Raw genomic sequence first — 72,089 nt, forward strand, 5'->3', positions numbered from 1 at the left:
ACAAGTAACATGTGATGTGAAGGCATGGATAGCCATCTCCATCCCTGAGAAGAAATGTCACTTATTGTCCGATCTCACAAACTATTTTACATGTGGCCCCTAATCATGTGTCTCTAATCCTCTTTTAGCACTAATCCTCTAGATCCATAGATTAGGGCCACATGTTTAAAAAAAAAAGAAATTGAGATTTGACCAAAAGTGTATTTCTTAAAAGTCAAAATTCTGAGAAAATTCCTTTTAAAAATGTATTCTGACTAACAAAAAAATAAATAACTATTGGTCAGATCTCACTTTTTTTTTCCAGTTGTGGCACTAATCATCTTCTGTACAACTCCAAATATTATATATACTTTTGACTCGAAAACGATTATTTTGGCAGCTTCAGTTACTTAAAAAAATAAGGTCCACTGGCCGTAGGACCCAGAACTTCCCTCCTCTACCCAGAGATCTAACAGAAGAAAAAGCCCTATGGGAAAAATAAAGCCACGAGAAAACCTACACTAATGGGGTCCTCCAGAGTTCACACACATAGTAGCAACAAAAGACATCAACAGATCCAAACGGCATCAGAAGGTTTGTTCAGGGGAAAAGGCGGGGCTCTTCTCCTCCAGCTTCTCCTTTTAAATCCCCAGCTGAATGGCATTAGGACACCTGGGGGAGGCGGAGCCAGGGGCGGACCAGGTGTACCTGCGCAGCAGAGAGACAGAGAAAAACAACAACAAGAGCACGTAACAACCACTACATAAATCCAGAAAAACTGTCAGCAGCCTTTAAGAGAAATCTATTCTCCACATGTGTTTTAGGGAAACAGATGTTATAATCCTTAACGCAATCATCAATAATCAGTCTATAAATCTGGCTATTGATGATATATGAACAAACCACTCAGAGTACAGATGGGAGTGAAACTCATTTTGATAACATTTTTTAAAAAGGCCTTGTATTATGAATTTACATTTTGCAGTACACAGGTAATTAAGTTAAACAAAATAGTAACTAATTCATAAGACCACTTTTTGTATAAACCAAAACTGACATGGATAAGTATGGAGGCCGACAGGGGCCAACGCACTTATTATAAACACGCTGCAGTTTCAAAAACGATGCAAATATAAAAACACAAATGTGCCAAAACACATGCAAAGAAGAATCCTCTTTACCATCTTGACAACACATGCAACGTTTACTAAAAGTGCTGCATTAATGAAACGCTGCACAAAGCTCAACGAAGACCAGGGGACAATAAGAGTTAGTCTGTCTCAGAACTGCATCTTTCTGACGCTGCTTTTAATTGATATATTCAGATCTTAAACTGCACTGAAACTTTGATTCATGTAATTTTTCTTTTAATGTTTATTTTATTATCTTTGCTTTTTAATGACTGTTTTTAAATGCCATTTTCTTAATGTCTTTCATTTTTGTAAAGCACTTTGAATTGCCTTGTGTTGAAAGCTGCTATATAAATAAACTTGCCTTGCCTTGCCTTGCCTTGCCTTGCCTTGCCTTGCCTTGCCTTGCCTTGCCTTGCCTTGCCTTGCCTTGCCTTGCCTTGCCTTGCCTTGCCTTGCCTTGCCTTGCCTTGCCTTGCCTTGCCTTAAAAGATGGATAACTGGCTAGATGACACTGAGGATGATTGTGCGAGCTGTGTTTTAAATAGTATGTGACTCTAAATGTGTTATTTATTTATTCATTCACTTGTTTTTTATTGGCTTTTCTGGTTTCAGGTGTACATTAAAATGCTTGTGTGTCCTCCCTGCTGTATTGTCTTCCTTTAACCCTTATGTTGTGTTCGGGTCTCCCCTGACCCGTTTCAAGTTAAAATTATATAATAACTACGCTCTAGTTTGTTGTATCGGAACAAGGCTTCATGATATCCTCCACAACAGCTATATAAACACTACAAAACTGATTTTGACCATTTTTGCCAAGTCTAAAGGTCTCTACAAAAAAGTGTTTAATTTGGTGTTCTGGTTTGGGGAGACCCAGCAGAATTGTTGGGGGTCACTCGGGGTCAATTTGGCCCAATCAAGATTCATCTTTGACTTCAGACACCCCTCCCCCACCCCCTTCATCAACTGTAACAATAATCTTTCGCAACATGCACCTGGTCTCCCCTCCCTCTAGTTTATCAAGATCAATATCAACATTTAACATTCAAACACTGTGTTCGTTTCTTTGGATAATGCAGCCATATATCCACTAACAGTGTCAGCGAGAAAGATGTGGAAAATCATCTTCACATTATTGAGGTTTCAAGAAAATACCTTTTATTTCCTCGATTAGAGTTAATGTCCTCCTTGAGCTCCAGAGACAAGACTAAGAGATAAATGAAATGATGCTGAACCCACAAACACTCAGTATGAAGTCAGACGGTGTGTGTGTGTGTGTGTGTGTGTGTGTGTGTGTGTGTGTGTGTGTGTGTGTGTGTGTGTGTGTGTGTGTGTGTGTGTGTGTGTGTGTGTGTGTGTGTGTGTGTGTGCAGCTGTGAGTGGAGCGTGCCACAGGGGGAAATATACTCTTTTATAAATTCATTGATTTTATATTAAACAATATTTCTTAGCAAAGGAACTGTTAGCAAAGTGGAATATAAATGATATATTTTCCAATACAGATGTTCTGTGATATTGTTCTGTGTTCTTGCAACTCAGTGTTTCTATAGTTTAGTCATGATACTTTTACTTACATCAAATATATTTTGTGAAGTGGAAAAAGAGCAATCGGATCCCATTGAGTTTGTGTTTGTAAAAGTCAGAATCTCATAGTTAGAGAATTTCTATTTCAGCAATCTGGCTGCAGCATTTTGGACCTGTTGTAACCGGTTTATTGATGTTTTGTTGAGGCAGGATAAAAGAGCATTACAGTAATCAAGCCGGGATGAAATAAAGGAGGCGTGTGGCGCAGTGGATGGAGGCTTGGTATGGGGATCAGATGGTCACAGGTTCAAACCCCACTGCAGTCAGGCTGTCGTTGTGTCCCCGAGACACTTCACCCCAAATTGCTCCTGTGGGGATTGCCCACAGTATTGAGTATGTAAGTCACTTTGGATAAAAGCATCTAACAAGTGTCATGTAAGGTAAAGGCATGGATAGCCATCTCCATTTCTGCATTGGATAGAACCCCCCTGCGAAGAAATGTCACTTATCGTCAGATCTCACAAACTATTTTACATGTGGCCCCTAATCATGTGTCTCTAATCCTCTTTTAGCACTAATCCTCTAGATCCGTAGATTAGGGCCACATGTTTAAAAAAAAGAAAATTGAGATTTGACCAAAAGTGTATTTCTTAAAAGTCAGAATTCTAACTACAGTAACAAAAAAAGAAATCACTTTTGGTCAGATCTCACTTTTTCTTTTCAGTTGTGGCACTAATCATCTTCTGTACAACTCCAAATATTATATATACTTTTGACTCGAAAACGATTATTTTGGCAGCTTCAGTTACTTAAAAAAATACTTAAATACAAGATCAACAAATGATTGATGATGCTTTTCCAATTACATAATATATACCTTTACGCACCATTTTGTGCTTTTGGTAAGTTACGTTTGTTTTGATGCTGACATTTGAAACAGACACTAAAAGTAATACGAGTTTGAGTTTATACATTAGAGATTCTGCAGCTTTTACACATCGTTCACCTCTTCTTCACACCTTTCTTCAAACTGAGGTAGAAGAATAAAAAAATCAGGATCATTTTCTGAAGTACAAAAGTGTTAAGTGCACAAATTACAAAATACACTTCATCGAACATGAAGATTTATTATCAACACACTTTCTCAGACTGTGCTATAAAGAGCAGGTTTGATGTGTAAATTGGCCCCATGTCCTCAGGGTTTCTTCACCACCTGTTGGAACAGAAGAAACACGTTAAAGGCGACAAACACACTTTCCTTTGCCCTGAAAACAGATGAATGAAGGGAACCCAGCGTGTGTTTTCTTACCTTTCAACATTTGTACAGCGTGTTCAGTCTGCTGATGTCGTTCCTGCTCATCTGATTGGCCGTGCCGAACTCTACGTTGGCGTTGGGGATCGGCACCATGGTGGGCATATTGTTCCCGCTGAAGGCATACCTGGAAACATTAAGAGCACAGGGGCTTCAATATTATTAGCTTGTATATATATTAAACATTTAGAAACCATTGAGACTCAAATGCTCCTTAAAGAGTCACCAAAAAAAAAATCTAATCTATTTCAATATTATGACGACATTTTTATTGTGTAAATCAGAAAAAGTTTTAATCCTGGTTTCACTCTTATCAATGTTATGCATTTAAATATTATGTATCATTATTATTTGCCAATTTTGTATTCATTCTGTTGCTGTAATAACTTCATTTAGCTGCTTTATTTAAATAAAAAGAAGAGATGGGCTGGACTATTCAACATTTATTCCAGAATTAGTGTTTTTTTTTTCAGAATTAGAACAATTTCAAATGTTTCTGAGTTCTAACTTTTTCACAGAATTGGACTTTTTAAAGGGGACCTATCATGCAAAATGCACTTTTTGATGTCTTTTATATATAAATATGTGTCCCCGGTGTGTCGGGGAACTCACGCAGTGTCAGAAAATAAAACCCTCTCTCTTTTCCTCCGTACCCAAATCTCTAAAAACGGGGCTACAACGGAGCTGATCCAGATTTGCTGCCGATATGACGTAATATCGGCGGCGGACCCACGGCACTATCAGAAAGTTGCTATCAGAAACAATGCCCGACTGTTTTGGACGTAATATGGTCGTGTTTACATTAGCATCGCTAACACTCAGAGCTAACCTGTACTGGAGAGCATGTGTGTGAAGAAGCAGGAAATAAAAAGGAACTCACCTTGTGGTATAACAAGCAAGAGAGAAAGCCTTTGAGCTCCATACTGTTTCAGAGATAATCCTTGATAATCCTTGATATGGCGTTTCATCACGGCAGTATTTAGTTTAGACAGTAGCTGCCGGGTCCCGCATGAGCTCAGACCCCCCCTTTTTTCTTTTTTTATCAATTCTTATTTTTTTTAAAGCTTTATACCCAGAATCAGCCCTTTTGAAACAGGAAGTGAAATAGAGGGATATGAGGCATGGCTAGAATGGGTGATCTGTTTGGTATTTTGAGCAAAACACTTCATAGACATGTTTTTTATGTATTTTTATATATCTGAGACCTATGCCTAAAAATAGCATGATACTGTAGGTGACCTTTAAAATAATTTTCAATTTTCCTCCTAATTAAATTATTTTCTCATATTTTAACTTTTTTCTCAGAATTCAAACTTTTTAGCAGATTTTGACTTTCTTCACAAAATGTCCCTTTTTCTCAGAATTAGCCTTTTTTTCATGAATTGATTTTTCTAATATTTAAATTTTTTCTCAGAATTCAAATTTACCCAAAAATATATAAATTCTTAATGTTACTCACCTGTCCAGGCTACCTGTAGTCCAAAGGTTATTTTTTCAAATAAAAACAGACCTTTTTGAAACATATTTAGCTATTTTTGGGTCCGTAGAAATACATTTGCACTTTTATTTCTTGGGCTCTCGCAATTCAAGCCTCAGTTCTGTCTACAATTCATTGTTTTGGGTGAACTGTTCCTTTGACTTATATCCATTATGTTTATAAATGATGATGAATGCTTGGTAACCTGTGGTACTGCATGACGGAGTTGTAGTCGTATGGTGTGTTCAGAGGCCTGTACTACGAAGCCGTATTTTCACTTAGCGGGCTAACTTCAGGGAAAACTCGGGGTTTCCGGTCCTACGACGCTGGTTCTCTTTTTAGCGGGCTAGATCTCCATAGTAACTTATGCTGAGTGGCTAACCTGGGGGGTATACTACGAATCTAGTTCAACATATCCTGGATATGTTTTGAGTTATCCGGTTGACTAAATAAAAAAAAAAACCCGCTCTCGCTAAACGGTCCTACGACGCTGGCTATCAACTCGATCGCTCAAGCCAGCCGTGTCCTATCTAGTTAGGTGCGCGTTCACATAAAAGGGGTGGTATTTGGAGTGTTCGACCAATCACAAACATGGACAAGCGTACTGACAGCGCATCGCGTCATATATTTCCTGAATGAAAAGTCAACTAATATTAGACAAATATGAAGACGTTAAACTTTAAACATCCATGACTTAAACACTTTATCCAGGATAAAAGCCACATAGTTGCACCTGCAAGGTGAATACTGCTGGTAAAAGAAAAAGTGTGTGAATACGTTCATTAACAGTTTTATGATATCACTGCTGCCCCGTCTAAGACACGAGTGGATCTGACTTTAATTACATTTGACTCGAGTGTTTCGTCAACTTAATGTGTTGCTTAAAATAATACTTCTGCATACAGTATGTGACACTGTGAGTGTTGCACGGCCAGATACGGCTCAAGAAGCTGACTCAAATAAGGAGATATATGATACATTATGATGTGATATCATGTGATATGAATGATAATGGGACACATCGCCGTCTGCACTCACAGTGCCGCGGACTGTATGCTACATAATGTTACTTTGATCCGGTTACTTATGTTGTGGCAGATATTTAAGTAAGCTTTCTTAACACTAATGTTATAATAGTCAGATTGCTCTGAAGATGGGAGGGGATATTCTATGAATTTTCACGCTCACACAGTCGGTGATTTTGGCCGGCCGTCTTTCCTGCAACGGCAGTTTAAACTGTATTTCCTTTCTCCTCCTGTCATATGAATTGATCGCTTTAAACTCCGCACACTGAGCTCTGATTGGTCAGCAGGCAGTGCTTTTATCCTGGAACCTATCCTGCTCTGGAGGATAGCCGTTCAGAATAAGTTATCTAGCCCGCTAAAAAGTGAACCAGCTTCGTAGGACCGGAAACCCCTGAAGTTAGCTTGCTAAACGAAAATCTTGATTCGTAGTATACCCCCCTGGTCCAGAGCAGGTTAGGTTGCAGGCTAAGAGCTCAACTCAGTGAAAGCACTGCCTGCTGATCAATCAGAGCTCAGTGTGCGGAGTTTAACCTGTTAGACCCCAAGCCTGTTTTTCAGGTCTCAGGCTCGAAAAGGACATTTCCAGAACAAATGACCATAACTACACTTCTAAAAGGGGAAAATTAATAATCTTTTTTCTCAAAGTGTGAGAAAATATGATAAACCTGTGAGTTGGATGAAAAGTCAGAATCAACAGATGTTTTTTATTTTAAAGAAAATTCAGATTGAACATAGTAAAAAACTGTAAATGATAGTGTCCGTCCAAAAATTATTTTTACTTATAGTGAAAACTACCCTTGGATGATGGTAAGGTAGACTAAAAGCTTTAGGAATCCAAAGTACAACATATAATAAGTACCCTGTATCAAGATTGATGCAAAACAAGTGACATTTGACCTTTTTAGAGAGGTTTAGCAAAAAAAACTCCACCTCTGAGGTGATTTGGGTGGAAATGGGCGTTTTTACCGTTTCTCTGGAACCCATTGGTCGATTTTGGTGATTGACATCTCTTTCTAGAGCCAATAGAATCGAAGGGAAGTTTTCACATACACACCAACGTTACCAAAAAAAGGTGGGGGCTTTGCGCATGTAATTTTGCATGAGAGTGAAGCTATCTCTCGCTCTGACATCTGGAAACGGAAAAGCAGGGTTTATTACTTATGGATTATCAGAAATCATTTCAAAGGGACACAGACACATTGGATTAACCTATGGATTAATTTCAGCAGCGCTTTTATCGTTTTAACGCCATTGAAGACCACTTTTGACCAGACAACGACCAAGGTAGCCATGTTGCCGGTTTTAGCTACCTAGCGCCACATGTTTTGATGTCTGTTCTTGTTAATATCTCCGCGAGTTCTTATCATAGAGTGATAATGTATGTACCGATCGATTCTGTGTCTTCTCACGATGCAAATCGATTGGTTGGATGTGCAGACAAGATAAATAATAAGGGTTTTATGAGTGAGTTTCTGTGCAGTAATGCGTTAGCATTTTTTACTCGTTGCTAATTCAGAGGCTGAGCGTTAGCATTGTGCGTAAAAAAGATCAGTTAGCTGAGTTTCTTCCCGTTACATGGATATAAAACATTCATAGTTTATTAAATATTAAGATGCCCTCAGACACTGTTTCCTGCAGATGACGCGTTTTTCCCCCCGGTACGGGGGAAGGTGCTTAACAGGTTAAAGCGATCAAGTCATATTACAGGAGAAAGGAAATACAGAAAAACTGCCTGCAGGAAAGACGGCCGGCAAAAATCAACTGACTGTGTGAACGTGAACATTAATAGAATATCACCTCACATCTTCAGAGCAATCTGACTATTATAACATTAGCGTTAAGAAAGCTTACTTAAATATCTGCCACAACATGTAACCGGATCAGAGTAACATTAAGTACAGTCCGCGGCACTGTGAGTGCAGACGGCGATGTGTCCCATTATCATTCATATCACATGATATCACATCATAATGTATCATATATTTCCTTATCTGAGTCAGCTTCTTGAGCCGTATCTGGCCGTGCAACACTCACAGTGTCACATACTGTATGCAAAAGTATTATTTTAAGCAACACATTAAGTTGACGAAAAACACTGGAGTCAAATGTAATTAAAGTCAGATCCACTCGTGTCTTGGACGGGGCAGTGATTTCATAAACCTGTTAATGTACGCATTCAAACACTTTTTCTTTTACCAGCTGTATTCACCTTGCAGGTGCAGCTATGTGGCTTTTATCCTGGATAAAGTATTTAAGTCATGGATGTTTAAAGTTTAACTTCTTCATATTTGTCTAATATTATAGTTGACTTTTCATTCAGGAAGTATGACGCTGCGCTGTCAGTGCGCTTCTCCATGTTTGTGATTGGTCGAATGCTCCAAATACCACCCCTTTCATGTGAACGCGCTCCTAACTAGATAGGACACGGCTGGCTTGAGTGATCCACTTGATAACCCGCGCCGTAGGATCGCTTAGCGAGAGTGCGTATGTTTTGGATTAGGCCAACCGGCTAACTCAAACATATCCAGGTTATGTTGAACCGGCTTCGTAGTACAGGCCTCAGGTTAAGCATGCTTATCTTGTCGAAGGCATACGCCCAACCTGAGAGGACGAGAATCACAAGGAGGGTCAGAAAATACAGAAAATGAACTTCACACCATTCCTCAATTCATTGTGAAGTTAGTTGTGTATTAGATGAGGATAAAACATTAAAGGGTTGATCAATACAGGATTTCAGAGGTTGTTAATACTCGATAACAGACCATTGCTAAGCAAAATAATGAATGTTGCTAAGGAAAATCAAGGGGGAAAAGAAAATAGACTAAAAGACGGAGCATTGGACCGCAGAGAAATCACGAGAAGAAGACAGAATATTTTTTTGGAATCTATATTGTGTGCCTTGCTGCACGTTATCCCCCTTATTACTGAATGTTTAAAGCATGGATGTATAATAAGAACAGTTTAGAGGTGACAGACCGGACTGGATGTTCTCCCACAGGATCCGGATGTGCTGGTCTCTGTCGGAGCGGCACTGCTCGTGGTTGAACCCGAGCGCGTGCAGCAGCTCATGTTGAACCGTGCTGTGATACAGGCAGCCCTGCCGGTCCAGAGACACCGTCTGGGAGTAGCCCCGACTCCCCACGTACAAGTAACACCTGCAAAACACACATTTTAAAGGTCTCCTATCATGCAAAATCCACTTTTTCATGTCTTTTATACATAAAGATGTGTCCCCGGTGTGTCAGGGAACTCACAAAGTGTCAGAAAATAAAACCCTCTCTCTTTTCCTCCGTAGCCAAATCTCTAAAAACGGGGGAACAACGGAGCTGATCCAGATTTGCGTCCGATATGACGTAATATCGGAAATGTGGGCGGGCTTTACACCCACGACACTATCAGAAACGTTGCTATCAGAAACAATGTGTGACAATTTTGGACGTAATATGGTCTTTGTTTACATTAGCAAGCATCGCTAACACTCAGAGCTAAACTGTACTGGAGAGAGTATGTGTAAAAAAGCAGGACATTTAAAAAAAAAAGGATGCCTCATGTTAAGCATATTTGTATAAGAACAAAGTCATGTTTCAGTTCATGTGTATGACATCATCAGAATGTGCCTGAGTGAAAGAAACGTGGTCATGCTAATGAGCATGCGCAGATTCAATAAACGGCCCCGTACTCCAGGCCAAACTCTGAGCGATGTGGTCGTGTGTGTTTTCTGTCCATAGCATACTTACAAACTACTTTGGTTGACTGCAAACGTGGAGACTTCTGCTGAATATAATGTCTCACGCAACAGGTTATGGGCCCAGTCAAGGAGGCCAAAGGTGGTTTAAGTTGTTATTCGACGGTGACGAGAAAAACTTTGAGTTATGGGAGACGAGGTTTTTGGCGCACATGGAACTGCGCGGCCTCAGTGAAGTTATCCTAGAAGAGCCAGCGATAGACTACAACAACGAACAAGCACTTGAAGAAGACGCAACAAAGAATGCAGAAGCATATGCTGAATTAGTGCAGTGTCTAGATAATAAGAGTTTATCACTCATTATGAGAGACGCAAAACGAGATGGAAGAAAAGCGTTGGCAATACTCCGAGAGCACTACGCAGGAAAGGACAAACCACGAGTCGTGAGCCTGTACTGTGAACTCTCTTCTCTCCACGAAGCAAGCAACGAGACTGTTACTGATTATATTATTCGAGCGGAGACTATATTCACGTCTTTGAGAAGGGCCGAAGAAAATATCAGTGACGGGTTGCAGATTGCCATGGTAGTGAAGGGGTTACCGGACTCATTCAACCCGTTTGTCGTGCACGTCACTCAAACCAACGACCGTCTAACGTTCGGTGACTTCAAAGCTAAACTGCGGAGCTATGAGAGCACTGACAAATATAGGACGAGTGACATGAATGCGGATGAGGACGGCGTTATGAGGACTAGCGGGGCAAGGACACGAGGACGTGGAAGAGGGAAGAAGATGGACTTGGCCGACACTGAATGCTACACATGCGGAAAGATGGCCATATAGCTAGGACATGCCCTAACGAGATCCAAGCGAGGCGAGAGGAGCGACGGTGGGACACGCCACACCGAGGAAGGGGGCGAGGCAGAGGGCTGGGCCGTGATCAGGTGAAGAAGGCAGACGGAGACACGGAGGATGATACCGGTGCATCATTCTTTTTCAAAATAAGTGAAATCAAGTAGGAAATAAGAGAGGTATTATGGTCGACTGTGGTGCCACAACGCACATGATTAATGACCCGGCAAAGTTTAAGACAATCGATAAGAGCTTTAGACCCGAGGACCATGTGATAGAGCTGGCAGATGGAACGAAAACGACCGGGATGGCGAAGATGAGGGGAGAAGCCGAAGTTGTTCTGCTCGACAGCGAGGGACGGCAAGTGAAAACGAGGCTCAAACGAGCGCTTTACATCCCATCTTTTCCACAGGACATTTTCTCCGTGAAAGCAGCGACAGCCAGTGGAGCTGAGGTCTGCTTCAAGGACGGTGATGATTGGCTGATTCATCAAAATGGTACCAAGTTTAAAATGGATGTGTATGGTAGGCTATATTACCTTAGCACAGTAGAGGATGAAAATACTGATGATGTTTGTAATGGTTGTCATGACATCCAGACATGGCATAGAATACTTGGTCATTGTAATTTTGAGGATGTGTCTAAACTAGAGAAAGTGGTTAAAGGTATGTCGATCAAAGGGAAACATGACATGTCTAACCATAACTGTGAAATATGTACGCAGGGAAAATGTACTCAAAGCAGAAACAGGCAGGCAGATGTAAAAGCTAAGACAGTACTGGAGCTAGTACATACAGACCTATGCGGTCCAATAGAACCAGCAGATAAAGACGGGTACAGATATGCAATAGCATTTACTGATGATTATAGTGGGATGATTTTTCCCTACTTTATCAAAGCAAAGAGTGATACAGCAAAAGCTACTGAGAAATTCATAGCGGATACTGCTCCATATGGACACATTAAGTGCATAAGATCTGACAACGGTACTGAATTCACCGGGCATGAGTTTCAAACTTTACTTAGGACGAAAGGGATAAGGCACGAGACAAGTGCACCATTCTCACCTCACCAGAACGGTACTGCAGAGAGAGGTTGGAGGACCTTATTTGAGATGTCACGATGCATGCTATTAGAGAGTAACCTCCCAAAGCAGTTATGGACATATGCTGTACAAACAGCAGCACAGATACGTAACAGGTGTTACTGTAAGCGTCTAGAGCAGACACCATACCGTGTTTTTACTGGCAAAACACCCAACTTGTCCAACATGAAAATATTTGGCTCTGAATGCTACGGGTATAAGCAGGATAAGAAGAAGCTAGATTCTAGATGTGCAAAGGGTATTTTTGTAGGATACGACAAATATAGCCCAGCATTCCAAGTATTTTATCCTGAGACAGGGAAAGTCCTGAAACATAGGCTGGTAAAATGTATCACAAAGAGTAGCGCAGATAGTCAGACTCAGACAAATCGTAATATGGATGATGACACTTATGGAGAAATTATTCCCACAACACCAGCAGGGACAAAAATGGTCAACCAGAATCAGAGAGAGCCTAATGTGGGTGTACAGTCCGATAGTGAGGAGAATATTGAGGCTAGTCAGATCCAGACAGATAGTACTCAAAGAGAACAGGGAGAGAGTGCACGACGCTATCCCACTAGACAAAGAAACGCTCCAGAATATTTATTGGAGTATCAGTGTAAGGCTGATTGTAATGATGAAGGTGAAAATGTAGATTATTTCTACAGAGTTGCTTGTGACCCAAAACATACATGCAGGCTGTAGGCTCTAAGAAATCAAAAATGTGGGCTGATGCAATGAAAGAGGAGATTAACTCTTTAACAGAGAATGAGACCTTCAGTCTGACCACACTGCCAAAAGGCAAGCAAGCAGTGGGAGGTCGTTGGGTATATGCAGTAAAGGAAAGCCCAGATGGATCTGAGATTTTTAAAGCCAGATATGTAGCTAAAGGCTATAGTCAAGTAGAGGGAATTGATTACAAGGAAACTGTTTCACCGACAGCAAATATGACTTCTGTACGTACATTGATGCAGGTGATTCATTTCACACACAGCATGCACACACAATACTACCCATGTTCTTTAGCTTTAAGGTTATTTGTATAGTTACATTTGAATGTGTTGTAAATACTGTACATGTTTAATGCTAAATTGTTTCTTAAAAATATTTATTCTTTATTTTCCTTATATATATTGTCGTGGCTTCCTTCCTTATTTTTCTATCAAGCCACTAGACGCCTTAAACAGACATTTTTAACTCGTTTTCTTTCCTTTATCTTTGTGTTACTTACAGTTGAAGAGTTGCTTGGCCTCCGATGATTTTGATGATATGATGCGATGTGTTTGCTCAAAATAAAATAACTAACTTGTACACATGCAACAAAGAAAAGAGGCCTTTACAATAGTCAAAACAAATAGGCAAAACTCAAATAAAATAACAAACAACTTAGGTGTTCTTTCTTTCTTGAAATATAACTTAATAACTTAAAGGGTAATTGAACGGTTAAAAATTGTTCCTCGACGGCGTCTTTCTGACAGGTTGCTGCCCATCACTGTCACTTAAAGGAGGCGCCGTGGGAATTGTAGTCTTTCATAGTGTGTTGACTACAGACGTCACGATTAGGTGGCCTTTCTTATAAAAACAAAATACTGGCTCTAACATATATACTTTGCAACTTATTTCTTTAGATTGTTTATGTTCGCACCACCAGATACCAAAGCAGATTCCTTGTATGTTTAAACGTACCTGGCAATAAACTTGATTCTGATTCTGATGCATACTCTCTTATGCTTTGACCTCTTCTGTCTGGCCTTATATGAAGACAATTAAAGGACACGAACAACATGGCCTCTCTTCTGCCTGAAAGTAAAAGCAGTCTTCCTTCAAAATAGAAAATGTTCTTTTGTTTGTGCTTCAGTTGTGTTTATTTACACTGCATAACGATCTTTAAAGAAGGATCACTGTGTAGATGACACTGAGGATGATTGTGCAAGCTGTGTTTTAAATAGTATGTGAACATAATGTGTTATTTCACTTGTTTTTCAGTGGCATTTCTGGATTGAGGCGTACATTTGAAACTTCTCATTAAAGTAAATGCTGATTTTCCATTTCCATTCTGAGGAAAACACAATAGTTTTAGTGGTGATGCTTAAATACCTGTGTCATTAAAGCAGTTCTGTAAAGGTGTGTTAGCAGGTCTCTCCATGTGAACTGTGAGGATGTGTCGCCCCCTAGTGGACAAACATCTACACTACATGCAGTCAAGATTTTTACTGTAGTTACATTCTGAGGTACTTTATTTTGATCTTGAATATGTTTTTATATATTAATTTGTCATTCAAATAAAGTACACTGTGTTATTGCCCCTGACATTCATTCTATCAGAGTCCTTTCTGTACAAAGCCATCGTTGTTCATTCATTAAAAGCCGAGCAACGATCTGCAGAATGAAGCTGTTAATCAATATCAACATTAAACGTTCAAACACCTTCTTCTTTTTTTGGAGTATCGGAAGAAAGAAGTGGAAAATCATCTTCACATTATTGAGGTTTTAATAAAGAAAATACCTTTTATTTCCTCGATTAGAGCGGAAATGTCCTCCTTGAGTTCTAGTCAACAAGACTAAGAGATACATTCAATGATGCTAACGCCACAAACACTGTGTGTGTGTGTGTGTGTGTGTGTGTGTGTGTGTGTGTGTGTGTGTGTGTGTGAGTGTGTGTGTGTGTGTGTGAGACCTAGCATCACTATCCTTGTGGGGACCAAAAGTTGTTTACACAGTCACGTGTGGGGACTCGCCTCCTTTATGGAGGTCCCCATGAGGGGAATCATTAATGTTAGGGTGAAGACTTGGTTAGGGTTTTGGGGAACGAGCGGCGTGGTGCACGGGCTCTCGGGTCAATATCTTTTGTTTAAAAACCTGTTTAAAAACTCCTGTAGTAAAACCAATAAAAGTTTATAAAAGCCCTGTTTGGTCCGTGTTAAAAAATGTTTAAGAAAATGCAATAAAAGGGATAAAAGAGAGCAGCGGCTGAAGCACAGAGCGTATGCGGCGGTGTTAAAACTTGTACTCCTGCCCCCCCGAGGGGGTCTCCCCCGGTGGGGTGTCCGAGGCTGCGTACCACAACATCTGGTAAAAGACCTGGTAAGTGGGTTAAAAACATCTGGCTAAAAGAACCGAGGTTGACTTTGTTTAAAATCGATGTTAATCCATGTGTGTGTATCATAGACTCTATGATACACACACATGGATTAAAATCGATGTTAATCCATGTGTGTGTATCATAGACTCTATGATCCACACACATGGATTAACATCGATTTAATACATTAATGTAGCCTTTGTTTCTGCTAAAAGAGGTGTCGACCAGCTAGGGCAACAAGAAAATTGGCGAAATCGAGTGTGACGATTAAAAAATAAATTAAAAACATCTAATTTTGACAATAAAAACCGACCAATAGGCGCGGTAGACCATTTACTTGGCACTTCCGGGTATTTCTCCACTGGTTGGGCCATGTTAACAATACCGTGTAACTGTCACGTTTGAAGGGACGAAACCGTGACATATTCACGTCTCCCAGCATGGTAGATCGTCACATGTTCACGTCTTGCCGTGATACCGGGTTGGTTGAACCGTGCTGTGATGGGTTGCCAACTTTGGGTACCTGGCTGGAGTGAGATTTTGATTTTGATCATGGGTTTAATTCGGTTTAATTGCACATATGCGCACGAAATGACTGCTATCGTGTCAGCAGCGGGACCTTAGCATATATATAGGATATATATACAATATATACAAATACACAATAATGGACACAGACTATAAAGTGCACACAGTTTCATTCACTAATGAAAGTCAAACATGTTTGTTTCCACTGTTTTATTGTGTGCCTGTCGCGATAAGCAATTCATTGACTTATCGTACGATAAATAAAAATGAACTCGATAACTTTTCTGACCTCGATAAATTGCCATTTACATGAGGATGTGACTTGCAGTTTGAAAGGATGTACTTGAATTATTATTATATATTATCATTATGTCAGTGGTCTAAAATGGTCATACAACGGTGCCGACAATATTATCGTTTATCGCAATAATTTCCGGGAAAATGTATCCAACAAAATTAATTATCGTGAGAGGCCTATACATGAAACACACACACACAAACAAATCTACAGACTTACTCCAAACTGCCAAATATATTAATTAACACACTCTCACTCTCATATACTCTTTGACTCTATTTTGGCCTAGTAGAACAATAAGCAGGAGACTTTTACTTTTTTATCATTTCCACTGGATCTTAGATCTGCGCATGCGCAATACGGGTCGGCAGTTCCGGCTCCAGAGTATTTTTGTTGGGTGGCAGTGCTTCTCAAACTTTTTTCAGTAATGTACCCCCTTTGAAACATTTTCTCAGCCAAGTACCCCCTGACCGACCCCGAACATTTTTGATAGAAAAAGCCTATATAAATAATTACAATATAGTGATGTTCCATCAGTGTGTGATTTATAACTCCTTCATGCATGAATTACAAGAAACAAAGAACATAACGACAGATGTTTAAGTAATAGTTATATGTTTAATGAACCAATGAACAAAATGTTATATTATGCAAAAACTATAAAATACAATAAACAAATATTATAATAAAATGTGCTGCCTGATGTGCTACCATCCAAAACCCCATGCATAAACAAGAAAACAGCATTAAATAAGCAGTCACAATGCATGAAAGGGTTAAAAACAAAACAAAACATTGTAACAAAAAAGTGCAATTACAATAAAAACTACGTAATAACACTGCAATGACACTATTAATGAGTTTTAGGTGCATTAAACTGCATTTGAAAATAGAAAATACAATTTAGTGTCAAAACATTGGCAAAAAAAACAAACAATTGTAATAATAAATAAATTATAAATTGCAATAACACTAACAAGTAATAATAAGAGCACTTCTGTGCACTTCTGTGTGCAAAGCAGTAGTTGGGTGTGTTCAGCTCCCATGTCCTCGCAAAGGCGGTGAAACAGACGCGCATTGAGTGGCCTTGACTTTATGAAGTTAATCACTTTGATGCTGTTGTTCAAAACGTCATGCAACACAGGACTCAGCTTTTTGGCCGCCAGTGCTTCCCTGTGTATGACACAGTGATTCCACTGCACTTCTGGATTTGTATCCCTAATACGTGCCATGAGCCCTTTAAATCGGCCCGTCATTGAGGCAGCTCTGTCAGTAAACACTCATGCAGTTTCTCCAGTCCAGCTCGTTTTCAATAAAGAAATCATTCACAACATTAAAAATGTCCTCCCCCGTTGTTTTCCCCTCTAAGGTCTTGCAGAAAAGCACATTTTCATAAATGTCGCCAGTATCAACGTATCTCACGAAAGCAATGAGCTGAGCCTTACCGCTGACATCGGTCGATTCATCAAGCTGGAGTGAAAATGTTTCTCCAAGTTTTCCCACAACTTGTTCAACAATATCTGCTCCCATTCGTTCTATTCTGCGTGAAACGGTGTCATTAGAAAGAGGCACCGTTTTGAACTTCTCCTTGCACTTCTGTCCAGCATCGTCTCGGCCAAAACAACAGCAGCTGGGAGTAACAGGTCCTCAGCGATCGTGAACGGCTTTTTGGCTTTAGCGATGAGCAGTGATACCGCATACGATGCCTCCAGTGCTTTGGCTGATGTTGTGGAGGCTTTTCGCATAATCTCTTGGGGGGATCTATACTCAGCAAGTTTTCTTTTGAAAAACTCCGGTGGCTTACCAACGTGACAAGCATTTTTTTTATTAACCTTTTTTATTGTTTTCTCTCGCGTACCCCCTGCAGTACCCCCACGTACCCCTAGGGGTCCGCGTACCCCCATTTGAGAATCACTGATCTATGGTAGGGCTAACCCATACAGTGGTGGGGCTCAAGTCAGTATTTGCAATGTAATTACATACACGCTCCCCCCGACAGTGAAACGCCACGCGTGAGGTTTAGATTATTTCCCTGTCTCAATCCAAATTGAACTGTATGAAATAAAAAGGCACATTTGTCTTGTAGTAAATAAAAAGGGCGACCTGGAGCCAATCCTGCAATTTCCCCACAAGTGAAAGAGTTGACATGCTGAAAACCCAACCTCTGCAGGGGGGTCTGGGGGGATTCTCCCCCAGGAGATTTTTTTAAATACTAACATAAAATACACATTCTGGTACTCTCTTGAGAAGAAAAATAAATAAATCTAATACTACACGACATATTTAAAAAAATAAATGCCATTTGAGTTTTCTGTGACTTTGTTCTGAAAGCTGAACCTGCTGCTCCTCACAGAGAGAAGAGGGAAGAGGCTGTGTGAATTACTTTACATTGTGGATAAGGGTGGATAGCCCCCATTGTTCTGTGTGTCAAAATGAAAGACAGCCCACACACCTATCAATCATCAAACCGTGGGGTCTTATTTCATTACGTGTTGATTTCTATCAACACGTAATGTTGTATCGATGTATAGAGATGTACTACAGCAAAAGTATTCTCCGTCGGGACTTCCTGCAACAACACCACGCCGTTATCGTGATTCTGATTGGCCAGAAGACATTATCAAAGATGTTCTATTGAGAAGACGATCACTACGTGACAAAAGTTTTCAAACCCGTTTCTAGTCTTCGGTATTCTTGTTTTTGGCGTGAGAATAGTTTGGGCAGCGTGAGAGCGTGAGATTGAGAGTGAAAGCGCGTGTCACACGCCAGATGCGTGAGAGTTGGCAACCCTGGATACAGGCAGCCCTGCCGGTCCAGAGACACCGTCTGGGAGTAACCCCGACGCCCCACGTACGAGTAACAGCTGCAACAAACACAACATTTAAAGGTCTCCTATCATGCAAATTGCACTTTTTCATGTCCTTTGTACATAAATATGTGTCCCCGGTGTGTCAGGCAACTCACAAAGTGTCAGAAAATAAGACCCTCTCTCTTTTCCTCCGTACCCAAATCTCTAAAAACGGGGCTACAACGGCGCTGATCCAGATTTGCGTCCGATATGACGTAATATCGGAAATGTGGGCGGGCTTTACACCCATGGCCCTATCAGAAACGTTGCTATCAGAAACGTTGCTACGTGTTTTGGACGTAATATGGTCTTTGTTTACATTAGCAAGCATCGCTAACACTCAGAGCTAACCTGTACTGGAGAGAGTATGTGTAAAAAAGCAGGAAATAAAAAAAAGGATGCCTCAAAATAGTATAATAGGAGACCTTTAAGAATCATAATCTGTTTTTTTGCAAAGTAGGTTTACAAATACGAGCTTTACCCGCCGTCTGATTGGATGTTCAGGAAGTTTCTCTGGCTCGTGCGTCTGACGAAGCGAATGCAGGAAACATCGTGGAAGGAAGTCAGGCCGCGCTCGATGATGGAGCGCTCACGAGAAGCTGAGGAGAAAGAAACAAAGCAGCTGTGGTTCAATGGAGGTCAAGGGTCACATTCAGGTTCTTAGACTTTTCCTCAGAGGTGGGAGAAGTACTCAGATCTGTACTTGAGTAAAAGTAGAAGTACCAGAGTGTAGTAATACTCAATAAAAGTCCTTCATTCAAAATGTGACTCAAGTAAAAGTAGAAAAGTATTATCATCAAAATATAGTTAAAGTAGCGACAGTAAAAGTAGTCATTGTGCAGATTGGTGCATTTCAGAATAATATATTATATGTTTTATAATGATTGATCATTAAAAGTGTTCTCAAAGCTGGTAAAGGTGCAGCTAGTTTGAATGACTTTGTATACTGCAGGGTAGCTTGTGAATTTACTCCAGGTGGAACTAAAGTCTGATTTAACACTTGATTATATTTCACATTATTAATCCAGATCTGTAAAGTAACTAAAGGGATTAAATACATGTAGTGGAGTAAAAGTACAAAGTAGCAAAAAATGGCACTTAAGTACAGACTGTTAAAGGTGATTTAAACCTGAGGGCAGGATTAGCTGAAAAGAGTCCAAGGAAGCTTATTTAAAAGTTAACAGCATTTAATTAAACAAATGATACGGTGATACAAATGGAATGTGTAAGAGTGGATCGGCTCTCCCGATCGCGTGGGGTACCGCTGCCTCCTCCCAGCTGTTGTTTATCGCGTGGCCGGGGTAGAGAGAGAGCGTTTTTTCCTGTCCATCATATGTTTTAGTCTATAGTCCTCTCCTATTGGCCGGTCTCGACGGGGGGCGGGTCTTCCTCCCGGGTTCGTTCCTCTGTGATTAATATCGCATCTAATAAGAGGATTTAGACGTTGTGTGTTTATTGTATAACTCCACAAGCCTTTACTCCTCATATTTCTTACAAGACCCATTTCTAACAGTCTGTTCAGGGAGGAGGAAGTGTTTCACCAGCTGCTCTTAAACAGGGACCATAACACAGCGTTGTGAAATATAGCTATACATCTCCAGATGTGTAAAGAGATGTCCTTTATGTATTGAGAAAATATTCCTACTTGTGCTCAATACACTATTTGAAAAGCCTCTTGGATCAGCTGTAAAATGCATCGTCACAAAGTTAAATAACAAGCCTCAATAGTTCTTCCTCCACTCCCTCTTGGCAAACAGCCACTGAGAGGTGGGACCACACTGTAAGAGAAGAGTTTCAATTTCCCGGAAATGAAAGCTGAAGTTTGTCTGAGCGACAGCAGAGCAGCAGCCGAGACAAGTCTCTGTTTCTCTGAAGAAACACTCAACTGAATCCAGAAGCTTTTTCTCAACAACACAGCAGGACTCTGCAAACACTGGTGAGTACACTACAGACACACATACTTGCCAACCCTCCCGATTTTCGCGGGAGACTCCCGATTTCATTGCCCTCTCCCGGTTTCCTCCCGGGGTCATATTTCTCCCGCATTTCTCCCGATTTCTGACAAAATCAGATTTACTCAGGACTGTTTCCACTCGGACTTTAATACAGCTACACCATTGTTTGGTTTCCATGGTAGCGCGTCTCTTTAGTAGCGCGCGCAACCGAAAGTCTGACGGGCCGTCTCCACGGCAGCGTTAAAAAAATCTTGGAGGTGGGCGTATCTGAAGCTTGGGGATTTTTTTGCGATCAACCAATCACATGAATCTCCCGCCCGCGACATACGAAGCCAAAAAGCCCGAAGTAAACTGGATATAAACTCCCCAAAACAGGCGAAAACATACCACTGTCTCTGCCACCTCCCTCCATGCCTGGCTCCTCCGGTTTATATCCCGGTAGGTCTGGTCATAAAGCACCGGGTGATTGATTCGCTACCGCTAATTTCTCCTCCATTTTTTGGAATATGAGGAAATGATCTGCGGTATGTCTCTCCCAGCATACACGCCGTTTGATTGGCTAGAGCTTGAACTGTCAGATTTGCGTACACGGGATTTGATTGGCTGACGCTTCCTCCTCAGCTTCAAAAGTTGAACATTGTTCAACTTTGGATCTTGAAAATCCTGAGAATCTCCGCTCGCCTGCCCACAATGCATTTCGGCGAAAGCGAAAAAAAGTGACGTCACCCCATTCAAAGTGAATGGGCAGAAGCGTTTCAAGATTTTTTAACGCTGCCGTGGAGACGGCCCGTGAGAGGGTGAGGAAGAACAACAGAACAATTCTACCCTCTTTCCTGTAAAATACAGGTCCAGCCCACACATATGCTCCATCAAGGATGGTGCTACAGGCCGCAAGGCAGTGCACTTACAACTACAAGAAGCATGTTAATGTTAATCTAATACAGCTCCGGCGATCCACTAGCACACACACCCCCCCCCCCCCCCGCAGCCCAGCTGCCCGGAGTCACACGACGGCCCCAGTCTCTCTCCAAAGCGGCTGCAGGAAGACTAACTCTGCGATCCTCTCAACCACCTATCTCTGCATTTACCACAATAAATGTGCCGTGGTTTTGTAAACTCGTGTATGTCTCCTTGTCTTTCCGTTGTGGCCTACGAGCCGGTCATAACAAAGAGTAAGTTATTTTTACCCGTTATAAACTACTACTGTTTGATGAGAAATCAAATCATGGTTTGCTATATATGAATTCAGGGAAGAAAGGATAGGCCTACTAAGTATTTCCATTAAACTTTATTTTTAGAAATGTACAAAATGAACATAAATATACATATATACACACGGTATATCATCCATTCCTCCTCCTCGCATCTTGCCTGCGCACAGTCGGTGCGGTGCCTTTTAGCACGAGGCCTCAGTAGAAGTCCCTTCCCCGTCATGGATTGTCCGCCAGGATCTGGCTGGACGAAATCAAATGCAAATCACAAAATATTAGAGAAACTTAGTTGTTTTAGATTCGTTAGTAGTAGTTGTGTAATGAACAGCTTGCCTGCTAATATGCTAACCTAGCTTTGTTTACCTTGGTAGCTAACACGATATGAACGTTAGCTTGGAGGAAAGGCAACTATAATGCAGTGTAATAAAACTACTATGAACAAAAGCTAGTGGTTCATATTAGGCTAGCAATAACGTGTTTATAATTGCAATCGTATACGGGTATTCTGCTACCATACAATGTAACTTGCATGAATACATTGTTTTGCGCTAGCATACAGCTAGCCTCATTAGCTACATGCAGTATATGTACTGTCACAATGTACGGTAAATCACCCGGAGCATACTGTATGAGTATTCCGTGTGTGTGACTGCAGACATTCTCCTGCCATGACAAACATGTATGCAAGGCCATCTGCTGATATTAGAGTTGATATATGGAAACTCTAGCAACTTAGTTAGCACAGTTAGCACTGTGTCAATGGCTTAGCAGTCCAACACAGTTTACACATTTAAACAGTCTTGTTTGATAAATACACAAATAACAATGCAAACTTACAGGTTGTATACCCAGATCTTCCCCTGCTCCAAACGGTCCAAACAAGCTGTGCATATCCGGCCTCAAACTGGGCAATGTTTTGGAAGCTTTCGTCTGTGAAATGCCGGTTCTTCGAACCTCTGGAGGAGGAACACGCCGCTGCTGGTGTGGCCATAGCTCTTCGGGATTGGTCCATTTCGTTCCGGGTACCGCATGACATCAGGCGGTACCCGGAAGAATCAAATGGGCAGTGACGTATCTCCAACGAGGCGTTTTGGGGAGGTATTTTCTGTGTTAGAGTTTTACTCGCTACAGGGTGTACTTTGAGGGTTTTGACTCTGCACACCGTTTACATGCATAAAAACCTTCATAACACACAAGGGGACGGGTAATAACCGGAAAAGCATGACATGGGAGCTTTAAGCCCTCCCACTATTCTCCAATTTCAGGGTTTAACCAGGAGATGGCGCTATATATTAAATAACTATGGCCAAACTAAGACTTAGTTTTTCACAAGAGAAAATGCAGATATTATATAAAAAACTAAAGTTAAAATCTTGTTTTTAATGCCCCAAGAGCAATAAATCACCGACCCCCCTCTGAGTGAATACCTGTTAACTTAACATCTTTTCACAAGCTTTTTGGAAGAAAAGACTGACCCAAGAGACCTGTAGTTGACTAATTACAGGCCTCAATAAAGTTCTGCCATTGGTTGTGAAAATCAACAGTGGACATAGTGGAAAGTGAAATTGACATTGTCGAAAAACACTTGTTAAAAAAATCCTGAGTGAGGCTTTCATAAATTGCATTTAGCTGACGCTTTTATCCAAAGCAACTTACTATTTGATAAATGATTATTCATAACAAATATGAGTGCAATCAATCCTGCAAATGAACCCTTAGTTGTTCAATATATTTATTCAGACAATGTGAGTAGAAATACAGAAATTCTGCTCCCACCTAAGGCCAACGTTGCAATATTACAACATTTCCCTAAAAACTTACCAAAACGTAAACATTTTTAAAACTCTTTCATTTCTGCTCCAGAGCAGTTAAATTGGGATTTGATATGTGGGGGGGGGGGGGGGGGGGGGGGGGGGGTTCTGTTAGAAGGTGCGACGGGGGAGAGCTGTGATGGGCCATTAGGAGTGTAAACACACAGCTGAGAGCTGCCGTTTCATTCTGACTGTTTAAAAAACGGTAACAACGAACTATTTTTCTTAGCGGATGCATGTACATTTAAATCAATACATACAACTATTTTTTAAATCAATAAAAATATTTTGTAAATCCATAAAAGCATTTTAATTAATATTGGGAGTCATGTCGTTACTTTGTTGAGAATGTGGCCATGTAATAAGCGGGATAATTTACAGCGACTTGGTCATTATGGGGAAAAATAATACCCAGTGATCAAGATCCCTCCGCGACGCGACGCGGAGGGATCAGTAATTTTTAGTGAATTACTGAGTTTAGGCACGTTAATAACATTTTAATGAAGTTGAATACAGTCAACTGTAAATAAAAAGTCATGAAAGAGATAAGGAGGAGAAAAGGTTTAAGGAAGTAAGCAAGGAATACAGAATGTTTCGTTACGTAACTTTGTTGAGAATGTGGCCATGTAATACACGGGAAAAATAACACCCATCCTGATCGTTTCTATGAAGTTGAATACAGAATATTCATATTTGTCAGTGATTTCATGTCAATTCGGCAAACATAAACAATGATGATTAAATTAGGATTAAAAATCGGGAGAGCCGGCTCGTTCGTTTTTTTCGACTAAACAACATTATTTTGTTAAATAACAACATGGTGATGTTTTGTAAATGATTGCATGTCTTATTTAGCACAGACTATGATCCTATCCGTGACATATGGATCTTAACAAAGATCCGCTATACATTAGTACCAGACATACTGTACAAGACTCCACACATGACTCCAGTGTGGAACCCCACTGCACCCCCTGGTGGATCAATGATCCATTGCAGCTGGCTTCACAATAATTACATTTATTTATCACGGGGGCGGTATCAAGTCAGACTGGGGGCCGGCCGGCCATCACGGACCGTGCACGAACCAATCACGACCCTCGCCTTTTAAACTGTCCAAAATAAGACGCTCCATCTGTATGTCTGAATTTATTTGGGGGAAATTGAAATCTGACCAAAAGTGTGATTCTTTAAAAAACGAAAGTCAGAATTTGGAGAAAAAAAAATCACTTTTGGTCAGATCTCAACAAAATATTTCAGTTGTGGCACTAATCATCTTCTGTACAACTCCAAATATATATACTTTTGACTCGACCACAATTATTTTGGCAGCTTCAGTTACTTAACAATTACTTAAAGGGGACCTATTATGCAAAACCCACTTGTTCATGTCTCTTCTACATCAACATGTGTCCCCTCTTCTTCATGTCTCCTCTACATCAACATGTGTCCCCTCTTCTTCATGTCTCTTCTACATCAACATGTGTCCCCTCTTCTTCATGTCTCCTCTACATCAACATGTGTCCCCTCTTCTTCATGTCTCCTCTACATCAACATGTGTCCCCTCTTCTTCATGTCTCTTCTACATCAACATGTGTCCCCTCTTCTTCATGTCTCTTCTTCATCAACATGTGTCCCCTCTGTGTAAAGAGACTCTGAAAGTTTCAGGAACAAAGATTCTCTCTTTTTGTCCTGATCCATTTATATAAAAACCTGTCTGAAAATGAGCGGATCAGATTTTGGCCACTTTATGATGTCATCACGATGTTTTGGCTTGTGTAACCATTAGCCAATCAGCAACCAAGGTAACCCCCCCCCCCCCACCTTATCACCTGAATCTCCTCCTAGAGCACCAGTGTTCTTTTTCACCAAATCTCTCTCAGAGGGGCGTGGGGAGGGGCTCCTTATTTTCATCTAAAGTAACAGACAGAGAATCAGCACTTTGGAAACAGGGCTGAAACAGAGGGGATTATGGGATGCTGCAATGATCTGTTTGGTGTTTCAGCCAATCAGAGACAGGTTCTGTATATATCTGAGACCTATAATATATTGATGAAAAACAGTATAATAGGGGACCTTTAAATACAAAATCAACAAATTATTTATGATGCTTTTCCAATTACATAATATATACCTTTATGCACCATTTTGTGCTTTTGGTAAGTTACGTTTGTTTTGATGCTGACATTTGAAACACAGACACTTAAATTAATACGAGTTTGAGTTCATACATAAGAGATTCTGCAGCTTTTACACATCTTTCACCTCTTCTTCACATCTTTCGTCAATCTTAGGTAGTAGACTTTAAAAATCAGGAACATTTTCTGAAGTACAAAAGTGTTTACAAGTGCACAAACTACAAAATACACTTCATTGAACATGTTTGAAGATTTATTATCAACACACTTTCTCAGACTGTGCTATAAAGAGCAGGTTTGATGTGTAAAATGGCCCCATGTCCTCAGGGTTTCTTCACCACCTGTTGGAACAGAAGAAACACGTTAAAGGCAACAAACACACTTTCCTTTGCCCTGAAAACAGATGAATGAAGGGAACCCAGCGTGTGTTTTCTTACCTTTCAACATTTGTACAGCGTGTTCAGTCTGCTGATGTCGTTCCTGCTCATCTGATTGGCCGTGCCGAACTCTACGTTGGCGTTGGGGATCGGCACCATGGTGGGCATATTGTTCCCGCTGAAGGCATACCTGGAAACATTAAGAGCACAGAGGCTTCATTATTATTAGCTTGTATATATATTAAACATTTAGAAACCATTGAGACTCAAATGCTCCTAAACGAGTCGGTTCAGTCACCAAAACAAATCTGATCTATCTCATTATTATGAAGACATATTTATTGTGTAAATGAGAAAAAGGCCCATAAGGCAGTGTAGGTAAATTGTATATTTTGCATTTCTTTGAGAGCTTGGGACCTGTTTTAATCCTGGTTTCACTCTTATCAATGTTATGCATTTAAATATTATCTATCATTATTATTTGTCAACTGTTTATTCATTCCGTCGCTGTAATAACTTCATTTAGCTGCTTTATTAAGAAAAATAATAAAAGAAGAGATGGGTTGGACTATTCAACATTTTTTAAGAAGAAGAGCTGAAGAAGAGAAGCTCTGAGGTGGAGCAGCTCTCACGCTCTGAAGACCAGCTCCACCTCCTCCAAAGCTTCACGTCCCTGAACGCTGCTCCACCCACCAAGAACTGGACAGAAGTCAGGGTCCGTCCTTCATATGAGGGGACTGTGAGGAGAGCTGTGACTCAGCTGGAGGAGACGCTCAGTAAACAGATGAAGAAGCTGCTCGAGCTGAAGAGGGTCCAGCAGTATGAGGTGGAGGTGACTCTTGATCCTGATACAGCACATCCCACACTCATCCTGTCTGATGATGGAAAACAAGTGAAAGACAGTGATGTGAAGAAGAATCTCCCAAACAATCCAAAGAGATTTGATAAGTGTCCTTGTGTTTTAGCAAAGCAGAGTTTCTCTTCAGGAAGATTTTATTACGAGGTTCAGGTTAAAGGGAAGACTGGGTGGGATTTAGGAGTGGCCAGAGAGTCGATCAACAGGAAGGGACTCATCACAGGGTCTCCTCAGAAAGGTTACTGGACGATAGTGTTGAGGAATGAAAATGAGTACAAAGCTTTTGCTGACCCTGGAGTCCGTCTCTCTCTGAAGTCTCAGCCTGAGAAGGTGGGGGTGTTTGTGGATTATGAGGAGGGTCTGGTCTCCTTTTATGATGTTGATGCTGCAGCTCTGATCTACTCCTTCACTGGCTGCTGCTTCAAAGAGAAACTCTACCCATACTTTGGTCCCAGTCCTAATTAAGGTGGTAAAAACTCTGCCCCTCTGATCATCTCTCCTGTCAATCACACTGAGTAGAACAAACATTTGATTTTCTTCAGAAAGAGTCACTCTCACTAAATGTAATAAATGTATTCAACTGGGGAAGTACATTGTACACATTGTTAATGTTTCAGAATCTGATCACATATGGTTCACCTTGATGAGATGCATAAAAACACATAAAATACTGATGAGTATGTTCTAATGTACTCTAGTTTAATAACTTTTTCACAGAATTTGACTTTTTTTTCATAATTTTCACTTTTCCTCCTAATTGGATTATTTTCTCATATTTTATAACTTTTTTCTCAGAATTCAAACTTTTTTGCAGATTTTGACTTTTTTCTCACAATTTCACTTTTTCTCAGAATTAGACTTTTTTTCATATTTTGATAATTCGAACTTACCCGAAAATACGTAAATTCTTAATGTTCCTCACCTGTCCAGGCTACTTGTAGTCCTAGCAGGGGCGGACTGGCCATTGGGAATACCGGGAGTTTTCCAGGTGGGCCGGTACCGAAGTGGGCCGGTCGGACAATTCACTGAGCTGCGGGTCAACACTTTCATCTCTGAGATGGCTGCTCAGTTGAAAGCCAGCAGCAGCAGCTCAGAGCAACACGTTGTCAAACCAGGAGAAGTTCCCTGTGACGTCTGCACTGGAACCAGACTGAAGGCCCTGAAGTCCTGCATGATGTGTCTGGAGTCCTACTGTGAGACTCACCTGGAGCCTCACCTGACAAGGTCAGGCCTGAAGAAACATCAACTGATCGACCCTGTGGAGAACCTGGAAAGCAGGATGTGTGTGAAGCACGATAAACTGCTGGAGCTGTTCTGTCAGACCGACCAGGTGTGTGTCTGCATCCACTGCACCTATTCAGACCACAAGACACATGATGTTGTTCCTCTGAAAGAAGAATATGAAGGAAAGAAGGCTGAGCTGGGGAAGACAGAGGCTGAAATTCAGAAGATGATCCAGAAGAGACGACTGAAGATTCAGGAGGCTTCCCGATGGCCTGGCCTGTTAAGTGGCCTGCCTCACACAGGGTGACTGGCTGTCTACATGATGTGGCCTGCCGACATGGCCACTGTCATACAGATCATAAATCAGAGCCCTTGATTGGTCTCTGTGTGTCATTCAAGCTCGGGATAACCTCAGCTCAGGTGAGGTAAAGGACTCTCTGAGTGTTTAGATAATAACTTAGTCTAAGTTCTCAGTGGGTCTCAAACGGTTTGGTCACCATTTATGTAAACACATATTTCCATTTGAGGGGGGAGTGATTAGTAACATATGCATGAATTAAAAACATTTTTTTTAAAGTTAACTAGGGGGAAAAAGGTAAGATACACTTTTAAAACTTGTTGAGAGCTAAAACTAGTCTTTGCTGCTGCCTCAAAGAGGAGAAGGGAGGAGAGGAGGGAGACAGGTGAGGCTGGTTCAGGAGCACAGACACACTCACAACTAGAAATGAAACAAAAATAAATAAATAAACAAGTTTCAGTGTTTTTCATATTGGAAATGGTATGTTATTGGTTATGGCCATGATTTTATGATTATTGAAATGTATACAGTTCTGTTTCATATAGGTGTTTCCATAAATCTAGTCTCTTTATTTTCCTCTCAAAATGCACCAGATGCATTAAACTTCAAAATTAAAATTAAAATTAAAATCTTACCGGGGGAGCATGCCCCCGGACCCCCCTAGAGGATTTGAGGTCTACCCCCACTTAAAATTACATGGATAGGTTCCTAAATACATTTAGAATTTTTTTTTAAATAGTAACCCATGTCCATATGTGTATTTGTGGGTAGTAGATTTAAACTATAGGGCTTTCACTATGGGCCCTGCCTGTACCTGTTCACTCTGCCATCGCGTGAAGGGTCTGCTAACAAGCGACCAACAGAAAGGTTAATGTTGTTGCACGTCACCTCAACCCCCCCCCCACCCCCTGCTACCACCACCCCCCCAAGTATATTTCAGATCTGTGGGAAACACTGCTTTTAGTCTACCTTACCATCATCCAAGGGTAGTTTTCACTATAAGTAAAAAAGAATGTTTGTACGGACACTATAATTTACAGTTTTTTTCTATGTTCAATCTGAATTTTCTTTAAAATAAAAAACATCTATATTGATTCTGACTTTTCTACATCCAACTCGCAGGTTTATCATTACTTTGAGAAAAAAGATTATTAATTTTCCCCTTTTAGAAGGGAAGATATGGTCATTTGTTCTGGGAATGTCATTTTCGAGCCTGAGACCTGAAAAACAGGCTTGGGGTCTAACAGGTTAAAGACTGTTGATAGATGCCTTACTGACTTTGACCTTTAAAAAACGAGAGCACAAAAAGAACTCACTGACATTGAACTGTCTGACTGACTGAGTGCATGTAGTGGAAGAAGTATTAAAGAGGCACTGTTATGCTTTTGGGGTTTCCCCTTTCCTGTAGTGTGTTCTGGAGGTTTGTGTGCATGTGAATGGTCTGCTAAATAATACATATTACATAAAAAATACTCAGATCTTGAACTTGAGTAAAAGTACTCAGAACTTGTACTTGAGTAAAAGGAGAAGTACTCAGATCTTGTACTTGAGTAAAAGTAGAAGTACCAGAGTGTAGGAATACTGTTTCAGTAAAAGTCCTGTGTTAAAATGTTACTCAAGTAAAAGTAGAAAAGTATTATCATCAAAATATAGTTAAAGTAGCGACAGTAAAAGTAGTCATTGTACAGATTGGTCCATTTCAGAATAATATATACGATATGTTTTATAATGATTGATCATTAAAGTGTTATCAAAGCTGGTAAAGGTGCAGCTAGTTTGAATGACTTTGTATACTGCAGGGTAGCTTGTGAATTTACTCCAGGTGGAACAAGTAACTAAAGGTATTAAAGGTGGGGTAGGTAAGTTTGAGAAACCGGCTCGAGATACACTTTTTGTTATATTCCATGGAATGCTCTTAACATCCCGATAGCAATGAAAATAACTGGATGGCCTACCTGCCTGTCAGCCTTCAATCTGTGCACAAACTTATCTCGTGCCCTCATTGGTCATGTGCGCGTTCGTGTGTGTTGGAGGAGGGGCTCTGTAAGGAAGTGGCAGATTTCTTCCGGTTGTGTATTTTTAAATTCTAGCGCACTCGAGCTGGTTTCTCCAAAATTACCTACCCCACCTTTAAAAACATGTAGAGGAGTAAAAGTACACCATTTACCTCTGAACTGTAGTGGAGTAGAAGGACAAAGTAGCAACAAATGGAAATACTAAAGTACAAGTACCTCAAAATGGTGCTTAAATACAGTACTTGAGTAAATCTACTTAGTTACTTCCTACCTCTGCTACTCCTTTGCAGATAAAACTTGATTTAGTCTCGTACCGTAGTGCGAGGCGATGACATACGGCACGTAGATCTTCCCATCTGCAGATTTCGCCCACATGCAGCTGGCGGAGGTGCAGGGGTCAGCATTCCTCTCGCTCTCACTGTCGTACGCAATGTCATCCATAACGAGGGGTTCCTTATCTGTGCGAACAGCAGGAGGACAGAAATACAATATAATACAAGTATAAATAATATAATCACAGGATCTAGCAGTGAGGAACGAAGTCAATGCATATAAATACACACAATACAATTTAAATGAGAAGTAAAAAGCAAATTATGTATATTATTATAATAAATAACATTAGTAGGGCTCCTTATCTGTGTGTAACAGGCCCCGCTATGCAGGGCGCGATAACAGATAATATTCCTGCAAAACAGGAGAAATTATGAACAACCAAATTATTTGCTGCTTGTTTGGTGGGTCTTGCCAGAATTTATTATTCATTTGGCACACACACAATTGTTATTGCCCTTAACCATTTGACACAACACACACACAATTGTTAATGCCATTTTCTGTCTTCAATATAAACATATATATTCATGTCTTCAATATATTTGAAATAAACACCATGACTTAAAATAAGAATTTCTCTATTCAGATATCGATGTTGTAATCAAACCCTTTTAAATACCTTCCCAGGTCTTTAAAGGTAATCTGTGCTAGCATTAGCATCCAACAAGCATGTATGTATTAACTCTGACCATAGAACACATACAGATAATACATAACACACACACAAAATACTTAGGATATAAACCCAGAAAATATATAAGCACAAAATGTACAGGAGCTGTAAACAATTGCATTTACTTGCATTCACTTTGATCAGAGAGCTCAGTTATGCTACATTAAAATAGCGACCGCCATTACACACAGCAATGAGGCAGTCTTCTACGCGGCATTGAAGACAATAAACAATGTCCAACACCAATTCAAACACTAGGACATCGTGACACAACACTACCGTTGATATTAATAACACTTGTGACAATATGTACACACAACTGACCTGCAAAACAGGAGAAATGATGAACAACCAAATTCTTTGCTGCTCGTTTGGCGGGTCTTGCCAGAATCAATGGCAAGCCAACGGCAGCTCCGTCTCCACGTCAGTCGTTTATGGCAGACGCAAATCATAAAAAAAACCTTCACGGCAGTGCTACCCTGCCATCTACTGCCCCCTGCTGTCCATTGTTAAACAGGTTTCTAAAATGATATTAAATATAAACATAAAATTGTGATCACACACTTTGTGTGGGTCACACACTCCCCGACAAAGAAAAATGGCTCCCGACATTAACCATCAACCTCTTAACTTGTGCCCCTTCTCTTTGAACTTAAAACACTTATACACACTCTCACAAGGGCACTTCTTTAAATGTACAGGTGAATACAATATGTATGAGAGTGGGTGTAACAATCTTTCCTTCTCAATATGCATGTATGTATGGCAGCATTACAGTGTAAGGCAGTGTCTGGGGTGTAATACTTAGATCTTGTACTTGAGTAAAAGTAGAAGTACTCAGAACTCTTTCAAGTCATTGATTTTATATTAAACACTATTTCTTACCAAAGGAACTGTTAGCAAATGGGAATATAATTGATGATAGATTTTCCAATACAGATGTTCTGTGATATTTTTCTGTGAACTTGAAACTGAGTGTTTCTATAGTTTACTTACATAAAATATATTTTGTTAAAGGTGGGGTAGGTAAGTTTGAGAAACCGGCTCGAGATACACTTTTTGTTATATTCCATGGAATGCTCTTAACATCCCGATAGCAATGAATATCTTAAGTGCTTTGACAAAAAATCCATAAAAAATGTTCATCTGTGGAAGCTGTAATACTGTAAAAAGCACGACCAATCATTTTAGCCGGCCCAGCTAAAATAACTGGATGGCCTACCTGCCTGTCAGCCTTCCATCTGTGCACAAACTTATCTCGTGCCCTCATTGGTCATGTGCGCGTTCGTGTGTGTTGGAGGAGGGGCTCTGTAAGGAAGTGGCAGATTTTTTCCGGTTGTGTATTTTCAAATTCTAGCACACTCGAGCTGGTTTCTCCAAAATGATCTACCCCACCTTTAAGTGGAAAAAGAGCAATCGGATCCCATTGAGTTCGTATTTGTAAAAGTCCAATAGTTGCAGAATCTGAGTTAATATACATAACTAGAGCATTTCAATTTGATGCAAATGTATACTTCTACTTCACGGAGGAAGATCAGGGCCACATGTGAAATCAAATATTTATTGAGATTTTTGTGTTTAATGTATGTCTGAATTTATTTGGGGGAAATTGAAATCTGACCAAAAGTGTAATTCTTTAAAAAAACAAGGTCAGAATTTGAAAACTTTTGGTCAGATCTCAACAAAATATTTCAGTTGTGGCACTAATCATCTTCTGTACAACTCCAAATATTATATATACTTTTGACTCGACCACAATTATTTTGGCAGCTTCAGTTACTTAACAATTACTTAAAGGTCACCTATTATGCAAAATCCACTTTGTCATGTCTCTTCTACATCAACTTGTGTTCCCTCTTCTTCATATCTCTTCTACATCAACATGTGTTCCCTCTTCTTCATATCTCTTCTACATCAACATGTGTTCCCTCTTCTTCATGTCTCTACTACATCAACATGTGTTCCCTCTTCTTCATGTCTCTTCTACATCAACACGTGTCCCCTCTTCTTCATGTCTCTTCTTCATCAACATGTGTCCCCTCTTCTTCATGTCTCTTCTACATCAACATGTGTCCCCTCTTCTTCATGTCTCTTCTCCATCAACATGTGTCCCCTCTTCTTCATGTCTCTTCTACATAAACATGTGTCCCCTCTTCTTCATGTCTCTTCTACATCAACATGTGTCCCCTCTTCTTCATGTCTCTTCTACATCAACATGTGTCCCCTCTTCTTCATGTCTCTTCTACATCAACATGTGTCCCCTCTTCTTCATGTCTCTTCTACATCAACATGTGTCCCCTCTTCTTCATGTCTCTTCTACATCAACATGTGTCCCCTCTGTGGAAAGAGACTCTGAAAGTTTCAGGAAAAAATATTCGCTCACTTTTTGTCCTGATCCATTTATATAAAAACCTGTCTGAAAATGAGCTGATCAGATTTTGGACAATTTATGATGTCATAACGATGTTTTGTCTTGTGTAACCATTAGCCAATCAGCAACCAAGGTAACCCCCCCCCACCTTATCACCTGAATCTCCTCCTAGAGCACCATTGTGTTCTTTTTAACCAAATCTCTCTCAGAGGGGCGTGGGGAGGGGCTCCTTATTTTCATCTAAAGTAACAGACAGAGAATCAGCACTTTTGAAACAGGGCTGAAACAGAGGGGATTATGGGATGCTGCAATGATCTGTTTGCTGTTTCAGCCAATCAGAGACAGGTTCTGTATATATCTGAGACCTATAATATATTGATGAAAAACAGTATAATAGGGGACCTTTAAATACAAAATCAACAAATGATTGATGATGCTTTTCCAATTACATAATATATACCTTTATGCACCAATTTGTGCTTTTGGTAAGTTACGTTTGTTTTGATGCTGACATTTGAAACAGACACTAAAAGTAATACGAGTTTGAGTTCATACATAAGAGATTCTGCAGCTTTTACACATCTTTCACCTCTTCTTCACACCTTTCTTCAATCTGAGGTAGAATAATTTAAATTCAGGAACAGTTTCTGAAGTACAAAAGTGATAACAAGTTCACAAACTACAAACTACACTTCATCGAACATGTTTGAAGAATTATTATCAACACACTTTCTCAGACTGTTATAAAGAGCAGGTTTGATGTGTAAATTGGCCCCATTGAGCACAGAGGCTTCATTATTATTAGATTGTATATATAACATTTAGAAACCATTGAGACTCAAATGCTCCTCAAAATTTCACTTTTTCTCATAATTTATTTTTCATAATTAGATTTTTCAAAGATTTTAATTTTTTCTCAGAATTCAAACTTACCCAAAAATATATAAATTTTTAATGTTACTCACCTGTCCAGGCTACCTGTAGTCCAAAGGTATTTTTTTTTCAAATAAAAACAAACCTTTTTGAAACATATTTTGCTGTTTTTGGGTCTGTAGAAATACATTTGCACTTTTATTTCTTGGGCTCTCCTGACTGCAATTCAAGCCTCAGTTCTGTCTACAATTCATTGTTTTGGGTGAACTGTTCCTTTGACTTATATCCAATATATGCGTATATAAATGAAGATGAATGCTTGGTAACCTGTGGTACTGCATGACGGAGTTGTAGTCGTATGGTGTGTTCAGGTTCAGCGTGTTTATCTTGTCGAAGGCGTACGCCCAACCTGAGAGGACGAGAATCACAGCGAGGGTCAGAAATCACAGAAAATGAACTTCACCCCATTCCTCAGATCATTGTGAAGTTAGTTGTGTATTAGATGAGTGTAAAACATGAAAGGGTTGATCAATACAGGATTTAAAGTGACATTATTTGGCTGTGATTTCAATGTATTCCCATGGAGTTGCATCCATTATGAATAAAACTAACAGTAAGTCAATTTAGCATGATCTACTTTTCATCAGTGTTCAAATTAGATTGGATTTGTTCTGAGCAGAATGATATAAATGCAGAGTTTTCACTTTCTGTTTTGCTGAATGGGAAACAGAATCTCTTAGCTCACCAAAAAGCTGACCTTAACACCAGTGCCTAGATCTACAAAATGTCACCCAAAGACACAAGTATAAACCAAGGAGAGACTCAAGGGGCAGACAAAAAGACAACAATCAGATGCAAAAGAGCTGCGAGAAGACCAAAGAAACTACAAAGACATGAAAAACAGCTGCAAAACAACACGAAGAAACTATGAAAAGTCTGAAAATAACAACAGATACTTAAAGAAACTCCAAAGAGAGTCAAAATGACTATGTGATATGTTTTCAAAGACTCAACATGACTACTAAGGCACTCAGAATGACCACAATGGTACACATAATGACCACAATAAGACAAGACATGTCCACAAAGTGGCACAAAGAGACACTTAATCACCACAAAGAGACACTAAATGACTGCAGAGAGACAGTCAATTACCAAAAGAGACACTTAAGGCCTACAAAAGACTCAAAACGACTCTGAGGAGACTAATAAGGACTTAAAAGTTACACAAAATAATCAAAACAACACACAAAAAGACTACAAAGAGACACAACATGACCACAGAGAGACTCAAGTGACTAAAAAGTTACATAAAATGTCTCTAAAAAGCCCAAACATGACTACAAAGAGACAGAAGGTGTCTACAAATACACTCACAATGGCCATAAAAAGACAAAACTTGACTACAAAGACACTCATTATTTCATATCTGGAGTTTTTGCACTTTGTATTTTATATTTCTTAAATTGTGTTCACTGTTGCCTGCATAAGGGACTTTGCCTCTCTTCAAAAGTTGACATGTGCTCTTCCTCAGAGTGACAGAAGAGCTCAAACTGTTCTCTGCTAATGTTTGTCCTGACGTCTCACTGTTTACCTTTCACTCTACAACAAGCGTCTTTGTCCGGAGGGATTTGAAGAATGAGTGGCACGTACGCAGCACAAAGCGCAGTGTGCTGAGGAATCTGCTCTCCACTGAGGCGTGTGTTGTGTTCTCACTTAAGAAGAATGGTCTGAACGCACGCTGAGGAAACCAGTTCTCACTCACCTTGACTTTTTGTCTGCGTTCCAAATCGCATACTTTTCTCTTTTTAGTATGCTACCTGGAACTTTGAACCTCTTCCTCATACTTGTCTGCACGAAGGATTTTGGTCCAGGTTATCCAGAAAATACGGGGGTCAACCGGTGCAAACACTTCCATTCAGACATTTAAAGGGGTCCTTTTATGTTTTTTTGGGGTTTTCGATTACCTGTATTGTGTTATATATTTGGGTGCATGTAAATGGTGTGGTTTCAGACAGAGGGTGAAAAGTTAGGTGCCTTGCTCAAGGGCACTTCGGCAGTGGCCCAGGAGGTGAACTGGCCCCTCTCCAGTACCAGTCCATACTCTGTATTCTTTGGTCTGATCGGGACTTGAACCGGCAACCCTTCGGGCCAAAGACCAATCCCCTACAGACTGAACCACTCCCGCCCCTTGAACTCCACAAGCCTTTACTCCTCATATTTCTTACAAGACCCATTTTCAAACAGTCTGTTCAGGGAGGAGGAAGTGTTTCACCAGCTGCTCTCAAACAGGGACCATAACACAGCGTTGTGAAATATAGCTATACATCTTGTTGATAAATAATGATCTTCTCGCTCCCAGGAAAGAAACTTAAAATAATGAGACTAATGGAGTCTCTGAAAAGGTTCAAATGGGTAGTTTAATTAAGTAACGTGGTTAAAGGACAAGCATAGGTAAGGAAGAGACAAAGTCGGTGATGTCTTCAGGTGGCTGCAGCGAAGGAAAGAGAGCGAGTTGTCCTCTCTCCTCCCTTTTTATCCTCCTCTCGTTCTCCCCCGCTGTGCAGATAGTGGGACCTCCCTTCTCATCTGCTGGTTCGATATCGTGAGAGAACAGATGATTTCGACATTTTGTATTCCCTGCCTACTTCCTTAAGCCTTTTCTCCTCCTTATCTCTGTGATGACTTTCTATTTAATACCTTATAAACAGCTGTAATACTTAGTTTAGAAGTCCTAACAACACCGCTACGGCACAGTTCTCATTTATGGTAGCTCCCTCTGACGTCATAGCTACTCACGTAATGTGTAAACACTCTATGATCAACTGTACCTTCATTTAATATTCAGCAGTAATAATATCTCAACGTCTATCGATGTAGTGTTAAAGTCCGTACGTTTTGGTGTATAACACTCCATGTCATTTTCACTTTACATTCAGAAAACGTAATATTAGCCACATGCTAACTGCTAACCGGATATGAAGGATTTTCAGAATAAAAGCTTGGCATTGAGATTTCCTGAGAACTTCCGGGTTTTTCCACAATAAAACAGCTTTAAACTGACGATATGTTTTAGACTGAATTATGCTGTTTAACATTGATTTTAATTTCTAACAATATCCAGATGTGTAAAGAGATCCTTTATGTGTTGAGAACATATTCCTACTTATGCTCAATACACTATTTGAAAAGCCTCTTGGATCAGCTGTAAAATGCATCGTCACAAAGTTAAATAACAAGCCTCAATAGTTCTTCCTCCACTCCCTCTTGGCAAAAAGCCACTGACAGGTTGAACTACAATATAAGAGAAGAGTTTCAATTTCCCAGAAATCAAAGCTGAAGTTTGTCTGAGCGACAGCAGAGCAGCAGCCGAGACAAGTCTCTGTTTCTCTGAAGAAACACTCAACTGAATCCAGAAGCTTTTTCTCAACAACACAGCAGGACTCTGCAAACACTGGTGAGTACACTACAGACACATCACTTACTACATATTTAGTCAAAGTTGGATTCATATAAAGAACATTATACTATAGAAATGTGTCAGTTAAGATAAAAACCTCAACTTTTACATTAGCAAGAGCCACAAATACAATGTAAACTCTGTTTAAAGGTGGGGTAGGTAAGTTTGAGAAACCTGCTCGAGATACACTTTTTGTTATATTCCATGGAATGCTCTTAACATCCCGATAGCAATGAATATCTTAAGTGCTTTGACAACAAATCCATTAGAAAATGTCATCTGTGGAAGCCGTAGTACTGTAAAAAGCACGACCAATCATTTTAGCCGGCCCGGCTAAAATAACTGGATGGCCTACCTGCCTGTCAGCCTTCCATCTGTGCACAAACTTATCTCGTGCCCTCATTGGTCATGTGCGCGTTCGTGTGTGTTGGAGGAGGGGCTCTGTAAGGAAGTGGCAGATTTTTTCCGGTTGTGTATTTTCAAATTCTAGCGCACTCGAGCTGGTTTCTCCAGAATTACCTGCCCCACCTTTAAGTTAGGTTAGAGAGCATACAGTCAAAGCTAGCATTAGCTTATACTTATTTTCATATTTCCTATATTTGAAAACATCTTTATAATTGACTCTATTAAACAAAGTAGAATCTAAATATTATATGTGTTCTGGACTGTCCAAAGCAAGGGATCTGGTGTTATGTTACAAGTGTTGCTTATAAAAAGGCATGACAATTACATATTTCCTCTTATCTTATTTGTACACACTGTGGTACGTAGCCTTGAGCTTTGAATCTGTTTCTGTAGTAACTGCTGTCTGCCTTTTGAAGCTGATAACGTTTACTGTTTTTTAACAACTAGTATTAACTTCAGTGATGCTCAGCAGGAGGTTTCACTCCTCTGTTCAACAACGGCAAAATCCCCCAAAAGTATTAGAGCTTACACATTGTGTTTCTTAGAGTTTAAACTTAATGCTGCTATGATTTTCCAGATTTAATTATAATATTAACAAACAGAGAGATTCTTTAACCTTTAACAATAACAGTGAACTGCAAATTTGAGCAATCTTTCACCCTCCGCATAATCATGATACATCAGCAGAGTTCAGTATCACCATCTATTTGACTTATAGCAAACAGATACAAGAGATTAAATCATATATACATTACAGTTTTTGTTTTTTTCACACGTTTTGTCCTCAGAGAGACATGTCTGCTGCCAGCTGTCTGCTGACTGAAGATCAGTTTCTGTGCTCCATCTGTCTGGATGTGTTCACTGATCCAGTCACCATACCATGTGGACACAACTTCTGTAAAGCCTGCATCTCTGAACACTGGGATAGAAATGTCCTGTGTAACTGTCCCAACTGTAAAAAGCTCTTCTTCCCAAGACCTGAGCTGCTGGTCAACACTTTCATCTCTGAGATGGCTGCTCAGTTCAGACAGTCAGCTCAACAGAAAGCCAGCAGCAGCAGCTCAGAGCAACAAGTTGTCAAACCAGGAGAAGTTCCCTGTGACGCCTGCACTGGAACCAGACTGAAGGCCCTGAAGTCCTGCCTGGTGTGTCTGGAGTCCTACTGTGAGACTCACCTGGAGCCTCATCTGACGAGGGCAGGTCTGAAGAAACATCAGCTGATCGACCCTGAGGAGAACCTGGAAGGCAGGATGTGTGTGAAGCACGATAAACTGCTGGAGCTGTTCTGTAAGACCGACCAGGTGTGTGTCTGCATGCTCTGCACTGTTTTAGACCACAAGACACATGATGTTGTTCCTCTGAAAGAAGAATATGAAGGAAAGAAGGCTGAGCTGGGGAAGACAGAGGCTGAAATTCAGCAGATGATCCAGAAGAGACGACTGAAGATCCAGGAGATGAATCGCTCAGTGGAGCTCAGTAAGGAAGGAGCAGACAGAGAGATAGCAGATGGTGTTCAGGTCTTCACCGCTCTGAAGGAGTCTGTTGAGAGAAGCCAGGCCGAGCTCATCGACACCATCAAAGATAAGCAGAGAGAGACAGAGGAACAGGCTGAAGGCTTCATCAAAGAGCTGGAACAGGAAATCTCTGAGCTGAAGAAGAGAAGCTCTGAGGTGGAGCAGCTGTCACGCTCTGAAGACCAGCTCCACCTCCTCCAAAGCTTCACGTCCCTGAATGCTGCTCCACCCACCAAGAACTGGACAGAAGTCAGGGTCCGTCCACCTTCATATGAGGGGACTGTGAGGAGAGCTGTGACTCAGCTGGAGGAGACGCTCAGTAAACAGATGAAGAAGCTGCTCGAGCTGAAGAGGGTCCAGCAGTATGAGGTGGAGGTGACTCTTGATCCTGATACAGCACATCCCAGACTCATCCTGTCTGATGATGGAAAACAAGTGAAACATGTTGATGTGAAGAAGAATCTCCCAGACAATCCAGAGAGATTTGATTATTGTGACTGTGTCTTAGCAAAGCAGAGTTTCTCTTCAGGAAGATTGTATTACGAGGTTCAGGTTAAAGAGAAGACTGATTGGGATTTTGGAGTGGTCAGAGAGTCGATCAACAGGAAGGGACAGATCTCACTGACTCCTCAGGATGGTTACTGGACGATATGGTTGAGGAATGAAAATGAGTTCAAAGCTCTTGCTGGTCCTTCAGTCCGTCTCTCTCTGAAGTCTCAGCCTGAGAAGGTGGGGGTGTTTGTGGATTATGAGGAGGGTCTGGTCTCCTTTTATGATGTTGATGCTGCAGCTCTGATCTACTCCTTCACTGGCTGCTGCTTCAAAGAGAAACTTTACCCATACTTTAGTCCTTGTCCTAACGATGGGGGTAAAAACTCTGCCCCTCTGATCATCTCTCCTGTCAATCACACTGAGTAGAACAACCATTTGATTTTCTACAGAAAGATTCACTCTCACTAAATGTAATAAATGTATTCAACTGGTGAAGTACATTGTACACATTGTTAATGTTTCAGAATCTGATCACATATGGTTCACCTTGATGAGACGCATAAAAACACATAAAATACTGATGAGTATGTTCTAATGTACTCTAGTTTATTCTACGGATTGCACTTCCTGCCGTCATGACTTGAAGTGATCAGAAAACTATTTACTCAGAAATTAACTTTTGCCACTTCTTTATATGTCAGGGGGACAAGAAAAGTATTTATTGTCTCAGAATTGTGTGTTCAAAAAGTGTTTCATACTTGCACACATTACTAGTGGAAGTAATGCACTCCTTTTTCATTAGTAAAATACTGTATATATATATATATATATTTTTATAATTTCCAATTGAGGGGAAAATGATGGGTCTCTGGTGTGTTTTAAAGGGGAAGTTCAGGATTGATTATTGAATTACAGTATATTGGTACAAAATGTATTGACAGTTACTTGGAGAATCAACAATATCTGATCATTAAACATTAGGCTGCAGTGGTTTAACAAACCAGGGAAATTTAAATTTCAGCTGTCTGTTGTGTTGTGTTAATTGTATTTCGTCCACCTCTCTGCACACTGCTTGTAAAGTTTGAACAAAGCCTCAATGGATTAAAAAAAAGGAACAAAGAATATTATTTATTTTGTTTTTTTTGTTTAAATGTACTTACTGAAGTACAGTTTTCACTAGTTCTCAACTTAGGGAAAGTATCTTAAAAAAATGTACTTGACTATTTCCATGTCTACTTAACAACATTTGTCTGATAGATTTGGTTCTTCTGAAGCTTTATGAACTATTTAAAACCCTCTTGGATCAGCTGATCATAGATATTAAGATTGCTGTATATGTTTGTTAGAGATAAGGCCATCAACTGGTTAGCTTAGCTTAGCATAAAGACTGGAAACAGAGGAAGACAAAGCCAGCCTGTCCAAAGGTAACAAAATCCACCTATCAGCAGCTCTGAATCCAGTTTGTTTAATCCATACCAAATCAGAGGAGTAAAAACATCAATAAGACGTTTAACAGGGGATTATGGGTCGGGCTATTTCTTGACTGGGACCAAAACAAGTTGCCAAATTGTTTTTACATTTCAGTTTTCGTACAGAGATATATTAAGTACACTTAAATGTGTATTTTGTCACTCACTATTTCCCCCCTTTTCCTAGTATATATGCTAAACTAAGCTAATCTAAGTGTCTGATGGCTGCAGCCTGTGTCAGTGAGAGCGGTCTGACTGGTTGGACTGCTTCTAATGATTATGATCTCATTCTTCACCTTGAACACACTCCAGCACTGCCTGTACAGGTGAGACTAACTGACTGCAAACGTCCCGTCTGACTGGGAGATAAATAAAGGGTTTTGTAAATATCAAAATTGCATGAAATATGCTTGTAAAGTCTATTTTAATTAATGCCCTGTTTATAAGATGGAGCTTATCATTTGAAATGTCATTATTTTTAAAGAGGTGGATGGTGAATAATATTACAATTAAAAATGTTTCACTTTGTTTTTTATTACAGTACACGTTTTCTGAAATGTTATCTTTAAATATACTAACGCATACAGAAACAGCACAGAAATGTGTACACTGGTTAAAACCAGGATTAAATTCTTGTTTTATTGTCGACTTATTAGAGTCAAAGGTTTTCACAGAGGGGAGTTTTGATATGGGTTTGTACCACGACATCAATCCAGAAAAACTGTCACCAGCTTTTAAGAAAAATCTATTCTCCACATGTTTTTTAGGGAAACAGATGTTATAATCCTTAACGCAATCATCAAGAATCAGTCTATAAATCTGGCTATTGATAATATATGAACAAACCACTCAGAGTACAGATGGGAGTGAAACTCATTTGGAGAAAATAATCAAAAAAGGCCTTGTATTGTGAATATACATTTTGCAGTACACAGGTAAATAAGTTAAAAAAATAGTAACTAATTTTATAGTAAATAAGGGCAGTGTCTGCAAGATTCAATACAACCTGTCTGCACTGAGTAAACTAAAATATGCTATGAGACAGTGAACAAATGTGCAATCTCATAGTACGTCCCAACACACACAATATGTCTAAGAATACTTCAGTTGTACTGTGTGAATGAGGTCAAAGGTTATATTTCAATGTGTGCTCATTGAATTATACTGGAAGTAGTGCATCAGGTTGTTTCTGTGCTGAATGACAAACTAATTGACTTAACAACTGAGTATTTGCACTTGTGAGGGATCTTAAAGTCTGCTGATAGATGCCTTACTGACTTTGACCTTTAAAAAACGAGAGCACAAAAAGAACTCACTGACATTGAACTGTCTGACTGACTGAGTGCAAGTAGTGGAAGAAGTATTAAAGAGGCACTGTTATGCTTTTGGGGATTCCCCTTTCCTGTAGTGTGTTCTGGAGGTTTGTGTGCATGTACATGGTCTGCAAAATAATAAATATGACATCAAAAATACTTAGATCTTGTACTTGAGTAAAAGTAGAAGTACCAGAGTGTAGGAATACTCTGTTACAGTAAAAGTCCTGCGTTCAAAATGTTCCTCAAGTAAAAGTAGAGAAGTATCTCATATCAGATCTGTAAAGTAACTGAAGGTATTAAATACATGTAGTGGAGTAAATGTACACCTTTTACCTCTGAACTGAAGTGGAGTGGAAGTACAAAGTAGCAACAAATGGAAATACTAAAGTACAGGTTCCTCAAAATTGTGCTTAAGTACAGTACTTGAGTAAATCTACTTAGTTACTTCCCACGTCTGCTTCTCCTTTGCAGATAAAACTTGATTTAGTCTCGTACCGTAGTGATACACCTGAAAATGTGCATAATAGGGCGCGGTTTCAGTCCTGATGCATATATAAATATACAAATGTGCCAAAACAAACATCTTTACCCCCGTTACAACACATGCTAGGTTAGCTAGCTAACTTGCAGCAGATCTGCAATAATATCGGAAGGAATCAAGCGATCACATTGTTAAAATAATCAGTAAACATTTTTATTTTAGGTAAGTTTCCAACAACAGAGACAGTTGGCAAACGTTATAATCCCTGAACATCACTAAGTGCTCCGGCATTCACCACGCTGCTTTTGTTCAGCAGGGGGTGTTGTCTTTACTCTTGTCATCCAGTTTGTGTTTTTCTGTTAATTGTGTGTAATCAGCTGAGGTCTCCAAGCTGCCTCATTTAGAGATTTAAGTCAATGCCTCGAGCATAGTGCAGATTAGCTACAAACCTTGATGTGTTGTGTGTATTGTGCAAGTCCTTTAGCTTTGACTTTTTCCCTCAGTCATGCATTATAAACAAGCCTGCTTTAAAGTGCATGTGGTGGACCTTCTCCATCCAGCCCACGTCCTCTGCCCTCTTTACCCATCTGTGCATTTCCATGGCCACCAAGGCCTGGTATGATCAACCTCTTTCCCCCTCTGTCTGCGTCTCTTTGTGAGTTTGAATGTTTTGCACAGCTTGCCGCTCTGAGGCCCATCCAGCTTGTTTTGTGTCATGCCGCTCCCTCTTTTTTGATGTTAGCTTTCCAGATGTCTCAAAGTATTTCCTCAGAGGCGCCGGACGCTGTTTTCTGCCCCTACAAACTCTGGGCTTCATCGCCGCTCACTGACATTAAACAGGAGACGTGTCAGTGTGCGCTGCTCTGTCTGTCTGTTGGTTGGTTTCACTCTGTGTCTCTGTCTGTCTCTCTCTGTTTTCCTGGAGATGTGCCTCTCGTCCAGCTCTCTTGAGTACAGTGTACGACTAATATATATAATAAGAATATATATATTGTCGTGGCTTCCTTCCTTGTTTTTCTATCAAGCCACTAGACGCCTTAAACAGACATTTTTAACTCGTTTTCTTTCCTTTATCTTTGTGTTACTTACAGTTGAAGAGTTGCTTGGCCTCCGATGATTTTTGATGATATGATGCGATGTGTTTGCTCAAAATAAAATAACAAACTTGTACACATGCAACAAAGAAAAGAGGCCTTTACAATAGTCAAAACAAATAGGCAAAACTCAAATAAAATAACAAACAACTTAGGTGTTCTTTCTTTCTTGAAATATAACTTAATAACTTAAAGGGTAATTGAACGGTTAAAAACTGTTCCTCGACGGCGTCTTTCTGACAGGTTGCTGCCCATCACTGTCACTGAAAGGAGGCGCCGTGGGAATTGTAGTCTTTCATAGTGTGTTGACTACAGACGTCACGATTAGGTGGCCTTTCTTATAAAAACAAAATACTGGCTCTAACATATATACTTTGCAACTTATTTCTTTAGATTGTTTATGTTCGCACCACCAGATACCAAAGCAAATTCCTTGTATGTTTAAACGTACCTGGCAATAAACTTGATCCTGATTCTGAGGCATACTCTCTTATGCTTTGACCTCTTCTGTCTGGCCTTATATGAAGACAATTAAAGGACACGAACAACATGGCCTCTCTTCTGCCTGAAAGTAAAAGCAGTTCTGACATGTTGACGTTGTTCCCTCAGATATCTGCACTGCCTCTGAGAGAGAGAGTCCCGACGTGTCGCCTCAGGGCAGAGAGAGAGACAAAGATTTCAGAGACGTGTCCATCACTGAGGAGCGGGAGGAATGTGGGAGATCAGGATGGAGACGGTTGAGATTGACTTTCACTGATCGACAGACGAGGAAAGAGCCACACATGACTTGAAAAGGAAAGTTACATTAGCTTGAGAATGCTTTTGTGTCCTCCCTGCTGTATTGTCTTCCTTCAAAATAGAAAATGTTCTTTTGTTTGTGCTTCAGTTGTGTTTATTTACACTGCATAACGATCTTTAAAGAAGGATCACTGTGTAGATGACACTGAGGATGATTGTGCAAGCTGTGTTTTAAATAGTATGTGAACATAAATGTGTTATTTCACTTGTTTTTCATTGGCATTTCTGGATTGAGGCGTACATTTGAAACTTCTCATTAAAGTAAATGCTGATTTTCCATTCTGAGGGAAACACAATAGTTTTAGTGGTGATGCTTAAATACCTGTGTCATTAAAGCAGTTCTGTAAAGGTGTGTTAGCAGGTCTCTCCATGTGAACTGTGAGGATGTGTCGCCCCCTAGTGGACAAACATCTACACTTACATGCAGTCAAGATTTTTACTGTAGTTACATTCTGAGGTACTTTATTTTTATCTTGAATCTTTATGCATTAATTTGTCTTTCAAATAAAGTATACTGTGTTATTACCCCTGTCATTCATTCTATCAGAGTCCTTTCTGTACAAAGCCATCGTTGTTCATTCATTAAAAGCCGAGCAACGATCTGCAGAATGAAGCTGTTAATCAATATCAACATTAAACGTTCAAACACCTTCTTCTTTTTTTAGAGTATCGGAAGAAAGAGGTGGAAAATCATCTTCACATTATTGAGGTTTTAATAAAGAAAATACCTTTAATTTCCTCGATTAGAGCGGAAATGTCCTCCTTGAGTTCTAGTCAACAAGACTAAGAGATAAATGAAATGATGCTAACACCACAAACACTGTGTGTGTGTGTGTGTGTGTGTGTGTGTGTGTGTGTGTGTGTGTGTGTGTGTGTGTGTGTGTGTGTGTGTGTGTGTGTGTGTGTGTGTGTGTGTGTGTGTGTGTGTGTGTGTGTGTGTGTGTGTGTGTGTGTGTGTGTGACCTAGCATCACTATCCTTGTGGGGACCAAAAGTTGTTTACACAATCACGTGTGGGGAATCACGTAAGGGGAATCATTAATGGCAAAGCGTATGCGGCGGGGTTAAAACTTGTGTGTCCGAGGCTGCGTTTCACAACATCTGGTAAAAGACCTGGTAAGTGGGTTAAAAACATCTGGCTAAAAGAACCGAGGTTGACTTTGTTTAAAATCGGCATGCAGGTAAAATTAGTGTTAAAACATGATAAATAAATACATAAAAGTGCTTTTTTTTTAAATAAGTGCTTTTAAAAATAAGTGCCGGTAATAAAAATCACATCAACCCAAATGTTAAAATATGTAAAATATAAAACAAATATGTAAAATATAAAATATAAAATACACACGGGTTAGTAGGCACACGGGGAGGGGAGACATGGGACACGCCTCGGATGATGTTTTAAAAAAAACTTTATTAAGGGCTTATTTAAGGGTGTTTTAGAGCATGGATGTATAATAAGAACAGTTTAGGATACAGACCGGACTGGATGTTCTCCCACAGGATGATGCGGATGTGCTGGTCTCTGTCGGAGCGGCACTGCTCGTGATTGAACCCGAGCGTGTGCAGCAGCTCGTGTTGAACCGTGCTGTGATACAGGCAGCCCTGCCGGTCCAGAGACACCGTCTGGGAGTAGCCCCGACGCCCCACGTACGAGTAGCAGCTGCAACAAACACAACATTTACAGGTCTCCTATCATGCAAATTGCACTTTTTCATGCCCTTTGTACATAAAGATGTGTCCCCGGTGTGTCAGGGAACTCACAAAGTGTCCGAAAATAAAACCCTCTCTCTTTTTCTCCGTAACCAAATCTCTAAAAACGGGGGAACAACGGAGCTGATCCAGATTTGCGTCCAATATGACGTAATATCGGAAATGTGGGAGGGCTTTACACCCATGGCCCTTTCAGAAACGTTGCTATCAGAAACGTTGCTACGTGTTTTGGACGTAATATGGTCTTTGTTTACATTAGCAAGCATCGCTAACACTCAGAGCTAACCTGTACTGGAGAGAGTATGTGTAAAAAAACAGGAAATACAAAAAAAGGATGCCTCAAAATAGTACAATAGGAGACCTTCAAGAATCATAATCTGTTTTTTTGCCAAGTAGGTTTATAAATACGAGGTTTACCCGCCGTCTGACTGGATGTTCAGGAAGTCTCTCTGGCTCGTGCGTCTGACGAAGCGAATGCAGGAAACATCGTGGAAGGAAGTCAGGCCGCGCTCGATGATGGAGCGCTCACGAGAAGCTGAGGAGAAAGAAACAAAGCAGCTGTGGTTCAATGGAGGTCAAGGGTCACATTCAGGTTCTTAGACTTTTCCTCAGAGGTGGGAGACGTACTCAGATCTTGTACTTGAGTAAAAGTAGAAGTACCAGAGTGTAGGAATACTCAATAAATGTCCTGCATTCAAAATGTTACTCAAGTAAAAGTAGAAAAGTATTGTCATCAAAATATAGTTAAAGTAGCGACAGTAAAAGTAGTCATTGTGCAGATTGGTCCATTCCAGAATAATATATATGATATGTTTTATAATGATTGATCATTAAAGTGTTCTCAAAGCTGGTAAAGGTGCAGCTAGTTTGAATGACTTTGTATACTGCAGGGTAGCTTGGGAATTTACTCCAGGTGGAACTAAAGTCTGATTTAACACTTGATTATATTTCACATTATTAATCCAGATCTGTAAAGGAACTAAAGGTATTAAATACATGTAGTGGAGTAAAAGTACAAAGTAGCAAAAAATGGCACTTAATAAGTACAGACTGTTAAAGGTGATTTAAACCTGAGAGCAGGATTAGCTGAAAAGAGTCCAAGGAAGCTTATTTAAAAGTGAACAGCATTTAATTAAACAAATTATACGGTGATACAAATGGAATGTGTAAGAGTGGTGCGGCTCTCCCGTTCGCGTCGGGTGCCGCAGCCTCCTCCCAGCTGTTGTTTATCGCGTGGACGGGGAAGAGAGAGCGTTTTTTCCTGTCCATCATATGTTATAGTCTATAGTCCTCTCCTATTGGCCAGTGTCGACGGGGGGCGGGTCTTCCTCCCGGGTTCGTTCCTCTGTGGTTAATATCGCATCTAATAAGAGGATGTAGACGTTGTGTGTTTATTGTATAACTCCACAAGCCTTTACTCCTCATATTTCTTACAAGATCCATTTCTAACCGTCTGTTCAGGGAGGAGGAAGTGTTTCACCAGCTGCTCTTAAACAGGGACCATAACACAGCGTTGTGAAATATAGCTATAAATCTCCAGATGTGTAAAAATATGTCCTTTATGTATTGAGAAAATATTCCTACTTATGCTCAATACACTATTTGAAAAGCCTCTTGGATCAGCTGTAAAATGCATCATCACAAAGTTAAATAACAAGCCTCAACAGTTCTTCCTCCACTCCCTCTTGGCAAACTGCCACTGAGAGGTGGGACCACACTGTAAGAGAAGAGTTTCAATTTCCCGGAAATGAAAGCTGATGTTTGTCTGAGCGACAGCAGAGCAGCAGCCGAGACAAGTCTCTGTTTCTCTGAAGAAACACTCAACTGAATCCAGCAGCTTTTTCTCAACAACACAGCAGGACTCTGCAAACACTGGTGAGTACACTACAGACACATCACTTACTAAATATTTAGTCAAAGCTGGATTCATATAAAGAATATTATACAATATAAATGTGTCAGTTAAGATAAAAACCTCAACATTTACATTAGCAACAGCCAACAATACAATGTAAACTCTGTGTAAGTTAGGTTAGAGAGCATACAGCCAAAGCTAGCATTAGCTTATACTTATTTTCATATTTCCTGTATTTGAAAACATCTTTATAATTGACTCTATTAAACAAAGTAGAATCTAAATAGTAGATTTGTTCTGGACTGTCCAAAGCAAGGGATCTGGTGTTATGTTAAAAGTTTTGCTTATAAAAAGGCATGACAATTAGATATTTCATCTCATATCATTTGTACACACTGTGGGAAGTAGCCTTGAGCTTTGAACCTGTTTCTGTAGTAACTGCTGTCTGCCTTTTGAAGCTGATAACGTTTACTGTTTTTTACTAGTATTAACTTCAGTGATGCTCAGCAGGAGGTTTCACTCCTCTGTTCAACAACGGCAAAATCCCCCAACAGTATTAGAGCTTACACATTGTGTTTCTTAGAGTTTAAACTGAATGCTGCTATGACTTTCCAGATTTATTTATAATATTAACAAACAGAGAGATTTTTTTAACATTTAAGAATAACAGTGAACTGCAAATTTGAGCAATCTTTCACCCTCCGCATAATCATGATACATCAGCAGAGTTCAGAATCACCATCTATTTGACTTATAGCAAACAGATTCAAGAGATTAAATCATATATACATTACAGTTTTTGTTTTTTTCACACGTTTTGTCCTCAGAGAGACATGTCTGCTGCCAGCTGTCTGCTGACTGAAGATCAGTTTCTGTGCTCCATCTGTCTGGATGTGTTCACTGATCCAGTCGCCATACCATGTGGACACAACTTCTGTAAAGCCTGCATCACTCAACACTGGGATAGAAATGTCCCGAGTCAGTGTCCCAACTGTAAAAAGGTGTTCAACATAAAGCCTGAGCTGCTGGTCAACACTTTCATCTCTGAGATGGCTGCTCAGTTCAGACAGTCAGCTCAACAGAAAGCCAGCAGCAGCAGCTCAGAGCAACAAGTTGTCAAACCAGGAGAAGTTCCCTGTGACGTCTGCACTGGAACCAGACTGAAGGCCCTGAAGTCCTGCCTGGTGTGTCTGGAGTCCTACTGTGAGACTCACCTGGAGCCTCACCTGACAAGGCCAGGCCCGAAGAAACATCAGCTGATCGGCCCTGTGGAGAACCTGGAAAGCAGGATGTGTGTGAAGCACGATAAACTGCTGGAGCTGTTCTGTAAGACCGACCAGGTGTGTGTCTGCATGCTCTGCACCTATTCAGACCACAAGACACATGATGTTGTTCCTCTGAAAGAAGGATATGAAGGAAAGAAGGCTGAGCTGGGGAAGACAGAGGCTGAAATTCAGCAGATGATCCAGAAGAGACGACTGAAGATTCAGGAGATGAATCGCTCAGTGGAGCTCAGTAAGGAAGGAGCAGACAGAGAGATAGCAGATGGTCTTCAGGTCTTCACCGCTCTGAAGGAGTCTGTTGAGAGAAGCCAGGCCGAGCTCATCGACACCATCAAAGAGAAGCAGAGAGAGACAGAGGAACAGGCTGAAGGCTTCATCAAAGAGCTGGAACAGGAAATCTCTGAGCTGAAGAAGAGAAGCTCTGAGGTGGAGCAGCTCTCACGCTCTGAAGACCAGCTCCACCTCCTCCAAAGCTTCACGTCCCTGAACGCTGCTCCACCCACCAAGAACTGGACAGAAGTCAGGGTCCGTCCACCTTCATATGAGGGGACTGTGAGGAGAGCTGTGACTCAGCTGGAGGAGACGCTCAGGAAACAGATGAAGAAGCTGCTTGAGGTGGAGCTGAAGAGGGTCCAGCAGTATGAGGTGGAGGTGACTCTTGATCCTGATACAGCACATCCTGACCTCATCCTGTCTGATGATGGAAAACAAGTTAAAGACAGTGATGTGAAGAAGAATCTCCCAGACAATCCAGAGAGATTTGATTTGAGTCCTAATGTCTTAGCAAAGCAGAGTTTCTCTTCAGGAAGATTGTATTTCGAGGTTCAGGTTAAAGGGAAGACTGGGTGGGATTTAGGAGTGGTCAGAGAGTCGATCAACAGGAAGGGAAGCATCACACTGACTCCTCAGAAAGGTTACTGGACGATAGTGTTGAGGAATGAAAATGAGTACCAAGCTTGTGCTGTTCCTGGAGTCCGTCTCTCTCTGAAGTCTCAGCCTGAGAAGGTGGGGGTGTTTGTGGATTATGAGGAGGGTCTGGTCTCCTTTTATGATGTTGATGCTGCAGCTCTGATCTACTCCTTCACTGGCTGCTGCTTCAAAGAGAAACTCTACCCATGCTTTGGTCCTGGTGTTAATGATGGTGGTAAAAACTCTGCTCCTCTGATCATCTCTCCTGTCAATCACACTGAGTAGAACAACCATTTGATTTTCTACAGAAAGATTCACTCTCACTAAATGTAATAAATGTATTCAACTGGGGAAGTACATTTTACACATTGTTGATATTTCAGAATCTGATCACATATGGTTCACCTTGATGAGACGCATAAAAACACATCAAATACTGATGAGTATGTTCTAATGTACTCTAGTTTATTCTACAGATTGCACTTCCTGCCGTCATGACTTGAAGTGATCAGAAAACTATTTACTCAGAAATAAACTTTAGCCACTTCTTTATATGTCAGGGGGACAAGAAAAGTATTTATTGTCTCAGAATTGTGTGTTCAAAAAGTGTTTCATACTTGCACACATTACTAGTGGAAGTAATGCTCTCCTTTTTCATTAGTAAAATATTGTATATATTTTTTTATAATTGTCAATTGAGGGGAAAATGATGGGTCTCTGGTGTGTTTTAAAGGGGAAGTTCAGGATTGATTATTGAATTATAGTATATTTGTACAACATGTATTGACAGTTACTTGGAGAATCAACAATATCTGATCATTAAACATTAGGCTGCAGTGGTTTAACAAACCAGGGAAATGTAAATGTTACATCTCAGCTGTTGTGTTATGTTAATTGTATTTCGTCCACCTCTCTGCACACTGCTTGTAAAGTTTGAACAAAGCCTCAATGGATTAAAAAAAGGAACAAAGAATGTTATTTTGTGTGTTTTTTTAAATGTACTAACTGAAGTACAGTTTGCACTAGTTCTGAACTTAGGGAAAGTAGCTTAAAAAAAATGTACTTGACTATTTCCATTTCTACTTAACTACATTTTTCTGATAGATTTGGTTCTTCTTAAGCTTTATGAACTATTTAAAACCCTCTTGGATCAGCTGATCATAGATATTAAGATTGCTGTATATGTTTGTTAGAGATAAGGCCATCAACTGGTTAGCTTAGCTTAGCATAAAGACTGGAAACAGGGGAAGACAAAGCCAGCCTGTCCAAAGGTAACAACATCCACCTATCAGCAGCTCTGAATCCAGTTTGTTTAATCCATACCAAATCAGAGGAGTAAAAACATCAATAAGACGTTTAACAGGGGATTATGGGTCGGGCTATTTCTTGACTGGGACCTAAACAAGTTGCCAAATTGTTTTTACATTTCAGTTATCGTACAGAGATATATTAAGTACACTTAAATGTGTATTTTGTCACTAACTATTTCCCCCCTTTTCCTAGTATATATGCTAAACTAAGCTAATCTAAGTGTCTGATGGCTGCAGCCTGTGTCAGTGTGAGCGGTCTGACTGGTTTGACTGCTTCTAATGATTATGATCTCATTCTTCACCTTGAACACACTCCAGCACTGCCTGTACAGGTGAGACTAACTCACTGCAAACGTCCCGTCTGACTGAAAGATAAATAAAGGGTTTTTTAAATATCAAAATGGCATGAAATATGTTTGTAAAGTCTATTTTATGAATGCCCTGTTGAGAAGATGGAGCTTATCATTTGAAATGTCATTATTTTTAACCTGTTCCACTCTGAGCCTGTTTTTCAGGTCTCAGGCTCGAAAATGACATTCCCAGAACAAATGACCATATCTTCCCTTCTAAAAGGGTTAAATTAATAATCTTTTCTCAAAGTAATGATAAACCTGTGAGTTGGATGTAGAAGTGTCAGAATCAATATAAATGTTTTTTATTTTAAAGAAAATTCAGATTTTACATAGTAAAAAACTGTAAATTATAGTGTCCGTCCAAAAATTATTTTTTACAGATAGTGAAAACTACCCTTGGATGATGGGTTAGTAGACTAAAAGCTTTAGGAATCCAAAGTACAACATATAATAAGTACCCTGTATCAAGATTGATGCAAAACAAGTGAAATTTGACCTTTTTAGAGAGATTTAGCCAAAAACTGGGCCATCTGGGGTCATTTGGGTGGATTTGACCTATCTCTGGCCCCCCTTGCTCGATCTGGTTGGTTGACATACCCTTGTGACCGTTAGAGCCAATAGAATCGAAGGAGGATACCTACATAGACACACATTGTAAAGAAAAAATGTTGCCGCTTCGCGTGTGGAAAGCGAAACTAAACTGGAGGAATGTCTCCTTCTGGAGTTTGGAAACTAAAACGCAGTTGTATTGCTTATGGATTATCAGAAATAATTTCAAAGAAGGCACAGACACATAGGATGAACCTATGGATTAACTGCAGCATCGTTTTTTTATCGTTTTAATGCCATTGAAGACCACTTTTGACCAAGGTAAGCCATATTTATATGTTTAGCTTCTTGGCTCCACATGTGATGATGTACGCTTTCGTTGATAGCGTCGCGAATGTTTATCACTGAGTGTTGAGGTGGGCACCGTTAGATTCAGTGTCTCCAGGACACCAAAAAATAGTGTTTGGTTGTGCATCTAGGATAAGTAATAAGGGAGTTCTGAGTGAGTTTAAGTGCCTTTGTAGGTTCCGTTTTTTCGATCGAGGCTAATTCAGAGGCTGAGTGCTAGCATTGTGGGTTTTTTTTGAATTTTTTTTTAAAAAAGATCAGTTAGCTGAGTTTCTTCCCGTTACATGGATATAACACATTCATAGTTTTATTCAATATTAAGATTCCTTAGACGTTGTTTCCTGCAAATGACGCGTTTATCCGCCCGGTACCGGGGGGAAGGCGTGAAACAGGTTAAAGAGGTGGATGGTGAATAATATTACAATTAAAATGACTTTGTTTTTTATTACAGTACATGTTTTCTGAAATGTTATCTTTAAATATACTAACACATACAGAAACAGCATAGAAATGTGTGCACTGGTTAAAACCAGGATCACATTCTTGTTTTATTGTCGACTTATTAGAGTCAAAGGATTTCACAGAGGGGAGTTTTGATATGGGTTTGTACCACTACATAAATCCAGAAAAACTGTCAGCAGCCTTTAAGAAAAATCTATTCTCCACATGTTTTTTAGGGAAACAGATGTTATAATCCTTAACGCAATCATCAATAATAAGTCTATAAATCTGGCTATTGATGATATATGAACAAACCACTCAGTCCAGATGGGAGTGAAACCAATTTTGATAACATTATTTAAAAAGGCCTTGTATTGTGAATTTACATTTTGCAGTACACAGGTAATTACGTTAAACAAAATAGTAAGTAATTCATATGACCACTTTTTGTATAAACCAAAACGGACATGGATAAGTATGGAGGCCGACAGGGGCCAACGCACTTATTATAAACACGCTGCAGTTTCAAAAACGATGCAAATATAAAAACACAAATGTGCCAAAACACATGCAAAGAAGAATCCTCTTTACCATCTTGACAACACATGCAACGTTTACTAAAAGTGCTGCATTAATGAAACGCTGCACAAAGCTCAACGAAGACCAGGGGACAATAAGAGTTAGTCTGTCTCATAACTGCATCTTTCTGCCGTTGCTTTTAATTGATATATTCAGATCTTAAACTGCTCTGTAACTTTTATTCATGTATTTTTTATTTTAATGTTTATTTTATTATCTTTGCTGTTTTTAAATGCCACTTTCTTAATGTTTTTCATTTTTGTAAAGCACTTTGAATTGCCTTGTGTTGAAAGGTGCTATATAAATAAACTTGCCTCGCCTTGCCTTGTTTTTTATTGGCTTTTCTGGTTTCAGGTGTACATTAAAATGCTTTTGTGTCCTACTTGCTTTATTGTCTTCCTTTAACCCTTATGTTGTGTTCGGGTCTCCCCTGACCCGTTTCAAGTTAAAATTATATAATAACTACACTCTAGTTTGTTGTATCGGAACAAGGCTTCATGATATCCTCCACAACAGCTATATAAACATTACAAATCAGATTTTGACAATTTTTGCCAAGTCTGAAGGTCTCTAAAAAATAAAGTGTATCATTTGGTGTTGGGGTCTGGGGAGACCCAGCAGAATGGTTTTGGGTGACTCGAGGTCAAATTTGGCCCAATCAAGATCCATCTTTGACTTTAGACGCCCCTCCCCCACCCCCTTCATCAACTGCAGAGCCGTATAATAGAAGAGTTGAGAGGATGCGACGAGGAGAGCTTGGACTGTTCCGGGATCGGCCGGAAGAAGGAAGTGAAGTTGGAGACGCGTGGCAGAAAGTTCACAGAGAATCGGAAATTCGGATACATACAGAAACGGTAGCATTGGACTGTTATTTTGGCGGATTTGCATAAACTGTACATTGAGTGTTTCATCATGTCAACCAGCTCAGATGGTAGCCAAAGAAACAATATGGAATGGATGATAGCCAAAGCTGCGAAGAAGAAAAGATCTTTGAGAGACAGAGATAGTTCAGTAAGAGCTCGAAGTTGGTCGGATTGGTCGGGTGAAGCAGACGAGGCTAAGCAAAACAAAAAATCAAGAGTCAGTCAAAATGACAGTCAAGCAATGTTGAATAAAGAAATAGAACACGAGTGGAAAGTGGTAATAGAATTCAATCAGGATGGTGGGCATTACCACCCGATTAAACTTACCAAAGCAATTGAAAAAGAGATTGGAAAAATTTAATTTGCTAAATTCATGAACAATAAGCGGGTATTGATACATGCCAATAACAAACAGCAGCAGGAAAAGATTCTGGGAATGAACTCACTGAATGGGGAGAAAATGAAGGCGCATGTTCCAGGAGCAATGGCGAAACTGAGAGGAGTAATCTCAGGAGTACCATTGGACATGTCAATGGAAGATGTGAAAAGTGAATTAAAAGGAGGCAAAATAGTGGAAGTCACAAGGCTTAAAAGCAAACGGGATGGTACACTCAAAGAAACATTATCAGTTCTCATTCAGTTTGAGAGAATCTTACCTAAGGCAGTACAAATGGGATATTTGAACTTCATGGTTAGGGAGTACATCCCCAAACCTCTCAGGTGCTACGCATGTCAACGAATGGGGCACACAGCGCAGCAGTGTAAAGGACAGCTAAGGTGTGCGAGATGCGGAGGAAAACATGAGTATGGAAAATGTGAAAAGGATGCAAAGGTTAAATGTTGTAACTGCGGAGGAGATCACAGTGCTGCGTTTGGAGGTTGTGAAGTGCAGAGAGAGGCCAGAGAGGTGCAGAGAGTTAAGATTACAAACAAAGTTTCATACGCAGAAGCAATAAAGAAAGTAAGGGGAACAGTAACAATCAATAAGAACCCTAGTGGAATGGAGCAGAGCATTACAATACAAAATGTCAGGAACACACCAAAAAGTAATCTTCAAATCCAACCCCACAGCGCCACCAAGAGTAAAGAGGATGATGATGTTTTAGGAGTGAAAAAGGTGAATTTTGTGGTATTTATATGCCATACTGTAAATGTTGCATTGCAGTTAAAAAAGAAAAGTGATAGAATCAAAGCCATTGTGGAGGCAGCTGGAAAATTCCTTGACATGAAAGATATTAAAGCAGATCAGATACATGCAATGCTAACTATAAATGGAGCTGGGGAAAATGAAAATCAGGATGAGGGTTAGATCCTTAATCATGGTGCTGCACATACTACAGTGGAACGCAAGAAGCCTCATAGCTAATGGTCAAGAATTCAAGAAATATATATATGATCTAGAGGTAGTCCCTGAGGTAATATGTGTGCAAGAAACCTGGTTACGACCTCAATTAGACTTTGTCATTCCAGGATTTAGCTGTATAAGGCATGATAGAGATAATAATCAAAATGGTGGAGGGTGTGCCACGTTTCTCAAAGATGGTGTGGCATATAGGGAGGTGCAATCTCCTGATGATATAGAGTGTATTATAGTGGAAATCTGCAACCCTAGGAAACAAGATAACATTAGGATAATCAATTTATACAACCCATGTAAAAATCTAACCACTGATATATTTAAAGAAATAGCAGGCAATAAACATAGGAAGGAAGTTTGGTGTGGTGATTTCAATGCACACAACAGTCTATGGGGCAGCAAGGCAAGGCAAGGCAAGGCAAGGCAAGTTTATTTATATAGCACCTTTCAACACAAGGTAATTCAAAGTGCTTTACAAAAATGGAAGACATTTTAAAAATGGCATTTAAAATCAGTCATTAAAAAGGAAAGATAATAAAATAAACATTAAAAGAAAAAATACATGGATAAAAGTTAAAAGTTACAGTGCAGTTTAAGATGTGAATAGTTCAATTAAAAGCAGCGGCAAAAAGAAAAGTCTTCAGCCTGGATTTAAAAGTAGTAAGAGTTGCAGCGGACCTGCAGGTTTCTGGGAGTTTGTTCCAGATATTCGGAGCATAATAACTGAATGCTGCTTCTCCATGTTTAGTTCTGACTCTGGGGACAGAAAGCTGACCAGTCCCTGAAGACCTGAGGGTTCTGGATGGTTCATAATTTAGCAGTAGGTCAGACATGTATTTTGGGCCTAAACCATTCAAAGCTTTATAAACCAGCAACAATATTTTGAAATCTATTCTTTGACACACAGGAAGCCAGTGTAAAGACTTCAGAACAGGAGTGATGTGATCCACTTTCTTAGTGTCAGTGAGGACTCGAGCAGCAGCGTTCTGAATCAGCTGCAGCTTTCTAATAGATTTTTTAGTGAGGCCTGTAAAGACACCATTGCAGTAGTCGAGTCTACTGAAGATAAAAGCATGGACAAGTTTTTCCAAATCCTGCTGTGACATTAGTCCTTTAATCCTAGATATGTTCTTTAGGTGATAGTAGGCTGATTTAGTAACTGTTTTAATGTGACTGTTGAAACTCAGGTCAGAGTCCATGACTACACCTAGATTTCTGGCTTTATCTGTTGTTTTGAACATTGCAGACTGAAGCTCAGCGCTAACTTTTATACGTTCTGCCTTGGCTCCAAAAACCATTGCCTCAGTTTTATCTTTGTTTAATTGGAGAAAGTTCTGACACATCCAGTCATTGATTTGTTCAATGCAATTACTCAGTGTTTGAATTGGAGCATAATCTCCTGGTGAAATTGTTACGTAAATTTGTGTGTCATCCGCATAGCTATGGTAACTTATTTTGTTGTTTTTCATTATCTGAGCCAGTGGTAGCATAGATAGATAGATAGATAGATAGATAGATCGTACTTTATTGATCCCAAATTGGGAAATTGTTTTTGTTACAGCAGCATAAAAGGCATTTTACAATAAAACAAAATATACAAGAATAGAAATAAAATAAAATAAAATATAAAATAAAATATAAAATATACATGTCAAAATACAAAATAGAAAATATACATACAGATATTATATATATATATATATATATATATACAAATATACAAATATATATATATTCAAAATATATGGAATTATGGAGTATTAAATATGAAACAGATTATGTGTGAGTAAAATGTACAAGGTGGTTTTATTTCTAGAGAAACTATGGAGCAGAGAGTTCTCTTCCAGCCAGAGGTGATTTGTTGTACAGTGTTATTGCAGTGGGCAGGAATGTTTTCCAGTATCTGTCCTTGTGACAGGGGAGCTGCAGCAGTCTGTTGGAGAAGGAGCTCCGTTGACTGTCCAGCTGCAGGTGGAGAGGATGGGTGGGGTTATCCATGATGGACAACAGCCTGTTCAGTGTCCTCCTCTCCACCACAGCTTCAAAGGGTTCCAGCTTGATGCCGATGACTGACCCAGCTTTCCTGATCAGTTTATTGATCCTGCAGGTGTCACCGGCTCTGATGCTGCCCCCCCCAGCAGACCGCAGCAAAGAAGAGTGCACTAGCCACCACAGACTGATAGAAGATCTCCAGCATCTTACTGCATACGTTGAAGGATCTCAGCTTCCTCAGAAAATAGAGTCTGCTCATCCCCTTCTTGTACACAGCGTCAGTGTTGATCCTCCAGTTCAGCCCATTGTCTAAGTGCACTCCCAGGTACTTGTAGACCTCCACAACTGCCACATCCTCTCCCAGAATGCACAGGGGCAGAGGAGGAGATGTCCTCTTCCTCCTGAAATCAATGACCATCTCTCTGGTCTTGGCCACATTCAAAAGCAGATGATTTCTTCCAGTCCACTCAACAAAATCACCCACCAGCGCTCTGTACTCCTCCTCCCGTCCATCCCTTATACACCCTACCACTGCAGAGTCATCCGAAAACTTCTGCAGGTGGCATGACTCTGAGTTGTATAGAAAGTCAGAGGTGTATAAGGTGAACAGGAAAGGAGACAGCACAGTCCCCTGTGGGGCTCCAATACTACCAACCACCACATCAGACAGCACACTGCCCAGCCGGACGTACTGTGGTCTGTCCGTGAGGTAGTTGGTAATCCAGGAGATGGTGGACGAGTTTACCCTCATAGCCTGCAGCTTGTCACTCAGTAGCCGAGGCTGGATCGTGTTGAATGCACTGGAGAAATCAAAAAAGGTGATTCTCACAGTGCAACCCGATCCATTCAGGTATGAGTGAGCACGCTGCAGCAGGTAAATAATGGCATCGTCCACCCCCAGGTGAGGCTGGTAGGCAAATTGCAGAGGGTCAAGGAATGATCTCACCTGCGGTCTGAGATGGGCCAAGACCAGTCTCTCAAGCACCTTCATCACATGAGATGTGAGTGCTACAGGGCGATAGTCATTGAGCCCAGAAGGAGTTGTCTTTTTAGGGACCGGAACAACGCATGATGTCTTCCACAGCACCGGGATGGTCTCCAAGTGCAGGCTCAGGTTGAATATATACTGGAGAACAGGAGCCAGCTGGCGTGCACAGGTCCTCAGGACCCTGGGGCTGATACCATCAGGGCCAGCAGCCTTGCCTTGGTGGAGTTTTTCCATCTGACTCTGGACCTGTCCTGTGCTCACAGTGAAGCGGGGGGGGGGGGGCTTGATGGAAGGGGGGATAGAGGGGGGGGGGGGCTGGGGCAAGATGAGCAGAGGGGGGGGGGGGGGGGGTCAGCGGCAATGTGAGCAGAGGGGGGGTGCAGAAGCCAGGCTGGGTGGTGGAGGAGAGGTGTGAAGTGTAGGTGGTGAGCAGAGGGGGGATGTTGACGCCAGGCTGAGAGGAGGAGGTGAGGTGAGAAGAGGAAGTGGAGGAGACAGCAGCGGGCGGAGAGCTAAACCTATTGAAGAAGGTGTTCAGCTCGTTGGCCCTCTCCAGGGTGCCCACAGTCAGTCTGTCTCTCCCTTTGAAGCCAGTGATAGCCTTCATCCCAGCCCAGACATCCCTGCTATTGTTCAGCTGGAGCTTAGTCTCCAGCTTCTTCCTGTACGAATCTCTGCCCCTCCTCAAATTGTCTCTCAGTTGATGCTGGACACTCTTCAGCATTGATTTGTCCCCAGACTTATAAGCTTCCTTTTTCTTATTTAAAAGAGTTTTCAGGTCACTAGTAATCCAGGGTTTATTATTGGGGAAACAGTTGACAGTTTTAGCCGGTAATATTGTTTGTTCACAGAAGTTGATGTATTCTGTGATGCAGTCAGTCATATTATTGATGTCCTCTCCATGTGGCACACAAAGCACGTCCCAGTCAGTGGTCTCGAAGCAGTCCTGTAGAGCCTCATTAGCCCCTGGAGTCCATTTCCTCACAGTCCTGGTGGATACAGGCTGCCTCTGCACCAGTGGGACATATTTAGGAGCCAAAAAGACGAGGTTGTGGTCAGATCTGCCCAGGGGGGGGAGGGCAGTGGCACAATATGCATTCTTGGTATTAGCATATAGAAGATCCAGAGTATTATTTCCCCTGGTGGGGCATTTCACATACTGAGTGAATGTAGGCAGAGATTTGTCCAGTTTTGCACGGTTAAAATCCCCAGTTATTGTTATGAATGCATTTGGGTGAAGAGTTTGGAGTTTGGCCACAGAAGAGTGAATGACGTCACCAGCCACCTCCGCGTCCGCGTTCGGTGGAATATAGACAGCAACTACGATGACAGAATAAAGTTCTCTAGGTAGATAAAATGGACGTAATCCCACAGCTAGCAGTTCAATGTCCGGGCTACAGAAACGCTCCTTCACAGTAACATGTCCAGGATTACACCATCGTTCGTTCACATACAGTGCAATCCCTCCTCCTTTCTTTTTACCGCTCAGAATAACGTCCCTGTCCGCCCGAACACTCGTGAAGCCGGGGAGAGCCGTGTTATTATCCGGGATGAGCGAGTGCAACCAAGTCTCGGTAAAACACATGATGCTACACTCACGGTATTCCCACTGCGTCTTCGTCAGCACGCGGAGCTCGTCCATCTTATTCCCCAAAGACCTCACGTTCCCCATTATGATGGCCGGTACACAGGGTTTGTACCTCATCTTCTTCTTCATCCTCAGCTTGGCCCCAGCTCTGCAGCCCCGCTTGAGCCTCCGAAGCTCCTCCGGGATGTCATGCCTGGCTCCGGGCAGCAGCACGGGTCGGCACAGCGCAATCAGCTGCTCACGCGTGTAAACAATGCCATCACTCCTCTGAGCATGGCTCTCCGACACAAAAAGTGAAAAAAGTAGCAGAAGAATGACCAGAAAACGTTCGAAGTAAAACGTGGCCATAGTTCGCTGCAAAACAAAATAAATATCCAAAGAAAAAAGTACAACTAAGAGAATAAAAGTAAACAAAAAGACAAAGAACAATAAAACACCGGGAGCTGCATGCAACAGGCAGCCACCAGCACGGCGCCTTACTTGGTTTGTGATGTAGATGTGTAGATGTGATGTGATGTGTAGATGTGATGTAGATGTAGCATGTAGATGTTAAAGAGAAGAGGCCCCAAGATGGAGCCTTGAGGTACCCCACATGTCATATTTGTCAACTCAGATGTGTATTTACCTATAGAAATAAAGTTTTTTCTGTCCTTTAAGTAGGACTCAAACCAATTTAGAACTGTTGCCGAAAGTCCCACCCAGTTTTCTAGTCGGTCTAGTAATATATTGTGGTCAACAGTGTCAAATGCAGCACTGAGATCTAATAATACTAACACTGAAGTTCTGCCACTGTCTGTGTTTAAGTGGATGTCATTGAAGACCTTTACAAGAGCAGTCTCAGTGCTGTGGTTTGGACGAAATCCTGACTGGAACACATCCAAACAGTTATTTAAATGCAAGAAGTTACTCAACTGTTGAAATACTACTTTTTCAATGATTTTACCTAGAAATGGCAGGTTTGATATTGGCCTGTAATTGTTCATTACAATTATTGTTCAGCAACCATACAGACAGTAACGGAAATATAGTGGAAGAAATGCTGGAGGAAAGAACACTAGTATGCCTTAATGATGGACATGGCACAAGAGTAGATGTACACAGGGGGAAAGTATCATGCCTGGATCTGACATTAGTGTCAAACTGTTTGGTTCATACATGCGAATGGTTTGTTTTGAATAAATCCACAGTAGGAAGTGACCATTATCCAGTGCTTACTAAAATGAATACTAATGTATATATATACAGGAAGGAGGTGCAATAACCAGGTGGTGCTTTGCTAAAGCTGATTGGGGGAAATTTAGGATATGGTGTGAGGAGTCGGTACACCTGCTAACATCAGAGGGAAGCATAGAGGTCATTACAAGCCAAATAACGCAACATATTCTAAATGCAGCAGAGAACAGTATACCCAAAACAACAACCAAGGGTAGGAAGAAAGTGGTGCCATGGTGGAATGAGGAATGCAGCAGGGCTATTAAAGAGCGAAATAATGCATTTAGAGAATTAAAGAAAAACATGACACAAAATAATGTTATAGAGTTTCAAAGGAAAAGGGCAGCTGCTCGAAGGACAATCAAATACACAAAAAAAAGAACATGGAGAGAATTTTGTTCTACCATTGGCAGAGGAGTAAAATTAGGTGATGTCTGGTCCATGTTTAAGCGGATGAGTGGGAAAAGGAAATCCATTAAAATTCCAGCTTTGGTTGATGGGGAGAGGCTGGCAGTGACAGATAAAGAGAAGGCAGACATGTTAGGAAGGACACTTGCAGCAGTACATAGCGGGGAACATCTCAGTGATATTCATAGGCAGCAAAAACAGCAGTTACTAGCAGAGAATGAAAACGTGAAGGAGAAGAGACAGGATAATAGGTCAGCTCTTGATGTGGAATTTACAATGTCAGAACTCAAAATAGCCTTACAAGGTACAGGTTATACAGCCCCAGGACAAGACCAGCTATGTTATGCTATGTTTAGACAGTTGCCTATGGAAACTATGACAATGGTGCTGAGTCTTTTCAATAAAATCTGGAGAGAAGGAGATATGCCAAGTTTGTGGAAAACAGCAGTCGTGCTACCATTCAATAAGCCAGGGAAAGATACAGCTAACCCTAGTAACTACAGACCAATAGCTCTTACATCACACCTATGTAAATGGATGGAAAAGATCATTGTCCGTAGGCTCTCACATGTACTGGAGCAGAAAGGGCTGCTGAGTAGTTTTCAGAGCGGATTTCGTAAAGGGCGGTCCACAATAGATGCTTTAGTAAGAGTGAGTAATGATGTGGAAAAAACATTGAAAATGAAAGAGATAATGGCAATAGTGTACTTTGACATTGAAAAGGCGTATGACTGTATGTGGAGGGATGGGTTACTGATCAAATTGAGTAGAATGGGTATTGGAGGGAGAATGTACAATTGGGTAAGGGCCTTTTTAACAGACAGGACATTTAGAGTAAAGGTTGGAGCAGATATTTCCAACTATTTTGAAATAGAAAATGGTATTCCCCAAGGGAGTGCAGTCAGTCCAATATTATTTAACATCATGATCAATGATATATTTACATGTTTAGACACATGCATTCAATCGGCTCTATACGCAGATGATGGGGCTATTTGGATGAGGGGAAGAAATGCCCCATACGTAATGGAGAATATAGCTAGAGCGATTAAAAAAGTGGAGAGGTGGTCATATAACTGGGGATTCAAAATGTCAGAAAGCAAGTCCTGCTACATGATATTCACAAACAAACGCAAGATTGATGGCAACAGCTAACACTATATGATCGTCCAATGACAAAGGTGAATGAGTTCAAATACCTAGGACTGTGGTTTGATAGCAAATATACATGGAAAATGCATATTAAACAAGTGGAAACAAAATGCAAAAAAGTATTAAATTTATTGCGAGCTGTAGCTGGATGCAACTGGGGCGCAGACAAACAAGCATTAATAGACATTTACAGATCAATTATGAGGTCCACAATAGATTATGGTTGTATAGTGTATGGAGCAGCAGCAAAAACATCGCTTTTAAAAATTGATAGAATACAATATAAAGCATTGCGGTTGTGTATTGGAGCGATAAAGTCATCCCCTATCAATGCAGTTCTGATAGAAGCAGGAGAGACACCTCTGGAGATCAGAAGAGAGAAATTTGCTCTGTCATACTGGGTCAGGCTACAAGGAAGTGGAGAAGAAAATATTTCAAACAGAATATTACAGGATTGCTGGGAATATGCAAAATTCCAGGGACGTGGGTTTGGCTGGACGAGTAAGGAGAGAACGAGGGCATATGGAGTGGACAATATCACGTTTGCCAAAGCAACCCCATTTAGCAGTGTTCCCCCATGGCTTTTCCCAGAAGCTAAAATAGATATGAGTATTGTAGAAAGGAAAAAAGAGTGGCAAGTAAATGAAGTGGGAATTAAAACAAGTATGTATCTGAATGAAAAGTATTACAATTGCCTACAAATGTACACAGATGGTTCTAAGAACAAGGAAGAGTGTGTTGGAATTGGTATATACATCCCAGAATTTAAAATATCTATTTCAAAAAGAGCGTCTGATCAATTATCAGTGTACACAGCAGAAATGCTGGCAGTAATAATAGGATTACAGTGGGTTGAAGAGGTCAGACCAGATAGGGTGGTGATGTGCACAGATTCATTGTCCATATTACAAAGCATACAATCAACAACAACTGCCAGAGAAGACATTCTCATAGAACTGAATCATAGCCTGTTAAGATTGCACAGAGGCGGCATAGATCTGCAGTTCTGCTGGGTGCCTGCACATGAGGGGGTGAAAGGGAACGAGTATGCTGATAAATTAGCAAAAAGTGCACTACAAAAGGAAATAACATTACCAGTTCAACTTGGAAAAGGAGAAGGAAAAGCAGTAATTAAGAAGAAAGGGATGGAGATCTGGCAGAAAAAGTGGGAGAAAGACCAGAAAGGCAAAGAATATCACAAAGTACAAAAGACAATTACAATTCATATTTATAAAGAAAGAAACAGAAGGGAGGAAATCACGATCGCTAGACTCAGAATAAATCACACAGCATTGAATGGTACGCTGTATGTCATGGGGAAAAGTGACAGTGACAAGTGTGGGAACTGTGGAGTAAAAGAAGATGTAGAACATATCTTGATACATTGTGACATATATAAAGCGGAAAGAGAAAAACTAAAGGCTAAAGTTTTAGAGGCAGAGAGGGAATGGAGTGTGGTTGGTATTTTGGGAACAAAAGGAGAGGGAGTAAGAGCTACCAGAAAGGCACTGTTTACATTCTTGAGTGAAACTGGGGTAGGAAAAAGAATTTAACATTAGGTCAAGAAAGAACATAGATTTTTATTTTTGTTTTATTTATTTCATGTTTTGTTTTTTGTTTTTTGTTGATTTATTTATTTATTTTGATTAGATCATAGGTTAAAGAGTTGGTATGATATGATGATTCATACTCATGTACAGTAGGTGGCGGTATGCACCTTTTAAGTTGTTTGCAATCCGCCAAAAAACGAAGAGAAGAAGAAGAAGAAGAAGAATAGAAGAGTTACGACATCTCCGTTCACTCTGTCAATCAAGCCCCCAGGAAGTGCGCCGGACTCTGATGAAAATATTCGTGCTGGCCAAACGGCGATACTACACTTCCTTTTGGTTGCCAGGCCCGGAAACACTTTTTCCCATTGACTTACATGGGGAAAGAGTGGTCTGTAAATCGTTGGATAATTTTTTTTAAACTAAATAAACTACCCAGTATGAACACTTGTATAGCCCTTATTAAAAACATTCGTTCCTCAAGTTGTAAAAATGTGCTAATAAGAGAGTTATTTCCCTCTGCATTATGAACGCGCATCTAACCCACGGGACCGCGCCGCCCGGCACGTTCATGTTACGTGTTCAGCACTAGTACGCGTTTATCTTTACCCATGGATGCACAATAAGAACGGACCCATATCGCCTTACTGCCAGCCCACGGAGCTGTAATAATGGATATATTGCACATGTTTGCTGTAATTCATCATTTGTAAAATATTATACTACATAGGCTGTATGATTAAATCTTGTACCGTAAATGTTGTATTAAATAAAGTTAATATTACCGACGTAGATTAACGTCCCTGTAGTTTCTTATTGCACAAAGAAGCTTATTGCACTGTATATATATATACAGTGCAATAATTCTTTCATGCTAAATGAAGCTCTGTTGCTTGGATATCACTAGATCCTGTTACAGCGTATTATAAAAGTACATAACGATTGATGTGTAAATTAGCATAATTACTAGCTAACCGCTAGCTGTTAACTGCCGCCTCGTTAATATCAAATCTATCATAATAACAAACCATTACCATGCTGTCATGAACGTGCGGTGCTGTTACGTGTACGCAAATTGACGTGCTTGATGTGAACGAGCATTTTGGGGGGCATGGTTAAAGTTGCGCATGCGCTATGAGCGCACATACTGGTACTTCTCAGGCATGCTGGGTAATCTGTGACGTTTCGCTCTCTCAAAAGTTGGGCCATTTTATCATCATGCGCGAATGAGCAACTCTCATAGGAATGAATGAGGCCCCGCCTCCCACGCTGTATCCAGTTCTTATTATACATCCATGCTGTCAATGGACCAGTTTTTTTTACAGTAATGGCGGATCGTGCAGCCGTCAATAGTTCCCCGGAAGTTAGCTTGCCGCTGACTTCCGGGGAACTTTTGCGACCAGCAACACAGTAGAGTTGCAGCATAATAGACCGTTCGTGATGGACTTTTAAAGGTAAGAAGACGTTTAAAGATTTATATTGCAGATATTATCAGCACATCTGAGTCAAATGAACATGTGTATTAAAGGATGTTAGTGGATTATCCCTAAATCAGTAGATTTAGGGAACGTTTACAGATAACAGATTAGGCTAGGATACCGGATAAAGTTAGCAACACACGTTAACCATGAACAGCTATTAATCCGTTCTCCTAATGTTATTTCATCCAACGTTGTGGAATTAGAGAAAAAGGGCTTCTAAACGTGATTTTTTTGTGGGGTGGAGGAATATAATATTAGTTAAATATAACATTGGGGCACGTGTGATTGTAATGAGTGGAGGTGGAGAAATTACGATCTCCATTTTGGGGTAGGCCTACAAACTAGTATAATAAAGTTAACGTTACACAATAATAAGGAAGAGAGCTATGTGTGTGATACATCGCTATTGATATGAATTTAGAGTGCATATTTGAGACTTCCAAACAGTAAACAAAAACGTAACTTATGGGTGAGTGTTTTTAGTGTATTCTGTTGATTATTACCTGTTTGTATTATATTGCAGCTCAGCTGATTTTGAAATGATGGCAAAGTGAGAGTGAAAACACAAGGTAAATGCAATACTACTGTTGTATATAAGTAAGCATACTAAACATGTATTCTATCACTGTATTATATAAGTAATCTTGTTAGTGTATATTAGTAACCTACTGTATGGCAGGTGGAAGGGCAGTGATGTTACAGGTGGAGGACTTACTGGACATGTATACACTCATTACATACTGTACGTAAAATACGACCAAGAATGTGAGACAACTTTATACAAATTCATATCACATCCATTACTGATGCCATTTGTCATACTTTGTTAAACTCACAAATAATAAAGTTCCATAACTTCAGTTGGAAACAAAGACCACACCTTATCTCCCCAAGGCAATTTCCCATCCAATAGGTGTGCTATATAGGTGTGTATAACCCTTTCTCCTGTCTGTTTCTCCCTCTTTCAGCACAAGAACCAGAGGGGGATTCAATAGAGCCTGAATACCTGCACTGAGACCCTCACCCTGCACCTTGAGTCTCAAGCCTTTCCCTGTTATTTGTATTAAACCAAACATTAAGCTTCCCAATGGTGTGGTCTTCGTTTTGTGGAAAAAGTGCAAATGCAGTGTTTGAATATGATTACCTCACATATTTTGTTGCGGCTGTCTGTTTTGATTGTTAAATTGCTCCTGCTGACTTGAGCTAGCCATTTTTCCCTCCTCTCTGTGTCAGTGGGGAAGCCGTACATTCTGATTCTTACTCCTTTCTCTGAGCGATTGGAGCATCCCCAGGCAGCACAGCAAACCATGGTGGAGACGATATGCCAGGACAACACGGAGGAAAAGGCACAGACAAACTGCATGACATGCTATTCAATGTTTATTAAATTCCATGTATTTACAATGGATGTTCCTAAAACAACACTTTTAACGTCATAATCGTGTTGCTGCTAGTCCATTGATAGTCACCTGTCCTTTCTGAAAGTCATAAAGAGTACATTAGTCATTTAGATTACTTATGTCCTCAAGTACCATGGGATTACTGAAACCACCATGAATTAAAAAAAAATGGTAGAAATTAATCTAATCTAAATTTTGAAGCATTCCTTACCATCCCCTCCCTCTAAATATATCAATAAACATTAGGAAGTGATGCTCCTGACTACCATACCTGTTTAAGAAGATAATATTTGTTTTAAATAATTCAAAGCAATACACAACAGCAACAGGCTCTTTAACCAAGGCAACAGCCTAACATGTATATGTTAACAAGTAAACTAGCTGTTCACACTTCCTAATATTATCCATAAATATTAGCAGATTCTATTTATTTTTTAAAACATATTGATGTAAATACATACACATATCGGTATGTTGTATAAATATTGCAAATCAAGACCTTTATTCACTACTTATTACCAAAAATCGTAGTTCTATCTCCGGTAATCATGCATTCATATGTCCCGCCACGAACTTCCGGGGAACTATTGACTCTCCCTGAACCACGTGACGATCAAGCATTTTGGACTTCCGCTGTCGTAACTCTTCTATCTATATGGCGCTGCTCAGTTCTGTCTACAATTCATTGTTTTGGGTGAACTGTTCCTTTGACTTATATCCAATATATGCGTATATAAATGAAGATGAATGCTTGGTAACCTGTGGTACTGCATGACGGAGTTGTAGTCGTATGGTGTGTTCAGGTTCAGCGTGTTTATCTTGTTGAAGGCGTACGCCCAACCTGAGAGGACGAGAATCACAACGAGGGTCAGAAAACACAGAAAATGAACTTCACCCCATTCCTCAGATCATTGTGAAGTTAGTTGTGTATTAGATGAGTGTAAAACATGAAAGGGTTGATCAATACAGGATTTAAAGTGACATTATTTGGCTGTGATTTCAATGTATTCCCATGGAGTTGCATCCATTATGAATGCAACTAACAGTAAGTCAATTTAGCATGATTTACTTTTCATCAGTGTTCAAATTAGATTGGATTTGTTCTGAGTAGAATGATATAAATGCAGAGTTTTCACTTTCTGTTTTGCTGAATGGGAAACAGAATCTCTTAGCTCACCAAAAAGCTGACCTTAACACCAGTGCCTAGATCTACAAAATGTCACCCAAAGACACAAGTATAAACCAAGGAGAGACTCAAGGGGCGGACAAAAAGACAACAATCAGATGCAAAAGAGCTGCGAGAAGACCAAAGAAACTACAAAGACATGAAAAACAGCTGCAAAACGACACGAAGAAACTATGAAAAGTGTGAAAATAACAACAGATACATAAAGAAACTCCAAAGAGAGTCAAAATGACTGTGATATGTTTTCAAAGACTCAAAATGACTACTAAGGCACTCAGAATGACCACAATGGTACACATAATGACCACAATAAGACAAGACATGTCCACAAAGTGGCACAAAGAGAAACTTAATCACCACAAAGAGACACTAAATGACTGCAGAGAGACAGTCAATTACCAAAAGAGACACTTAAGGCCCACAAAAGACTCAAAACGACTCTAAGGAGACTAATAAGGACTTAAAAGTTACACAAAATAGTCAAAACAACACACAAAAAGACTACAAAGAGACAGAAGGAGTCTACAAATACACTCACAATGGCCATAAAAAGACAAAACTTGACTACAAAGACACTCATTATTTCATATCTGGAGTTTTTGCACTTTGTATTTTATATTTCTTAAATTGTGTTCACTGTTGCCTGCATAAGGGACTTTGCCTCTCTTCAAAAGTTGACATGTGCTCTTCCTCAGAGTGACAGAAGAGCTCAAACTGTTCTCTGCTAATGTTTGTCCTGACGTCTCACTGTTTACCTTTCACTCTACAACAAGCGTCTTTGTCCGGAGGGATTTGAAGAATGAGTGGCACATACGCAGCACAAAGCGCAGTGTGCTGAGGAATCTGCTCTCCACTGAGGCGTGTGTTGTGTTCTCACTTAAGAAGAATGGTCTGAACGCACGCTGAGGAAACCAGTTCTCACTCACCTTGACTTTTTGTCTGCGTTCCAACTCGCATACTTTTCTCTTTTTAGTATGCTACCTGGAACTTTGAACCTCTTCCTCATACTTGTGTGCACGAAGGATTTTGGTCCAGGTTATCCAGAAAATACGGGGGTCAACCGGTGCAAACACTTCCATTCAGACATTTAAAGGGTTTCGATTTCCTGTATTGTCTTATATATTTGGGTGCATGTAAATGGTCTGCAAAGGCTGAAATCCCACAGTTCCCACTTTGTAACACTCGCGCTTCTATTGGCTAGCGCTCCAACACATTGTACGTGACAGGCTAAGGGGCGGGACATCTCTGAGCGGTTGACCAATCACAACAGAGCCGGCCAGCTAACCAATCAGAGCAGACTGGGCTCTGGTTTCAGACAGAGGGTGAAAAGAGGTGCTGCAGCACAGGCAGTATGAGAAACATAAAGAGGTTTTTGAACATTAAAGCATGGAGACATGTCACAGTAGAGACACTACATACTGATATACACCTTAGCATCAGCAGGAGAGGACTCTTTAAAGTAGAGACACTACATACTGATATACACCTGAACATCAACAGGAGAGGACTCTTTAAAGTAGAGACACTACATACTGATATACACCTGAACATCAGCAGGAGAGGACTCTTTAAAGTAGAGACACTAC

General features: G+C 40.3%; 3 protein-coding genes across 3 annotated transcripts; 2 read left to right on the plus strand and 1 right to left on the minus strand.

The window, feature by feature from the left end:
• Window positions 1-3,758: 3,758 nt before the first annotated feature.
• On the minus strand, window positions 3,759-32,102 carry LOC117479172 (high choriolytic enzyme 1-like). The gene is made up of 8 exons (XM_034126179.1): window positions 32,045-32,102; window positions 31,026-31,169; window positions 19,308-19,425; window positions 9,424-9,602; window positions 9,002-9,048; window positions 5,628-5,680; window positions 3,943-4,072; window positions 3,759-3,846 (listed from the first exon to the last, which is right to left on the minus strand). The coding sequence occupies exons 2-7, from the start codon at window positions 31,150-31,152 to the stop codon at window positions 3,946-3,948; spliced, it is 651 nt and encodes a 216-aa protein (XP_033982070.1). The 5' UTR covers window positions 31,153-31,169; window positions 32,045-32,102; the 3' UTR covers window positions 3,759-3,846; window positions 3,943-3,945.
• Window positions 32,103-38,254: 6,152 nt separating this feature from the next.
• Window positions 38,255-42,830, plus strand: LOC117479163 (E3 ubiquitin-protein ligase TRIM69-like). The gene is made up of 2 exons (XM_034126165.1): window positions 38,255-38,421; window positions 39,618-42,830. The coding sequence occupies exon 2, from the start codon at window positions 39,624-39,626 to the stop codon at window positions 41,259-41,261; it is 1,638 nt and encodes a 545-aa protein (XP_033982056.1). The 5' UTR covers window positions 38,255-38,421; window positions 39,618-39,623; the 3' UTR covers window positions 41,262-42,830.
• A 6,603-nt stretch (window positions 42,831-49,433) lies between these two features.
• On the plus strand, window positions 49,434-52,727 carry LOC117479156 (E3 ubiquitin-protein ligase TRIM21-like). Its single transcript, XM_034126156.1, has 2 exons — window positions 49,434-49,577; window positions 50,385-52,727. Exon 2 carries the CDS (start codon window positions 50,391-50,393, stop codon window positions 52,032-52,034), a length of 1,644 nt encoding a protein of 547 aa, XP_033982047.1. The 5' UTR covers window positions 49,434-49,577; window positions 50,385-50,390; the 3' UTR covers window positions 52,035-52,727.
• Window positions 52,728-72,089: the final 19,362 nt, after the last annotated feature.

This window comes from Trematomus bernacchii, unplaced genomic scaffold (genome assembly GCF_902827165.1).
Source record: "Trematomus bernacchii unplaced genomic scaffold, fTreBer1.1, whole genome shotgun sequence".
Lineage (NCBI taxonomy): Eukaryota > Metazoa > Chordata > Actinopteri > Perciformes > Nototheniidae > Trematomus > Trematomus bernacchii.

Bases quoted from the DNA above. Each gene is read 5' to 3' on its own strand.
- LOC117479172 (XM_034126179.1), bottom strand. From the start codon at position 31,152: ATGGATGACATTGCGTACGACAGTGAGAGCGAGAGGAATGCTGACCCC. The intron at 9,603-19,307 runs GTAAAGCTCGTA...TGTGTTTTGCAG, and splicing joins AACATCCAATCAGACGGCGG to GTGTTACTTGTACGTGGGGA. The intron at 4,073-5,627 runs GTTACCAAGCAT...TAATGTTTCCAG, and splicing joins TCCGTCATGCAGTACCACAG to GTATGCCTTCAGCGGGAACA.
- LOC117479163 (XM_034126165.1), top strand. From the start codon at position 39,624: ATGTCTGCTGCCAGCTGTCTGCTGACTGAAGATCAGTTTCTGTGCTCC.
- LOC117479156 (XM_034126156.1), top strand. From the start codon at position 50,391: ATGTCTGCTGCCAGCTGTCTGCTGACTGAAGATCAGTTTCTGTGCTCC.